General features: G+C 55.0%; 1 long non-coding RNA gene and 1 pseudogene across 1 annotated transcript; both read left to right on the plus strand.

The window, feature by feature from the left end:
* The first annotated feature begins 1,622 nt into the window (after window positions 1-1,622).
* Window positions 1,623-4,938, plus strand: LOC135274282 (uncharacterized). The gene is made up of 3 exons (XR_010342123.1): window positions 1,623-1,716; window positions 4,198-4,306; window positions 4,526-4,938. It is a non-coding gene; the product is annotated as an uncharacterized LOC135274282 (long non-coding RNA).
* A 22,196-nt stretch (window positions 4,939-27,134) lies between these two features.
* On the plus strand, window positions 27,135-36,527 carry LOC110569208 (uncharacterized; annotated as a pseudogene).
* Window positions 36,528-55,262: the final 18,735 nt, after the last annotated feature.

Below are 55,262 nucleotides of genomic sequence, written 5' to 3' on the forward strand. Positions count from 1 at the left end.
CCATGATTTTTTGAAGCGTTCTTGACGTCTGTGTCTGGTGCGGGCGTTTCTGCTGTGCAAGGCCTGCTTCCGGGGCTGTGATCCCTGGGGCTCCTGGCAAGCTCCACAGGCTGTATAGGGGTGTTTTCTTTCTCCCTCGCGTTACCTGACACATTAAGGCAGCACCCCACGAGGCCCCCAACGTCCCACTTCTCCATCTCCCCAACAGTGCGCCTGTTTATGCAAAATCGAGGCCCCCGCACGCCCTCCCAAGGCTCTCTAGTGACCTGACGGTCAATGTTCACCTCCGTACTCCTTAGCTGTGGACATAGAAATAGCCTTTCTCCCTTCCTTTCAGCCCTGGAATCTCCCGTCTGATTTACAGTCACCTCGTGGGACCGCTGGGCATGGGGGGGCTCCCTCTGACGCCGCTTAAACCCCTCAAAGAAGTGCGGGGGAGCGGTTCGGACTTGATGCCCTCGGTGGGGGGCCTCTCTGTTGCCCTCTCTGGGGCTCCTTGCTCATCCTCACCCGCTTTCTGCTACCGGGCACTCCATACTTGTCCTCCCGGCTGCCACCCACCTGTCACCCTAAGATAGATCCTCCTTCCCTTTCAACAGCATTTTGACCTTTGCGAGAGGACATTTGATTGACGGCCGTGCACGCTCTGGCACTCAGAGCCGGGCAGAGCCGCCGAGGGCTCCCACCTGTTAGGGATTAACGCTCATGTACCAGCCCCGGAGCCCGAGACCGCGGCGGGGCTCGGCGCAACATGTGTCGCTGCCTGCTTTCCGGGGTGGTGGGGCTCTTTCCAAGGGCATGCCTGGGGGGATCACCCCAACTTTGAGGGGTAGTGCACATGGGACACAGTCCGTCCTCTAAAAGTACTTTCCTTAGAGGGCACGGCTCCTGCCCGGATTCTTATTACAACCCTGGTGTGTGTGTGTGGGTACCCCTCGTTAAAGTGGAGGAAACGGACTCCCTGGAAGAGGAAGGGGGATAGCGGGTTCCGCGGACACGAGCTGTAAGCGCCGGAGCCCGGGACTCAAAGCCAGGTTTTCTGACTCGGAGACTCGGAGCTCTGTCTCTCTTGTCTCAAAGAGAACGGTCAGAAACGCACGGGTGGGCAGGGAGGGGGTGACAGCCTCCGGCTTACATCTGGGAACTAGTCATGTCACCCGGGCATTTTATTTTCCTGAACAGTAAGAGAAAGCATCGTTTTCTTTCGCTAAGCCCGCATCCTCTGACGGATGTTCCGAAACCGCCAGGTGTGGAATCTGCGCCCCGACAGCCCCACCTTGGCCCTCGGCCGCGGGAGGACGGCCAACCCTCGGGGCGATTCCCCACACACATTGTGCACGAATTCACCCTGCCTGGCCGGCCGGGATCACGCAGGGAAAAAGCACCCGCGACCACAGGGTGTTGGTCATGGCGGCCAGGGGCACTGCGGCAGAATTTTTTCCTCCCTTCTTTGCTGCAATCTGGGTGCGGCTAGGGCAATTTGTCATAGAATCTGGGGGGCTCATTTTTCCGGCCAATCACTTTTAGAGAAATGAGCGCATTGCAGCAGAATGCGCTGACGTCAGAGACCACCCCTTCTGCGCCTCCATATAAACCCCACCCAGCCAGCCCCTAGCGCAGACGGCGGAGAGCGGAGAAGGAGCGCGCCTTGGCTTGCTGGCCTTGGCTGCAGCTCCTCGGGAGAGCTGGGGCGCCCACGCGAGGATCCCTCACCTGGTGAGTGGTTGGCCATCCTTGCCGCAAAGGATGTGCAGAAGGAAGACTGCATACCCCTCTGGGGTGGGCTCTGTCCTCCTGGACAGGCCGAGAGCCCGATCCCTGTCCTGCTGCTGGAGGCGGCCACTTCGTCTGGTGCCGAAGCGTCCCCAGCGAAATTTGTCAGAAGGAAAATCTCGAGGCACATATTCCTGGGGGGAAGTCAGGGCTCCTCTCGAGAGGGTCCAGTCCTTGAGGGCAGGCTGGGTGGTAGGGACTTCAGTTCAGAGGAGCGAGAGGAATCGGATGGAACCCCTCTTGGATTCGGGTGTATGTCAGTCACTGGGGGGTGAACCCCGGATTTTCTGTATCGGGAGCGCCTCTAGAGTTGCGTTAATAGTGGGAGATATGGCGGCGAAGCCTTCTGCATGCCCCATGAATTAGGGGGGAGCACCCGAATGGAAGGGTCTCCCGGGCAGATTTGCCTGGCCAGTTGTTGGCCAGGTTTTTGGTGGATCGTGGGCGGGAGGAGTGGAGGTTCCTCTCGGCGAGGGATTCCAAATCCAAATACACAGGTTTAGTGCAGGGTGGACTCCAGGCAAAATGCAGAGTAAGATTTCTACCCGATATCGTCTGGTTCTGCTCTGAGCGGCCACTTTCACAGTGGAGAGAGATGGCGCCCAAGTGCAAACCTGCCAGGAGCCCCCTAGGATCAGTCCCTGCTCAAGGGGGGCGAGGGATTGGGGGGACACAGGCAGAATAGATGCAGGGGGTGGGTTGGGGCAGAGAGACGGCCGTGTCCTTGGATCTGAGAAGAGGGAGGAGAGAAATTCAGAAAAGGGGGTGTGTTGCTGGGGTATGGACGCTGGGAGCTGGGGAGGAAGGGCCGCGGGGGTCTTTTCAGCCTTGCGTGGTGGTCTCTCGAAAATCCAGACGTGTTGCAGGCTTGGACCTTTGGTCAAGTCGCCTTTTGCCGTTTCCTTTGTCCCTGTCAAGGCCCCCCAGGACGCCCCCTCCCACCCTGGGCCGGCGGGCCTGGTGGGGGCGCAGGCGGGTGGCTACGTGGCAGGTTTCTGGAAGGTTTCCTGGCTGGCCGCGAGAGGGCGCTGGTGTCACTGCGGAATTTTGGGGGGCGGGGTGGGGAGGGGAGGTGGCCTTTGTTCTCCTGCTGGAGGGGGTCGGGCGCGGGATCCACTGGAGGGTCCTGGATTCATTTACCCAAGGGGGAACAGTTTCGAGACTCCCGGGTTCACTGCGGAGCGGCCACAGAGGCCGGGGTCGGCCCTGGCGCCGTGGCTTCTGGTGTCTTGGAGGTGCGCGGACGCACGTTAGTTGATTTCCAGTAGTTTTTGGTTTCGGGGGTCTTAGGAAGGTGCGGCTCATTTGAGCAGGATGGAGAGAGAGGCTGCGACAGGGTCAGTGAGGCGCCGTCGCACGGGGTCTAGAAATTGTTGCTGTGGCAAAGGAGGGAGGCACGACTTTGGGGGCGCGATGTTGACGCCTAGGGGCGAAGGCGGGGGACGGCGGGGTGGCCTCCTTTGCGTTACTTTCCAGCGATGTCATAGGTTCTGTCTCTCGTCCTGAGACCACCCACATGAGTGACAGCGGTGTCTGGAGGACTGGGTCTTTTTGACTTTAATGAACGTGTGTTTAATTGGATTGCTGAAGGTGGGAGCTGAGATTTCTGTTTCCTTGTCTTAGGCAAAGCAGCGCTCTGGAGGAGCCTGGCACGTGTTCGCTGGTGGCCCACGTTCCTCTGGGGCGGGGTTCCCGGTGGTTGTGGGTGCAAGAGGCCCCTGGCAAGGGCGGGAGGCGCTGGGTGGCCACAGTTGGGCTCTGGCTGGTGGTGGCTGGAGGGGCGTTGAGGGGGTATAGGGGCCTGGCGCAGTGGTCCAGGGTGGGCTGTGCAGCCCTTCCTCGCCTGAGACCTGTTGGGCGCCTCCTGCCCTTCCAGGCCCACCGGGCGCAGGCAGGGGCGCCGCAGGTGGCTGCGCTCCTGGGTTCAGAGTGAGGGCCGCGCGCCCCCTAGCGGTCTGTGCCGGCCCCGCTACCCTGGGCTTTCAGTTGCGCACGCGCACACAGCTAACACTTGTGACCTGTCAATCAAATCATCATTACCCCCTCCCACTCCTCTCCTTCCCCTCCCATTTCTCCTCTCCCTCCACCCTTTCTCATTTCCCCTGTCCCTCCTCCCCCTCCTATTTTTCTTCTGCCTCCTCCCTCTTTCACAGTTCCTCTTCCTTCCTCCCCCTTCCCCTCTCATTTTCCTTATCTCTTTTCCCTTCCCCTCCCCTCCTCCCCCACTCCCTGGCCTCCTCTCCCTCCTCCCTCCATACCCCTTCCTCTTCCCTCCCAGCCCCTCCTACCTCCTTGCTCACTCCTCCCCTTTGCCACTCCTCTCTACCTGTCCCTCTGCCTGCCCCCTCCCGCTGTCTGCTGTTCGGTGCTGGCCGGTAGAAGTCATAAAGATGGTTTCTAACTTGCCCCCCTCCCGTGCCATAGGGTCTCTCCTCAGGGATGACATCGTCCATCCACCTCCTTGTCTTCAAGGACCACCAACTCTCCATGCCGAGCTGCTGCCAAGGGGCCTGCTGCCCATCTACACCTCACGGTACCTCAGCCCTCCAGCTATCATTTCGTATCCAACATGGTGGGGAGAATCTCCCAACCCCACCACCGTCCTTGCACCAACCCCAGACCCACTAGCAGTTAAAAGACAATTTTAAACTTTTAACTCATCAGCTTTAATTATAATTAAGTAACTTAAATTGTAATTATGACCTAGGCCTCGACTTTTTAAGCAAGTTCTCTAACCTTTGATTAATTGCAGAGGGCACTAGGAGCACAGATTCCTGGATCCCACCGGCATACAAAGCAGCCACTGACAGACCTCCAGGACCAGGATGGCAAAGGATGAAGAGGACCAGAAGTGACCAGCCTGCTGTCCCTCTTGCCTAAAGACTTAAACCAATGCCCTAGTGAGGGGGCATTGGGTGTTAAGCCCTGACCTTTGCTGTGTTCATGCTTTGACTCTATGAGTACTTTCCTATACATCTTTGCTTTTGTTCACCTGCTAGCAAACTGGAGTGTTTCCCTCCCCAAGGGGGTGTCAGTCTTTCTCGACTGTCTCTGTCATCACCCTTATGATGTCCTAAACGGAAGGATCCCTTTGGGAACTTCTCAGGAGGGGGACCTGGGCCGAGGGCTTGACCAGCATCCTGCTGGCAACTCCAAGGCCCTGGGTGGGCTTCTGGAATGAGCATGCTACTGAATCACCAAAGGCATGCCCCACCTCTCTGGAGATCTTTCTGTCCTTTTCTGGGGAATGGGGTCGATGGGAGCAACCTCCTAGGGTTGTTGTGAGAATTAAATGAGATTAAAGAGGCCTCAGGCAGGATCTGGCATAGAGGAGGTGATCAGCAAATGTTTGTTGAAAAGGTTTGTCAGGTCAGTCCCTTCCCACCCCTTTTGCTTGTCTTACTCATCCTATTTATTCCCCAACAGCACTCCAGGCAGCCCTTGTCCACGGGGCTCTCCTTGCATCAGGTAGGGGCTTGCAGAGACCACCGACGGGCTGACTTGAGTAAGAACACGAATTATGCATGTGGCCATTTCCAGAGCACTTTCTATGTGACATGAACATGTGGTTTTTATGTACTATGTGTATGTAAATGAGTCAGCCTAATTTCCAGGTGACAATGCATTTGGTAGTATTGATTCGTGTAATTGAGAAAAGCTGAAAGGGAAGGAGGACCTGTGAGGACTTAGGTTTACATTAAAGAAACGGAAACTTGGGAAAGATGCTGTCATCTTTTCTAGATGAAGAGAAGGGGTTGGAGTTGGACCCAGGGTGCCATGGTAGCTGCCCTCACCCCCTCTTCCTCTCTGTCCCAGAGTTATACTAAGAGTCTTTTTGTTTCAAACCAAACGTTTGACAACGGGACAGTCAGTTTGAAATCCCAGCTGCCTGGCTGGGGTGGTCTTGGGGGTCTGGGTGGCCCCAGCGCTGGTACCGTGCCTTGGCTTCACCTTTTAATAACGGTGTGACCTTAAACAAGTTGCTTAACTTCTCTAAGTTTCAGTTTCTTTCATGGTCTAAATGGAGATGAAAACACACACCCACCCCCACACACACCCCACCACACACCCCCTCGTGTATCTACCCCACAGGGCGCTTTTGAAGACCAAATGCTGTAAGTACTATGGAAGTGCTTTGTAAATTGCTGTGGAAATTGCAAGCTACTTAAACACCCGAGGCTGTCCCCCCTTGCTCCCATGTCTAGGCCTATTCTCCCTTAGTGAGAACAGCACCCAGTAGGTGCTATGTATGTTTCGTTATTCTGGAATTTCTGAATGAACGCAAAAACGAATTAATTCAACAAACATTTTCTGGAGTACCGACAATATGCGCAGTGCACCAGGCTAGGCATCTGATGCAAAGATCACGAAAACGGTCTCTTGGAACCTAATTGGGGTCCTGGTTTGACCAGCACTTTCTTTGGTCCCCTTTTAAGCCGACCAGTTTTGTCCGGACGAGACAAAAACAACGTGGGCTGCTTTAGAGAAGTCCGGCTCTCTGCGGACAATGGCTGCCCGGCCTCTGAAAGGCGCTGATTGGATTATGTGGCAAATGGAGGTGCGAGGATGACTTGGACGGTGACAAATGAAGTGGGCGGAGACCTGCTTTGAGTTAATCCAGGCTATTAGGAGGGGACCTTTTGTCTTCCAGAGACTGGTAGGAGCTTTTACCAGTGGTTTTTACATCCTTAATGTTCAGGACAAATAATTTATGGTCGGTGAAAATCCAGGCCCCAGTGAGATTCGAGGGGCCGTAAGATCGAGAGTGCTCTCCAGTGAGTAATGGCAGGGAATGCTTCGGTCACTTTTTGCAAGCGTCCTTCATTTGATCCTCACAACTCCCTGTCCTGAGCCAGGGCCAGCCTGCCACTCCCAGGGAAACAGAGGCTGTCAAGCGCTTGCAGGTTAGGCGTCCTTACTGGCCCGTTGAGCCTGCATTGCCTGAGTTCCAGAGGAAGCATTGTACCCGCCTCAGCCCCGGCCTCCTCCAGAGGCCTCCCTCTGCATTTCGGACTTTGCTCTGCCTGCAGCCTGGAGCCTCCCAGGTCCCTGCTGTCATCTTTTCCAGCCGCTACAGCCTCTGTCTTTCCTTTCACAGCCAAGCTTCTTGAAAGGCCTGCCTACACTCGCTGTCTTCCCTCCTCACCTCCAATTTCCTCTTCAACCCACTGCTTCCTGACTCGCTCCACTCCGTGGAAGGGCTCTCACCAAGGTAAAGACTTTTCTGTAGCTTAACCCTCAGCACGTTTGCCACTCATGGACACAAGGACGCGTTTCCATTCCTTCTGTCACGTGTCTCTGCGGCTCCGGTTCACTTCTGTGCACGCCCCTTCGCAGAGACACCTGCTCCTCCTCCTCTCGTTCTTGGCACCCCTAGGAACTTGCACACCCAGGACTCCCTCATGCGGGAGGTCAGTCCCTCGGACTGACCCCGTATGGGGTGTAGACAGCATGGTAAGGAGCAGGGTCCAGAGTCAGGAGTCACTGACCTGGGTTCGAGTCCTAGTTAAACTGCTCGGTGCTGAGACCTTGGAGTAGGTAAACTTTTCCAAGCCAGGTTTATCTCAGTTTCAAAATAGGGTTAATCATCTTTATCTGGCAGGTCAGGTGGGGTGTCTCCCAGGTAAGCGCCAGGTGCTGTTTGAAGGACTTTGAGGCAAAGTCAATAAAGCATTCATGAGAAAATACAACTGGAGGTTTCGCTAGATTTTTGTATACATTAAGTTCCCACGGGGAGGACCAGAGAGAGAAGAAAGAGGTGGAAAGGGGCTCGGGGGGGGGGGCGTGCGGGACAGGCAGGAGAAGAGAGACAAAGGCGTTAAAGACAAAAGGCAGAAAAGGAGACTTAAAAATATTAAAAGCCACCAAAAGCACATGCAAAGGCGGTTTCCCCTTACGTTAGGTTGGGCTAAAAGAAAGCAAACAGGAAGAAGGTTTTAAATTGATTATCCCAACGACAAATCCCAGGAAGCTTTCACATCAAATCACCCTATTTTGGTTTTTTGACTTCTTCCATCGAGTTTAACCTCTTTACCTCTCCCATCCTGGTCCCCTTGGCTGGTGATTAACTCCCCTGAAGGTACACGGAGTATTTCAGTGAATGAATGGCTAACAGAAAAGGGCCTCCCCTCCCCCTTACCCCGGCGGTGTTTTTCAGTTTTATTCCACTTTCCACCCTTTTCCCTTAATGAACACAGGCTAATCTCAGGCCTTGTCGAAGGAAGAGGCAGCAGACGTTAATGAGGTTAGCTGCTGGATTCCAATATTCGTCGCGTAAGGAGCCTTCTTTGTCTGCGAAGGAAAAACACACTGATTATCATCATGAGGTGAACTGGCCATCGCCGGGCAGGGGCGACGTGGCTTCTTAAGCCACACTTCTAATTTTGGTGCCGGAGCTGATGTTTCTTTTGCTCCTCATTGAAGTCTTTGCCTCTGTCCCAGCGCGAAGTCCGTTCAGTGGGGTTGAAAGTGGCAGGCAGCTTGGGGAAAGGGGCTGTGGATAGGGTTGCATCGTAGAAGCTGCTTTGTTTGATCCTTTGCACAGATGCAACTGGCCAGGGCATTCATTCGCTCTCCAAGAGCTGAGGACGAGGGGGTCCTCTCAGGACCCACGGAGGACACCCAAAACTCACTCAAGATTAACCAGTGGTAGGAAAGCGCTAACTCCAGGCATAGCCCTAGGGCAGTGACCACAGGGTGAATACCCATGGAATCCCCAGCCAGGTGAAGAAGTGAATGCATGTTGGCATCCCAGAGGGCCCCCATAAGAGAGCATAGTTTGGGGTTCAGATTGGACTCCAGCATACTGATGAAGCTGGGGGCACAGGGGGGCTAGTGATTTGTCAGGATCAAGCAGAGGAGATTAAAACTTACATCTGGCATCAGAACTTGTGTTCTGATTGGCCTCTTACTACCCTCACCCACGTGTCCTGCGCCCTTCACCCACGTGTCCTGCGCCCTTCACCCACGTTTCCTGCACCCTTCACCCACGTGTCCTGCGCCCTGCCTGAACCCTCATCCTCTTTGTTCTGATCTTTGAGCTCCCCAGAGCCCGTTGATGTCTTTAGAGCAGGTATGTCCCGAGTCTGAATCATTTGCTTATTTGTCCCGGCTCCGAGCTCTGGGTGTTTCTCACCCCAAGGCAGATCAATCATGATTGGATCACTCCAATTAAACCTTAGGCTCCACTTGGAACTTCAGCCAAATGGAAAAAAACTAGGGGCTAAGGGAGGTAGTTATTCATTGAAACCTTAAGGGACCTTCCTTAGTGAATCTGTTGGCTAAAGGTTCTCTGGCATCATGAGTTAGAATTGGATACTTTTTCCAAGTTAGCAAAACCAACTCTACCCCAGCACCCCACGAAAAAGAATGTGGAAGGATCTCCTGTTGGCCGGTTGGAGCAGAAGCCTGAGGCCGTCCTCCATCCCTTTTGCTAAGGCGAGACTTTTGAAGTGACTGTGATGTAGTTACCCACTCTGTCTAGGGGATTGTTGAGACTAGGGGTGGACTAGGGTGTAGACCCCTGAAGCTGAGATCACATGAAAACCCAGCCCCCTCCCATGTAGCCGTTGGAGAACAGAAAAACAGAGCACGCCTGATGTTTCTAGATGAGATTTCTTTCAATAGTAATGAAGAATCCATGGACCCTCCTCACCCTCAAATACAGGCCCCAAAGCCACTGTTCGTACTCCAGTAGCCCTGCAGACATTTGAGAGCCCGGAGAGGGTGTAGAAGAAATCAGTTGCCCCTGCACAGGTTCCCTGCAGTTCCTCCTGGAGCCCTAACAAACTTTCTTTTTATTTATTTTTTCTTATTTTTTTGAGACAGAGTCTCGCTCTGTCACCAGGCTGGAGTACAGTGGCGTGATCTCAGGTCACTGCAACCTCCGCCTCCTGGTTTCAAGTGATTCTCCTGCCTCAGCCTCCCTAGTAGCTGAGGCTACAGGTATACGCCACCACACCCAGTTAATTTTTGCATTTTTAGTAGAGATGGGGTTTCACCATGTTGGCCAGGATGGTCTCGATCTCTTGACCTCGTGATCTGCCCACCTCGGCCTCTCAAAGTGCTGGGATTACAGGCGTGAGCCACAGTGCTCGGCCAATAAACTTTCAAAAGTTAACTCCCTGCATCCTCATCCTGCTTGGGTCTCTGGACTTTCTGAGGCACTGGCAGAGGGGTCTCACTGCTCCCTTGAGCGTAGGAGCGGCACCTTTAACCTGGCTACTTGTTTCTGGGGCACCCGAGAGCCAGCAGGGGCAGATCTGTGCCTTGGGAGGACGCACGCAGCACTCAGTCACCTGTGCACAGGGAGCCCTGCCCCAGCTCTTCAGTCCAGGGCCCTGGCTGGCTTCCCTTGTTGGTCCTCTGACCCACAGCCTGCTCATCCTGTAACATCCCTTGAGCCATCAAAGTTATCTCCGGGAAACGGGGAAGATGCAACTTGGACAGATGGGAGAGGAGGCGCATGGCCAGGGAGTGTCCCCACTCAATTCTTCTAAGAGCCACTGCTTTTTCTGCTTCTGTTGCCTTCTCCTCCTCTGTCCTCTCTCTCAGTGTCCTTCTCTCCCTCCCCAATTCCTGACTTGGCCCTCCTAGGATGCCCTTGGCCAGCCCCACAGCCCCACGCCTCCTCAGGGTGTCCCAGCACCAGCCTGGCACAGAATGGGGCTCAGTTAGAGTATGTGGGATGTTGGTTTCTCCAGGCGACTGAATGAAAGGACTCGACCGCCACAGCTGAGCCACTAGGTGGGCCGTGCGAGGAGTTCCAGGTGAAAAGGGTGCAGGGTGGATTCCTTTCCCAGAGGGGTGTGGGCAGCTTCCGACCCCTGCCCCATTTGAACGGGGGCCTTGCTGGTCGCGTCCTTGCATTTACTCGCGCGGCCATTCCGTCATCCAACAGTTGATCCTAACTGAGCAAGCCCACAGCCCTGGCTCTGGCCTGGGCACCTGCCACCGTAGCGCATCCCTTGATGGCCTCTGCATCCCAGGAGGGCAGGCCGGGGGGTCGCCCCAGCGGCTGGAGCAGCCTGTTCTCTGGCTCCGTGGAGGGCAGGCCGGAGGGCGTGAGGGCAGATTTCAGCCATCCCCAGGGCTCTGCTCTGGTGGGAGCCAGCCCGTCCTCCCTCTCGGCCTTCCCTGCCCCATTCCTGATGCTGAGCTGTTCTGGACCCCAGGCCCTGAATCTCAGGACCAAAGTGGGCATGGGAACAGCGGTAGTGTGTGCCCCCGGGCTTTGGCCACAGGTCTCCCTCCCGAGGTGCGGTCGTGACTGCAACCCTTCCCTTGCCGTGATGCTTTCCTCCCCCAGGGGTTGGTCCAGCTCCTTGACCCTCTAACAGATGCTGAGGCCGGCATCCCATGCCGGGGACCAGTAGGGAAAACTCCAGGGTGCGTCTGCAGCTCTGCCTTTGCCCATCTGTTCTCTCCCTGGTGGCTCAGCTGGCTCTCCAGCGGCCAGGTTCCTTATCCACCGGGCACTCCGCTTGCAGGCCCACCTCCTTTTCTCTGCCTCAGTCCCTGGGTTCCAGGGCTTAGTTGCGCAGCCCTCTGGCTTGTTCTCTCTGCCAAGCCCATACCTGTGGTCACCTGGCCCTCCTGCGGTCTGAGTACCACCCCCCCCCGCCCCGTCCCAGGAGCCACTCCCTCTCCACCTGCCTGTTCTCAGCAGGTTCCCAGTGCCCCCACAAGCCCCTTCTGGAGTCTCCATCTCCTGCCAAGCATCCTCCAATGCCTCCTCCTGTGGGCCTGGCTTCAGGGCTGAGGACAGACATGTGTCCTGTACCAGAGACCCCTCATGATCAGGCCCTGGTGGGTGTTGCCCTGCCTGCCTTTGCCTCTGCCATGGTCCCCAGAGTCCTGGGCTCCCCAGTCATTGTTGGGTTTGGGGCTGCCCTTAGCCCAGGCCGTTGCTTCTTTGGACCTTTTCCTGTCATTGCCCCCAGCAGTCACTCCACTTCACTGGAAAGCAACCGGCAGGTGAGGCCGTGCCCTGTGTCTGTCTTGGGCATGTGTGGCTTTTCCGGGGCACTTGCCTTGCTGTGATCCTGACTCTCTGCCCTTCCCCAAGCCCCGTGGGCCGTGGCCTGGCTGGGTCAGCTGAAGAGCTGCAGATGGAAGTGGAGGAAGAGACCCTGATGGGACCCACCACCCCGGACCCAAGTCTTCTTCCTGGCCGACCTCTTGCCTTCTTCCTGGTTTGGGGTGAGTTTCTTGCTCTCTTGAGACACCAGAATTTTATTAGGGTTGGCTCATGTCTCTCCTCTCTGTTCAAGAGTGTCAGCATTTAATCTGGGGAGGGGGCAAGCTACCAAGGTGAATCCTCTCCGCGTAGCCTCGGAGGTCTGGGGGCCTGACAGCTGCCTGGAGTGGAGAGCCTTGCTACCCCCCGCCAGCATGTGTGGGGGTCCACCCTGGCCGATGGCATGCTATGGGCCAGCGACAGTAAGTGGGGCGCGTCCACCTCCACGGCAGAGCCCCCGAGAACAGCTGGGGCCAGCACACAGGAGCTCTCAGTACTTTGCTGGACACACTGGCACACGGGATGCAGGGTGCATTCCCGGCCCACTCTCGGCCCACGGACCTGTTCACACAGGAGGAAGTGGGAACGCTCGCTGCTCCTCAGCTGGGAAGACATTTCTTCCCACCAGCCCTGTGAGAATCGTGGTTTCTCACATGAGGCTTTGATAATGTCCTTTAGTCAAATAGTGGCTTTCCAGCGAGTTCTTCTCTTGGCCTCCTTTCCTCACCCCTGAAATTGCAATGAGATGGGAATGTTTTTATTTGTTTAAATGAAATCAGCAATGGTAGAGAGGAAGAGAGCGGGGGATTGGAGCCACACAATTCACTCGTGCACTCACGTGTTTATTTGTGGTTTACTCATTCAAGATGCACCTGGGAGCCGGCCAGGGCATGGGCTTGGGCTGGTTTGGGGTGCCTGAGGCTGGGCTTTGGACCAAGGACCAGAGGGTCTAGTTGGGTGCCCTGGAAGCAGCCATGCAGCGCGGTGGCTTGCACGGCAGCCAAGCAAAGTGGCATGGGGGGCGGGGGCTCGGGGTTGCATGTTGGACGGCCACGCTGGGGTGAAGGCTGGACCGGCAGGAAGAGAGGAGGCCCACAGTGGGCACTTTTCCTTTCTGGGGTCCCAGGGCCTGAGCCCATGGCTCACTCAGGGTGATGAGGTGTTTTTAGAGCCAGCTGCCCTGGGGGGCAGTGTCAGCCTCCTGATATCCCTTATATCTGATGCCCCTGGGGTGGCCACTGGCGTGAATGAGTTCAGTGAGGCTTCCCAGGGGCCCTGGGTGGGCGCTGAGAAAGGTCTGAACCGTGGGCTGAGGCTGGCTCAGTGTCCCCCGACATTTATGGAGCCTTGAGCGAGCGTTAGCACTGTCCTTGGCCCAGATGCCCATACTCCCCCCGGACACCCACGCGTGGGGTCCCTGAGAGGGAAGTGGAGGAGCAGAGCCGCGCGCAGGGCCGTGCCCAGCCTCCAGTCCTCCAAACGCAGCAGCCCGAGCGCAGGCCCCCGCCTCCCACCCCGCAGAGTCTCCGGTTTCTAACGCAGCCTCCATAATGCTCTTTAATCAAACAGAGGATTTGGAGACAGCTCTTCTGCAGCCCTGCCCTTCTCCCCTGAAATTGAAATAGGATGGGGATATTATTTTTAAACAAATCTGGCAGCGGAGGCAGAGGGGGCAGAGGCGCTCTGACCTGGGCTGTTGCCTTTGTCTGCTTGCTTCTGCTCTCTGGAGAGCCTCTCAGCCTGGAGAGACGGGGGCAGTGTGTGCCCAGGGCTAAACCCAGGGAGGGGCCCAGGAACACTCTGCCCTGTGACATTTACTCCAAGGCTAGCATTTGCTGAGCCACCTGCAAACACAGTGATGTGGAGAAGAGGCCTGGGAGGGGAGCTTTGCACAGGGCAGGATGCCGGGCTCCTGGGGGGATGTGTCCCAGGCTTCCGAGAGTGCATTTGCGTAGCTGGTCTGAGCCAGATCCCCTCGGCTCCTGAACTCATTTCTCAAGGACACCTGAGGACTTTCCCAAGGAGGACTAAGCCCAGGGGCAGAGTCAGAGCAAAGGCCGGGACAAACAGGCGAGGCCCAGACAGGACCACACTTTGCCAGCCCCTGGCCCTCAGGAGTTGAAAGGGAACCGTCTTTGCACTGAGTTCTATTCCAGGTGCTCATGAGTGTTCAGTCTCAGGAAACACGTATTCGGGGTTTTGTGTGTCGTGAGGTAGAAAGTAGGTGAAAATACACCACATTCTCAACTAAAGAAGCTGAAACGTGACATAGTACATCAGCCTCGCCGGTGAGCCTCTTGGGAACTGCCGAAAGGCTGTTAAGTGTTGAAAGACATGATCATTTTCAGGAACATTCTATTTATATTTTTTTATTTTTGAGAGGGGGGTCTCGCTCTGTTGCCCAGGCTGGAGTGCAGTGGCAACGATCTCAGCTCACTGCAGCCTCTGCCTCCTGGGTTCAAGTGATTCTCCTGCCTCAGGCTCCCCAGTAGCTGGGACTGCAGGTGCCCGCCACCACACCCGGCTATATTTGTATTTTTAGTAGAGATGGGGTTTCACCATATTGGCCAGGCTGGTCTTGAACTCCTGACTTTGTGATCCACCCGCCTCGGCTTCCCAAAGTGCTGGGATTACAGGCATGAACCACCGCTCCTGGCCATCTATTTTGATGGATTGGCCAATGCCTGAGTAATAGGGGGTGGAGATGAGACCCTGACCAAGCAGGCAGTGAGCCACAGAGGATCCTGTTACGTTGGTGGAGGGCGGTGGGGGATGTCTGGGCATTTGTCATAGTGCTAAGTGGTTCCTGGGGGGCCGTCTCTAGTGGGACTCTTCTGGGTGGTGCAAGTGTCAGGGTGAAGATGTGGTCCTGTCTGGAAACTGGCTCTCCTCTTCCACCTGCTACCCTCTAACCAAAGGCTAGCTCAGGCCTGAGCTCGTGGGAAGGAAGAAAACGGCCCCTCATTCGCTCCCTGGCCCCCACCTTCTCTCACCTGCGAGTTGCTCCTGGCTGCCTGCAGGACCCCTGACCTCCTGCCCCCTGAGTTGTGATTCAAACCCCAAATGTCTTTCCAAGTACATTTCTCCAAATAATGTCAAAACTCGGCAAGACTTAGGGGCAACAGGATGCATGCTTCTTATTCATTCATTTACATGAAATAACTTAAATGTGTTTTTTTTATGAGCAATCTGACTTCCAGAAAGAATGGAAAAGAAAATCTACCCGTCTTTAATGAGATTGCTAATGAATTTTTCCTTGCAAAGTGGAAGGGAGCTTTCCACAGAAGGGGGTGTGCAGGGAGACAGATTCAGGTCCCAAAGGGTTAAAGGGCAGGGGGCATTGTAAGCCACAGTGGAAAAGCCCTGGGTCGCTGGGGACCGCTTCTTTTTAGGAGACTGGAATTAAGGAGTTGTGAATTGTCCCGAGGACTGCTTCCCCCTCCCTGATGCTTCTGTGAGCCCTGTCCCTCTCCCAAAGGAGGAATAAAGAAGTCTAGCCTGGTCTCCTATACCCGATTTGAGCAGATGGAAAAGTCTAGAAAAGAGTTGTACCTTTCGAAATGAGGCCTCTCAAATGTGGGGTTCCTGGACTGGCAAGGAGAAGGATAATTCTGGGGGCGGAGAGGTTGTGGTTATGGCGCCCCATTCAGACAAGGCAGCCATGCCTGGGCTGCCCACAGGCTCTTGGGGGCATCTAAGGAAATTGAGCCACAGAACAGCCTTGCCTCCTTGGCACAGATCGGGTCAGTGTTTCAGAGCCAGGAAAGGTGGGAGTGCGGGGGACCCTTGGCGCTGGTGAGGAGCACGTGGCCCCTCGCCTACTGCATCCCCTCCCAGGAGCCCTGCCAGGAGAGGGGCCCCAACGCCAGCTGGATCCAGTGGTCATGGAGGGACCCCTTATCTGAGAGGCCCACTTTTGAGGTGCTCATAGAGCTGGAATTCCTAGGGCCTTCAGGGTTTGAGTCAGGTCCTGAGGCCAGGGGCCAGGCCCCCATCCTCACCATAGAACACTGTGGTCACTTTACTCAGGACAAACTGTGACAAGGACTCGGGACATATCTCTGTCTATCCTCTCGGCTCCCGTGACCCCCGAGCCCTTGGCCATCGTGGGCTGCCCGTATACAGAGCAGGTGCTGGGTCACAGGGCCGCCGTGGGCCTCCCGGCGCGAGGGGCTGTGTGTGACAGAGGAGTTCATTGCGGGAGAGGACGGTGGCGGAGGGTGTAGCCATGACTTTCTTAATTGCTCTCCAGTTTCTTTGGGCTTAAAAATAAATCCAGATGGAGAGTTCTTAAGTCCCCTACCCTGGGAGAAAGGAAGGCTGCCCACCACCTTCGGCTGGCCTCCACTCTCAGCAGTGAATAGGGTCTTTGGCAGGGGCTTAAGGAGGAGACTCTTAGCCTGGGAGCTCCCAGGGCCGTTTCAGATGGAAACAAAGGCTCGCCGGAGAGGAATGTGGGGGAGCCCCCCGTGGGGAACAGCCACCTGGGGATAATTGGGAGGGCTGAGCGCCGATGAGTTTTCCCAGGTTCTGTGAATGCGCCCTTTCAATGGAAGGTGCCTTTTCTTCAGAAGAAAAGAAGAAAACGTCAATTACCTTCCCCCAAAACGGAGTGTGTGTGTGTTCCTCCCAGGGGTTGCGTGGGGCCCCTGCCCTTGTGTGTGTGTCGGGAGCTCCAAGGCTGCACAATGACGCACTTAACCAGCCACCGGGTTCACGCGACCCTGGGATGCTCACGCTCTCAGATTCTCGGGCTTGATTGTCGAAAGTTACTTAGCAAAGGGGAGTCAGTGTGGCTGTGCCTGTAAACAAAAATTTGATCAGCCTGGGCCTGTTGCCTGAAAATTAGCCAAAGAGACGGAATGGGGCCGAGGAGAGAGAGGTCCAGGATGGAAAGTTGGGGAAGGAGGACAGTGGGGGGGCCAAAGGCTCACCGCACGGCCTCCTCGCTGCTCCATCTGCCACTCCAGCCTTTTCTCTGGGCCCTGCTGGGACTGCACAGAGAGAGATTCCCTTTGGGGGTAGGGGTTTAGAAATCCACAGGGCTGTTGTTTCACGGTTAGGGAGGAGAGGAGGGGGTCTCATGGCCTGCAGCGTCGGCGGGCAGCTGCAAGAGAGGGGACCCTTTGGTTAGAGAAAGCTGTTTGCATCCCGACTGCCCCAGACTGCCATAAGGGTGGGGCCACTCCGGAGGGACTAGGGCAAAGTCCCTGCCGTGAGAGGAGAGGGGCCCAGGTCGGTCTTGGCCCGTCACTGACTTTGCAGCCTCATTTGTAAAACTGCGTACTAGCCTGTCAGTTCTCCATATAATCCAAGTCAGAAGGAGCCTGGGAGGTCAGTGCTGTTTCAGGAGGGAATGGAGGTCCCCCAGTGTCCAGACTGGGTGTCCACTCTCTTCCTGGCTGGTCATGCTGTCACTACTTGGGACTTGTCAGGTACACAGAGGAGAGAGTTCTTAGCTCTCTCCAGCAACTCGGGAGCAGTCTTCCAGAGACATGGTTACAGCCTGGCTCAGCCTGACCTTGGCCCCTGTCTCCAGCCCCTAGGCCTCAGTCCCATAGTGGTCCGAGTGGCCTTGGCACTCCGACAGTCTCAGGGTTTCTTCAGGCCTCCCTGGAGGTCATCTGTGGTTTGTTTGCTGGGTCTTTGGAGTTGTTGGGACTTTGTGGGTCACTGGTCCACTGCCCCCTCTGCATTAGAGGTGGGAAGTCAGACATCTCAGAGGCCAGGAACCTCGCCCACGGTCGCACGCTGTGCTGGCAGCGGACCCTGGAGGTGAGGCCCCTGCCAGTTGCTAGCTGCTGTATGATGTGTGTGGTCAGGGGGTCATGGTCACTGAAGTCATTAGTGTGGTCAGAGCTCTTGCTGGAAGAAAGTTCCCAGGGGCTGCTCCGTGGGTTAGGATGCAGTGACCATGTTTTACGGGGCATTTATTCCAAACAGGCGGGCTACTGGGCTGGTCCGGAACACCTTTTTGGGCTGTAGAATGACTCTTGCGTGATGAGACTGGCCTTGTAGCTTCAGAACCAGGACATGTTCATTCCCCACCCCTTGGTTCACCCTGTGCCTTTTGGGCCCTGAGACCCTCGCCAACACCTCTGTTGGCCCCGTGGCCCGGTCAGCTGAGAACTTCCTGAAAAAGCCAGCAGGATGGCAACTTCTGGAAAAGTCATTAGTCACCGGGCTGCACTGGCTGTCGGTCTTCCACTCCGCTCTGCAAACATTTCCAGCTCTCTCTTTGTGCTGCAGCGTGCGGTTATAAACAGCTCACGAAACCTCTGGTCGGGCCTGCACCCGGCTATTACCGTGGTGGGCTCAGCTTTTGTTTTGTGACCTTGGTTGCTACAATACCTGCGAGCTGAAATGAGGAATCGAAAAATTGCCGGCTTCAATTAGACGGGCAGACTGCTTTCCCAAGGCTGCCTCCGCTGCTCCATCCATTAACGGTAAACAGGCACCAAACAGGCCCTAATTCTCTCTAATTGCCCACTCCTGAAGCAAAAGAGGTGAAATTCCAGGAAGAGGCATATGTAAACATCCTCTGTAACCTGACCAAGTAAAATTAGAGGGCTGATGGGGGCCTGCGAGGGAGAGGGGACATGATTTCAAAAGATGTCCCAATTACCTCTCCCGTTTTCATAAATGGGTCCGTAATGTCCAGGGCCCCGGCCTCACAAAGGTACAGGAAATTAGCTCTGCAAAGAGCTTGCATTTGTCAGGGGAAGTTTTAAGCGGGTGGTATTTACTCAACAGGTAGGAAGTACGAGATCTGAGGCAAGGCTGATTATTTGTGTAACGACAGGCTCTATTTCTTGAGATCAACATTTTAATAAAAATCATCCTTTTAGGTCCTTTTCTGTTTGAAACAGCCGTAAGTTATTTATACCGAAGACATGCCGGATCAATGAGGTGCTGTTTGTTTCCAGAAAAGAGTAACTTTTAAAATCGTAAGATGCAGAGCGAGAGTTTTCCAATTGTGTTAAGCTGCAGAGGCTGTTTCTGCTGTGTTCACCAACACTTTCTGCGTGCGGCGTGAGCGCACTGCACGCACTTAGGAGGTCTTCGATCAAATGCTTGTAGCAATTACTCCTCTGGACTCTAGAAGGAGGCCTCGTGTTTTCCTTTGGTTCCAGACAGTGACTCATCTCTGCAGCTTTTCTGACATTTGTTAAGATTCCAGCCCAGTACTGCATTATTAACACATCACGCAAGCTTAGAGCTGGCACACGCAGCTTTTTAAACCAAAGCATGAATTGGCCGGGGCTTCACTGTAGCAGAGCAGTCTGGGGTCTGCACACAGAGTTAATTAAGGACAGTCAGGGGCTCTGAGGGTTCATGGGGTCCCTGGAGCAGAAGCAGGAAAAAACCCAGATGCTCCTTCCTGCTTCTGATTTCCCTGCTCCTATGAAAGACCCAGAAAAGAGCAAAACCAAAACAGCAACCCAAGGCACCCGGCTCCGAGTCCTGCGGGAAACGGCAGTGCCTGTGGTCTCGCTGTGTGTTGTTGGTCTGGAGTCTCGGTGCCACGTTAGGACGTGGCGATGGTGAGAGGCCACCCCAGCCATGCACAGTCTCGGAGGGAGGGTGGGAAACGGTGTTGGGTGGTGGTCTGGTAGCCTTTAGGTCACTGAAGTCTGCGCCTCAGGCACCCGTGCACCAATCACTGCGTCACTAACACTTACTTTAAGACTTGTTGTTGCACTTTGGGAGGCCGAGGCGGGTGGATCACGAGGTCAAGAGATCGAGACCATCCTGGTCAACATTGTGAAACCCCGTCTCTACTAATACAAAAAAAAATTAGCTGGGCACGGTGGCGCGTGCCTGTAATCCCAGCTACTTAGGAGGCTGAGGCAGGAGAATTGCCTGAACCCAGGAGGCGGAGGTTGCAGTGAGCCGAGATCGCGCCATTGCACTCCAGCCTGGGTAACAAGAGCGAGACTCCGTCTCAAAAAAAAAAAAAAAGACTTGTTGTTTTTTGGTTATCATATAACCAGTTATGGCAAAACCGTGTTTATGGAGGGCAAGGTCGGGGATGGAGTTCTTGGGAGGGTTTGGTGGCAGGAAGGATCTCCTGTGTCCTGACCGGGCCTGGGACATCCTGGCTAGAGACTGACTGGGAATAGAGAGGCAGAGGCAGCAGGGGTGGGTTGGAGAGATCCCCGAGAGGCCTGGGGACAGGCAGCTTTGGGAGTCCCTCAAAGACCCACAGAGGGGCAGGCAGCTGGTCTCCTGGGACCTGTTTTTTTTTTTTTTTTTGAGATGGAGTCTCACTCTGTTGCCCGGGCTGGAGTGCAGTGGCGCAGTCTCAACTCACTACCACCTCCACCCCCCAGGTTCAAGCGATTCTCCTGTCTCAGCCTCCTGAGTAGCTAGGAGTACAGGTGTACACCACCACACCCAGCTAACTTTTGTATTTTTAGTAGAGATGGAGTTTCACCATGTTGACCAGGCTGGTTTTGAACTCCTGACCTCAGGTGATCCTCCCGCCTCAGCCTCCCAGAGTGCTGGGATCTGTGGTTTGTGGCTTCTGCCTCCCTCAGTGCCCCCGGATCCCTCTCATGGCCTCTCTGTTTCCTGGGTGGCTTTGCGGGGGCGTCCCATGGTCTCCCCCTGGCTTCCTACCTCCTCCTGTGCCTAACCCAGGAAACAGTCCCCAGAGAGGGTATCTGAAGACCTTAGCCTTGCCTTGTGCTCCTCCTGGCCCAACCCCTGGCTGCCCCATCACCCATCATGCCGCGCTGATGGGACCTTGGCCGTCACAGGTCACCTTTCTGTGACACCTCCTCACCTTAAGTAGACTCTGTGAAAAGATTTTAAAAGCCATTGATTCAACACATTTTTAAAATGAATAAACTGTTTATTTTTCTGTGCAGTTTTCAGTTTACAGAAACATTGGTGGGAAAGTACAGAGAATTCCCAGACCCCGTCCCCACCGTCTCCCCACACCCCGTCCCCACCGTCTCCCCAGACCCCGTCCCCACCGTCTCCCCACACCCCGTCCCCACCCTCTCCCCACACCCCGTCCCCACCGTCTCCCCACACCCCGTCCCCACCGTCTCCCCTCTCATTCACACGCTGCCTCCGTGTGGCCTGCTCTGTTTGTTCCAATCGATGGAGCGACTCCGATACATGATTAACCAAAGGCCTTGGTTCACATCATTAGGGCTCACTCTCTGTGGCCACATCCTGCGGGTCTTGACAAATGAGTCATGATAAGTGTGTGACATTGCTCAAGTCACTCTTTCTCCTTTTATTATTATACTTTAAGTTCTGGGGCACATGTGCAGATCATGCAGGTTTATTACATAGGCATACACGTGCCATGGTGGTTTGCTGCATCCATCACCCCATCATCTGCTTTAGGTATTTCTCCTAATGCTATCCCTCCCCCAACCCCCACCTGCTGATAGGCCCTGGTGTGTGATGTTCCCCTGAAGTCACCTTTTTTCAAAGCTTAAAATCTTCGGAGCGTTCTGAACCACGTTTGGCCCAGCCTGCTGCCTGATTAAAACAGAAAAAAAAAAAAAAAAAGTGAAAATGTAAGGCAAATCTTGCCACCGAAGACTCGCTGTGCCTGGTCGTGGTGCTCCCCAGGGCCTGCTGCCATGTGAACAGAATTGCGGCAGTGGAGTCTATCCAGGCACACGTGCGAGCCATGGTTTGGGGAAACGCTGCCCCTTAGTATCCCAGCAGCCCACCGTGGGCTGCCCTCCCGGCCACACACCACTTCCCTCGTCTCCTCCAGAACCAGCCATCTTGTTCACTGACCTGGGCACCTGGCTTCTCCCAGAGCACAGGCTCATGCGCTGTCCTCAAGGGGAGTGACTTCCAGGGCCTGGGCCACTCCCCCTTCTCATCTACACAGTGCCCTAACCCTTTGGGTCCCACAGAGCAGGACCAAGCCAAGTCTGTTCCATGTCTCCACACCTGCCCTTTCTGCTGCATGGGCAGCTGGTGGGTGAGGGGAGTGACAAGAGAAATGCACGGCTTCCCGATGCCATGCTTGCTGGCAGTTGGGGAGTCGCTGCCCTAGGCCACCCCGTCCCCTGAGAGCTGTTGTCCTTATCCGCACTCCTCCTCCTCCTTACCAGCCTGAGTGAGGTTCCAGTCAGTGACCTAGTGTTTTCTCCTTCCAGCTGACGCCATCACCTGGATTCCTGCGTGGGAAGGGACCTCGAATGTGGGACCCCAGCCCCCTCCAGCTTGAAATCGTAAGTGGCTGGAGTATAAAGAGCACATGCGTGGCCTCGCTGCTGAGGGTGGGGCCTGCCTCCCGGAGCACACTGCCAGGTGGACCTCGTGGAGGGGCTGGCGGGCACTGGCTGGGGGGTCTGTGCACGGGGAAATGGGTACCCATTGAGTCCAGCTGAGTGCAGACCTGGGGGCTCCTGTTCTCTAAGACGGGAGCCCCCAGCCTCCTTGTGTTGTCTCTGTGGCAAAAGAATTCTATAGGCGGCTTCAAATGTCGGACCCCAAAAGAAATTCTTCTTTTTCACTCTTCTAAATGAATGGTCCTTTCATGATTGAGTCTCCCTTTGGCTCTTGTGCTGCAGGGCAGACTAGGATGGAAGTGCCCTGTGAGCTAGAAAACGCAGGCCGGGGGAGCAGCCTTCCAAATGGGCTTCCAGCTCCAATGACCTTCACTCACCCCCTCGAAATGTCTGGAAAACATAATGGGCAGATTTTCTGTCTTCAAAGTTTCCAGCTAAACCTCTTCAAGTTCTTATTGTTTGGGACTGAGACACTCAGCCATGGTAATGGGTAGTTTCTTTTGTATTTGCCTTGAAAGGCCAAAATATTTTGATATTGCGACAGACAAAGCCACCTATTTAAAAATGAACTCCATGTCTGCCGTCTCCCACCAGGAGACTCTGTACTGTGTGTGTCTCTATGTATTCTGGGGTCTTGAAACAGGTTTCTCATGGGGATGGTCATTCACCACTGGCAGAGGGGCAGAGTGGGAGGCGCTTGCTCTGCCTGGGGGGACTGGGGAACGTGGGCCCTCGTCTCAGATCTGCCCCCAGCATGTCTAGGACGTGAGCCCCAGAAGGGTCTGGGAGTAAGCCTACCATTCACTGTCTCTGCCTGCATCAGCCATTCATGTGTGTTCCGGACTGCGCGCTGTGTGTACCTTGGCGGGTGACTCAGAAGAAGCAGGAATGCTAAAGATACTGTGAATGTCGTTGTTGTTGAGAGGTTGTTTCACTGGTATCTGTTGCATCATGTGATAAATGACGGGATGAATGGATGAATGAAGCAAGAGAGAATGAATAAACAAGTAAATCGGTAAAGAAAGTAAGCAAGCCAGGAGGAGAGTGCGTGTACGTCACCTGCTTCGATGCCTAGGCAATCCATGTATACATAGGAGAGACCTGTTGAATTGCTAAGTGATAGGGAAATGCACAAAGTGATACCAGGTCACTAAGGACTAAGGAATGTGTGTAGTTCAGATATCTGCCTCTGACATTTGACAGTTAAAAAGAACCTAAATAAGGCTGGGCTTCGTGGCTCACACCTGTAATCCCAGCACTTTGGGAGGCTGAGGCAGGTGGATCACCATAGGTCAGGAGTTTGAGACCAACCTGACCAACACGGAGAAAACCCGTCTCTACTAGAAATACCAAAATTAGCTGGGTGTGGTGGCGCATGCCTGTAATCTCAGCTACTCGGGAGGCTGAGGCAGGAGAATCACTTGAACCTGGGAGGCGGAGGTTGCAGTGAGCCAAGGTTGTGCCACTGCACTCCAGCCTGGGCAACAGAGCAAAACTCTGTCTCAAAAATAAATAAATAAATAGATAAATACCTAAATAAAAGCAAGAATGGATGTGTGGGAAGTGGAATGCAGAATCAATTTTGAGGCCCGTCAAAATGAAAAGATGCAAGTTAGGGGAGGAGTGATCAAAAGGGAGAAGGGAAAGGTTTAAAAAAAAAACCAAAACAACAAATAAAAGATAGAAAAGTGAAAAACCAGTGTAGAGGATGAGTAGCTATGTGAGGAGAACCATGTCAGGCTATTGTAAGCCGTGCATTAGGACTCATACAAATAATACGTGCTCCTGGCATAGAAAAATAAAGAAATCACAGAGAAAGAGTTCAAAGGATAGCAAAGAAAGAAAGGGGAGCCAGTGGGCCAAAGGTGAGAGTGTCTTTTTACCAAAAGTTATCTAAGTCTCGGCCCTTGAAGTCTGCACATAAATAAGTAAATGACGAAAGAAGGGCCGAAAAGCGTATGCTGCCTGTGCGGATGAATGAACGAACGGGGAGCGTGGGGGTGCAGGGCCGGGTGACAGGGCGGCATGAGGGGCTTTGAGTCATCCAGTCCTGGGCACCGAGGTCTGCTAGATGCAATGAAAAATAAAACAAAATCTTGATAAATAAAGAAATAAGGAAAAAATGTAACAAATGTTAAGTACAGAAATATTATTTAATCTTTTATGAAATATTAATTTATTGATAAAGATGTAAAAGAAGGCAATGGGACAGGTGGTGGCAAAGATCATGACAAATTAAGGGCTATGGCTGGTCCACATCTAGAAAACCACAGTCTAGCCATTAAATTATAAACATCTAAGTGAACAAGTCAGTTTCTAAACAGACGAGGCCGAGGTGAATGAGAAGACTTGGCTCCGTGGGTCCTGCTGATGGGGGTGTTGGGGTCCCCTCTGGGCACCCCAGCTGCATGAGAGTGAAGGACAGGAGGTATGGAAAGCTGTGAGAGAAGAGAGAAAGGAACTGGAAAAAGAAATAACAACCAAACGGATAAATGGGTAGACCCACGAGGGGAGTTAGGCTAGGACTTGTCGTAAGTATTAGGCATTTATTCCTCCGTTAGTGGAATCACAGCACCTGAGGAATAAATGCCTCATAAAAAGATGGAGCAGGAAGGAAGGATGCTATGAGCGAAGGAAGGAAAGAACAGGTGAGACACGGAGATGCACGGGCTGAGGATGGGCACTTGCAGGATGTATAATGCACACAGCCCTGCCTGGCACTGAGCTCCGAAGACAAAGAGTGGAAGAGAGGATGCGTGAGAGGGAGAGAGAGAGAGAAAAGCAATAACAAATGGGAAGAAATGTGTAAAAAGGAAGAAAGTAATATATTAAGAAATAAATAGATGCATGCAGTTATGAGAGAGCCATACTAGGAACAGGAGTGAAAGGTTGTGTGAGCCAAGCAGGCTGCTTAATTCGCGTCGGTGCTGCCGGCATGGCCAACCACCTGCCCAACTAAGGAACGGCTCAGAGCGTAAACGTGGAAGGGAGGGCTTCCGTGGGGCCACAGGAGGGGGCTCCGTGAGGTGCACCTGCTGTCTAGAAGTGTAAAAATAAGTGTTGACACAGAAAGACTGAATGGGTGCGTGGTGAATGCATGAATGAATGAATGACAGAAAGAATTTGCGTTGAGCAATGAGGAGGGTGTTGTAGAGACGGGGTGAGGGTCATTGATCCTGGTGCAGAGCTCCAAAAGAATGACAGAAAGAAAGAGCGAGTGGTGGAAAGAAAGAATAGCATGGGAAAAATGAAAATGGGAAAAAAGGAAGTGAAAAAGACAGTAAGTAGATCTAGCAAGGTGATGAAAGGGGGCTGGTTTAGCACAAGCCATTCACATTCATTCAAATCATTACCACAAGTGAAAGATTGAATGAAAGAATCAATGCAGCTGGGCGCGGTGGCTCACACCTGTCCTCCCAGCACTTTAGGAGGCCAAGGCAGGTGAACCGCCTGAGGTTAGGAGTTTGAGACCAGCCTGACCAACATGGTGAAACCCCATTTCTACTAAAAATACAAAATTAGCTGGGCGTGGTGGCTCAGGCATGTAATCCCAGCTAGTCAGGAAGCTGAGGAAGGAGAATCATTTGAACCTGGGAGGCGGAGGTTGCAGTGAGCCGAGACTGCGCCATTGCACTCCAGCCTGGGTGACAAGAGCGAAACTGTCTCAAAAAAAAAGAAAGAACCGATTATGCATTCCATAGGAATGCAAGAAAAGAGCGAGGAAGGGAAAAATTGAAAGAACAAGAGCAGGACAGATGTAAGAAAAGCAAATGAAATAGACCTGTGTGAGAAAAGGTGCTTCCTGGATGAGCACTGAAGTAGAATGAGTCCATTTTATATACTAAATAGTAAACATTGAGGTTCATCAATAAAAACACAAATACGTGAATAGAGGAGCGTCTGGCTGAATGAATGAGAATGGATGATTTTTACTATCCTTTGCACTCAAGGCCCAAAAGAATGAAAAGAGAAAGCGAGGGAGGAGAGAATATGGAAACGTATAGACGTACATAAGCAACACAGACGCACTGGATGAATAAATAAAGGCACAAACGTGCGAGAGAGGACCGTGCAAGGACAACAAGAGGAGAGAAGGCAGCAAGAATTATGACCAATTCAAAACTGGGTTCCTGGGCTAGTTAAATAAATCCTGCACCAAATCCCCAGGGAGAAGAATCAACGAACAAAACACGGCCCCACGTGGACCCGCTGTGCAGAAGGCTCCGGGAACCACAGATTATGGTTAATCCAGTTCTGTGCACCTGAGGTCCATAAATAAAAGAATAAATACTGAAATGAAAGAATGACAGAAAGAATGAATGGACACATGAACGACTGAATTAGAAATGGAAATGGCTGGCACAGCCAGGCAGGAGCTGCCCAGGGGAGTTTCCTCATCTCACTCCGGGCACCTGAGGTCCAGAAGCATGAAAAGAGGCAAGAAGAGAAGTGTCAGGGAGTCAGAGATAGAGATGTGGAAAGGCAAAAATGAAACTGAATGAAAGCGAAAGGGAAAATAAAGAAAAACCAATAAAAAAGAGAACGAGTCCGTGGGTGTATCTGTTAGGATTAGTCACAAGGCTGTCAGTAATCCGGAAGATGGATGAGATAATCCAGGCCCAGGTTCCCAGGGGGAGGGAAAATGGAGAAAATATAAAAAGAAGTGAAAAAGGAAGAAGGAAAGGTAATAAACAAACAACCAAAGTGATAAATGGGTAGTTAAGGGAGGTTGTCTGAACAGGGATGATAATTAGTTTACATACGTACTCCTTAAATGGATAAATACATTACACCTTTCAAAGAATAAATGAAAAATAGCGAGACATACCTGGCTCCAAAACAAGGCTGTATCTTCTGCCACTGTAATCAAATAGATGCAACTGAGGTTCATAAATAAAAGAATAAATACTTAAACGTAAAAGGTGACTAAACACGGGGAAGAAAGATTGCCAATAAATACACGGGCCAAACATGTCTGTTTTGCCCATGGGGTTTTAATGAAAACAATTAATGAGTAAAACAAATACCCAAAAGAAGGAAGACGGACAAATGGTGAGTGGATGAGAGCGCGAATGACGCTTGATGGAGGAGTGGCAGTGCTTCAGGGACCAGGTGGAGGTGATGACCAGGAGCCCCGATTCATCGGGTTCTGTGCACCTGACTTTATAAGAACCAGAGAATGTAAGGAAGAGTGAGAGAAAGAAAGAAAGATGCAACTTGGGAGGAAATGAAAAATAAATGAATAAACAATAAAGTAATGTAACAATCAGTAAACAGGGCGTGAGAATGGAGGCCTTCGAGCCAAGGGTTATGGTGAATTTCAAGCTATGCTCCTGAAGTCCCTAAACAAAGGACTCAGATCTAAATGAATGAATGAATGAATGACCGGAAGAAAGGGTGGTAGGAAGGTAGGAAGAAAGGAAGCGGGGGAAAAGAGAAGGGCGGAAGGAACCTTCTTTCCAGTTCTATGTTCTAGACAGTGGAAGGAAGTGGTCCCCAGGGAGGGTGGCTGTTGTCACATGCACTTGCCCTGGCAGGGAGGAGCTGGCTCAGGAAGACCCAGGTCTTTGAGTGCTGTTGCTCTGTCTTGGCTGTGTGGGCCATTTCACTGCATCTGTTTCTTGCTCAGTTTCCCCATCTGTAAACTTGGAGTGGCACCGGCTGCCTACTTGGTTTGATCTTACGTGTCCCTGTTGACGGTGCCCCATCTATGGCCTGGATAGGCGGGAAGGGCTTGGACCCTGAGCCGTGCAGAAAGTTGCATGAACAAGTGGTGTGAAGCCTGGGGGGTAGCTTGGCCCCTCCCTGGGTGTGGGTCACCTGTGCGGGAGGCTTTGCCCGCCAGGGGGCAGCAGAGGGTCAGGGAGCAATAGGCCCTGGGTGGAGCTTGGGCCCCGCCCACTGTGTACCACCCTGGGTGTGGCGGCTACTCATGTCCAGGGGCTGGTGCAGGGAAAGGCCAGAAGGTGGCCAGGGGCACCTGAGATGGGGGACCCACGAGTCCGGGGCAAGCCACCAGAAACCTCGTTCTTGCAACCATCTGCAGTGTGCCCGGGCTACCCTCTGGCCTGGTCCTCCATGGGGCGGGGCACCCATCCTTCTCAACTCAGGGTTCCCTGGGCAGCAGGTGCACCTCAGCCCCCTCCCCGGGTTGCAGAAGCGGTTCCAGGACCCTGGCTCCCTTGACGTGCCATCCCCACAGCCTGGTTCAAGGCCTCTCTGTGTTCTCAGCCATTTCGCAGTGTGCTCTGTAACCTGGCGGCATTGCGTTTCACTGTGTTGAGGTTGTCTCTTCTCTGACTCACCCTCCGGGGGCTGCGGGGCAGACCTGGAGGGTCGTTCGTGCTGACGGTCCTCCCCCAGGGCCTCCCCAGTTCTGTTGAGTCTCCTTTCTCTGTAGTGGAGGAAATGTGTGTAGTTGTGTGTTGTGTGCCTGTGTTTGTCTGTAAAAACAAGGACCAAAGTCTCCCTTGATTTCTCTAAATCACCTGGATTCTTAACAAGTGCCCGGAGCAGGAGGAGCACAGCTTGGATGGACCCAGGACTGGTGGCAGGGAGCACGTGGGAGGCAGGGGAGCAGGGTGGCCATGCGGTCTGGGGCAGGGGGCGTCATGCTCAGAGTGACTCTGTAGACACTGGGTGGGATGGCGGTTGCAGGCGCGGGCATGAGTGGGGCTGTTGCTCTAGTGCGAGGCTTGAGGCCTGAGCTGACGGCGGCAAAGTGAGGGGCGCGGGAATCAGAGCTATGGGGTTATAGACAGGATGTGAGGCAGGGAGGGAAGCAGGAAGAAGGGGGTGGATCCCACGCTTCTAGCCCTGGCCGAGCAGATGGCAACAGCATTTAGAAGGCGGAGGACATGGAATTCATGTGTCAAGAGCCACCTTCCGAGCCTCCAGTACCATGTGTCAGGACCACATGAGCTGGGCCTCGTGGGCCTGACATGGTGCTGGGGCCTCAGGGGTCTGCTCTTCTCCTCTTTCAGAATCTGGGGCTCCAGGCTCTGCCTTGGCTGGACTGAGGTCTGGGGGTGCACTTACTATCCCTGGGGACACCTGCTGAAGCTTCTCCCAAACAAGCCAAGTATCACTGTTGGATGAGGATGGGGCAGGAGGGACTCAGGGCTCAGAAAAGCCAGCGGAGGCTCAGGAAGATGAAAGTGTGCGTGCAGAAGGTGGGGAAGGCAGGGCCCACTGCAGGCACCAAGAGGAAACTGGAAAGAACAGGCGACTTTGGGTGCTGGGAGAGCCTTCTACCAACGTCTAGGGGCTGTCCCAGCGAGTCACCGTGGGTCGAACTGAGCCAGTGGGATAAGCTCTGGGGAGACCCACTCGTGCCCTGGAGGGTAGGTGGGTTTGGGTTTGGTGAATTCTCTGTGTCCGTTTGGAAATGCAGAGGCCATGAGAGGACACCAGGGTTCTTAGGGTCTTTGACCCTTAAGAGTTTTGCATCTGGAATTCAAAGGCTCTTTAGTTCTGAGATTCGGGATAGGGTTCTTAATGGCACAAGCCAGGGGTAAAATGTCCTTCACGTGCTCCCCACCCTGTCCTTTCTGTACCCGACGCACAAGGTCTGAGTAGGTCCAAGTGCTCCTGTCTGATCAGGGCCTGTCTTTATGTGTTTGTTCAACCTTTAAAAACGAGAACAAATTCTGTCTCTTGACTTTGTCGTTTGCATGCACCCCACGCACAAATCCTTTCCTGGTGACACCAGGAGCTACAGCTCTCCTTGGCCTCCCCCTGTGAGTCCCAACTCCTTCCTTGGGAAGCTTGGCCTCAGGGCCCCTAGGACAGACCCCTGTGTCCCGTTGTATTCCTAATGTAAATGGTGTGGACGGCACTTGACCTAGAGCAGTGGGAAACGCATCCACCCCTCAGCATCCTGACATGTCACCCATCTTTTTTTTTTTTTGCCTCTTTTGCATTCTTACAGGTATACTTTTTTTTTAAAAAAATGGTTGTCTATTTTTTAATGAGCATCCCTCCTTTAAAAAAACCTAATTGCCATTATGCACCGCAGACACTTTTTTTGTGTGTGTGTCCCGCCTCTTCTATGTAGTATTCTCTCATCAGCGTTTTTCCTTGTTCCATCATCTTCGTAACCTCACTGGCTGCGTTGTGTCTTGTTGAGTGGCTACAGCGTCATTCACGGAACTATTCTGTTATTCTTATGTATAAACATCTTTTAAAAATATTATAAATAATGCCACAACTAACTGCTTAGAACACCTTTTTTTCATTCTTAAGAATTACGTTCTTCCACCCAGAAATTATCATTGCTTCATTACAGATCAGTTTCCCCTGCTAGACTGTGAGCCCCTAGCAGGGACAAGGAGCTTATGGAATCAGCCTTTGTATCCCTGATGTCCAACATGTTGCAGACTCTAAATAAATGATGGATGAGTGGACAGAAGAATGGAGGAAGGAGTGAGTGAGTGAGTGTTTGGCTGATAGTTAAGAGGGCGGAAGGATGGTGAATACGTGGATTGGTGAATGAATGAATGAATTTCCTTTGGTTAAGTTTCTTGAAAGACAGGCTATGGATCTTTGTATGGATATTGATTAATTTCAGAAGGCTTACAGCATTTTCCAATGTTCAGCAATGTATGACCATTTAATTAAGATATGGCTAGTTTGTCTCTGTTATAAACACTTTTGCATGATTTTAACTTGCATTGCTTTAATTACTAATGACGGGCGAACACTTTCACCTATGTTGATTAACAAATTGTATCTTATCTCCTGTGAACTGTTTGTCCAAGTCCTTTGGGTCATGGCTTTCTGAAGAGACTGGTCCTGGGTGTCCTTGGGGTATAGGGAGCTCTTACTTCACTGGAGGCGTTCCAGGAACCAGCTAGGCAGCCCTTGGGGAAGGTAGTTTTAAGGAGATTCCAACGGTGCGGGGTTGGCCTAGGGGGCCTTTCAGGTCTGTTTGGTTTTACGATTTGCTTATCCCTGGGAAGTGGGTGACGCGGACAAGGACACCTTCCATTGGCAGGTGGAGACACCACAGGCTGAACCTCTGGTATGCTGGTGCACTCCGATCTCGCCCTTCATAACACCCCTGTGGGACAGGAATAGCTCTTTGAACCTTCAAGGTCCAGGCAGCCACCTCCTAGCACCCTGTACCATCAGTTGGTGACCCTTCCACCAGCCCAGTCACTCATTCCTATTAAACCCCTAGGAAGCCAGACCTTGGGGCCTCCGTTTTCCCATCTCTTAGGAGAAAATTGGGTTCCCAGCACCCTGTGATGTATCAACAAATTTCTCAGCCCTGGCCTGCATGTGTGGCCTCCATGGTGGTCTTTGGGGTTTAATTGACGAATGGAACATTTTGTATCAGGACCAATGGGAGAATCAATCCCCTTTCACTTTTCGTCAACTATTACATTCCAAGGAGCAGAATAAAGGGCGTGTTCTACCCAAAGTTATCAGGGCTTGAAGGTCAGTCACAGCCATTTGGGGAGGGCACATCACCCAAGGAGAACTCGCCCTTCTCTCCAGAGCATCCTCCACTCTCAGTAGAGCTGCTTTGGCCCACCGATCACTCTACTATAGCACTGAGTACTGTTAGCCTTTGTCTGAACCCCTCACCCACGTGTTTAGCTTGGTATCCAAGCTTGGGTGGCCAGCGATGACTCAGCATGAATCGCTCCATCTGTCCATCCGTGCATTCGGCCTTCGTATTTTGATCTGGTGCATTTGACCTTTTCTTCTCCTGAAAGCAAACCCTTTTGTTTTGGGTGGGCTGTGTAGCGCCATGGGCTGGGGTTATGGAGCAAACACCCTTTCTTGTAGCTGCCTCCTCCGGGGTCACTGCTGAGCACGTCCCAGCTGGATTTCATCTGCCACTGTCACCCACGGCTTCTTCCCCATGATGCTTCCCATGCGTCACACACCGTGACTGTGACCCGGGGTTGGGGTCCCAGGGTGGTCCGGGGCCAAGCCCTCCCGCCCATGAGCAGAGAGGTCCTCCCCCGGCCTCACCCTGCCTTGCGCATGGTCCTTGCTATGAGCTTTGTGTTCAGCTTTTCAGCTTCCTCCACTGGACTGCGGTGATTGTAACTCATTCATTCATTCCTTCACTCTTTCATTCACTTACAGCCAACAAACATTTTTTAAAAATTAGCCAGTGCTATACTAGAGCTGTCTCACAAGGACCCACCGCCATGCTGTCTTTTAAAATAAAGCAATGAACATCGGCTGGGCATGGTGGCTCATGCCTGTAATCCCAGCACTTTGGGAGGCTGAGGCAAGTGGATCACGAGGTCAGGAGTTCAAGACTGGCCTGGCCAAGATGGCGAAACCCCATCTCTACTAAGGCTACAAAATAATTAGCCAGGCATGGTGGCAGGTGCCTGTAATCCCAGCTACTCAGGAGGCTGAGGCAGGACAATCGCTTGAAACCGGGCGGCAGAGATTGCAGTGAGCTGAGATGGCACCACTGCACTCCAGCCTGGGCAACAGAGTTAGATTTCATCTCAAAAAAAAAAAAGACAGAAACAAAACAATGAACATGTTGGTGAGGGGCTATGCTTGTGTTGGTGACAAGTGGAGGTCCCAGAATCAGCTCGGACTTGTAGATTCGAGTTCTGTTGCAGGGTTGATTGCCCCTCTGCCTTTGTTCCCTATACAACTGGAGTCAGCCAACTGTGTTCACTGGGTGCTCAGAAATCACAGCCCACATCCTCGAGAGGCCAGAATGAGAGCTGGGGGTTGAGACGAGTGGTTGCTTCTGGCCGTGAGCAGGCTTTCAAGCCATTAGGGCACTCTGGCCTTTCCTGGAGGTGATCTTGGAGCCATTCCTGCCCCTTTCAAGAGTAGTTAATGGCCAGCTCTACTTAGAGAAAATTGGGGGAGATGATTGCTCATGTGGGTGAGAAGAATCACCTCCCATGTGGAGGTCTGCATAGAACACTCCATTGGCAGACCTGGGTGTCCAAGGCATGTGGCATTTTACAGACTCTGGGTGCAGCCCTGAGCTGTCCTGTGGGTCCCAGACGAGGTGAGAACTCCCGGAGTGCCTGCTGCCTGGGTGGGGGTTGAGGCATAGTCTTGGGGGTTCGACCTGGAGTTCTGAATGTTATTCATTGCCTTGGAGAGGAAGGACAGGAGGCAAAGCCAAGACCCTGGGGCTGGACAAACTTGTGTGGTTGAAACTCACTGTGAGAGCTGGGGTTGAGTCTGCCTTCCGGGAGGGCTGTGGCACCTACCTCGCAGGGCTGTTGTGAGGAGCCACATGACAGTGATTTTGAACTGTGATTCTGGAAGGGCGGTGTGTGTGTCCCTGGGGGTGTGCCAGGGGAGTGAGGATCAAAGGCCAGGGAGACGGCCTCACTCAGACAGCCGAGCGGGAAAGCGCTTATCTCTAAGCATGGAGGGATAAGTGGTAGAACAGGAGGAATTGTGGCTGGAACTTTTGGGCTAGGGGTTTGGAAGACTCTTTGGGCAATGCCCCTGGCCCCCCCCGGGGGGACACGTTCACGCTCGCCTGCGAGGCTGCACACGCCTGGCTGTGCGTTTTGAATGCTGTGTGCGTCCTGCCTCTGCCTGGCCTGTGGGCAGCACCTACATGTGTCCGTCTTCAAAAGGCCCCTCTGGGTGGTGTCCTTTCCCCAAAATATTAGGCACCAGCCGTCAAAGACACTGCATTGCTCCCTCCTCTAACTGACACCATTTGGGCTCACATGCCAGCAGGCCGGGTGCCCAGCACAGAGCCCGGTGAGTGGTAGGCTGGTGCCTTCCTTCTCCGTCGAATGGACGGATAGCTAATGAAATTGTAACCAGTGACAAGCCTTGATGTTTGTGACCTTTACTAAGAGTTTATTATTTCGCTTTTCATTAACCTGTTAACCATTGCCACGTTCTACCTTATGGACGTGTGTATGCCATGTCTGAAAAGCAGGAGCCTTGCTTCACCTTCATGTGATGGAACTTTAGCTATCTGGTGAGAGGCTGTGCGGTGTGTCAGGAAGAGCCTGGGTTTCAGGATCTGGCAGACCCGGGGCCACCTAACTAACCCTTTGCCTCTCTGACCCTTGATCTCGTTTTCTCTAAGCCATGGGTCACCAGAAAGCCTACCTCACAGGGCTGTTGTGAGGGCCGAGGGTGGGTGTGCTGACTTTCCCTGGGAATAGGCGTATGTGGGGGTTTGTCTTGAAAGCGTGAGTGATGGCTTTGCTAGTCCTAAGTGAGTAAAAAGTCAGCCCTGACCTTCTGCTGGGATTGCACTTCCCACAGTCAGTGGCACGTGCAGGCCACCGGTGGAGAAGCCTGCGTTTGCGGGTGCTTAGCCCTGTGGGCCCCGGGTAAATATTTGTTTCATTGAAGAGTGATGGCTTTTCCCTTCCTCAGAGGTCGCCCCGTCCCCATTCCACCGTGGGCTGCTGCTTCCCCCCCGCAGCTTGTAGCTGGCAGGGCCGTGGTGCTTTGGGGTTTGCTGTACCTGTCGGTGACATGAGGGGACAGTCTGTCTGCTTGGAGGGGCTTCTGCAAACATTCGCGTATGCCCCTGGGTTGTTAGGGAGGAGGAGTGGGGTGACCTAGAGAGGATGCAGAGGGGCTTCTGGGTGGCGTGCTTGGGGTCCTCACCCTCCTTCACCCTGTGCTCCGCATTTCCTCACGGCCCTTTTCTTGCCCTGGTAGAAGGTGCAGAAGGTGGGTTTTGCCACCTTTTGTCGGTCTGGCACCAAACTCGGGGGTCTTGGACACTTTCCCTTCTCTAACAGGAGCACGGGCCGATTTCCTAGACAAGCCTGCTGAGAATCGGGACAGCTGGTGTCGGAGCCAGGACTGCCCAGCCTTGCACGAACAGCCTGTGCTTTTTGAGTCCACCAAATAAGGCCCCCTGCCTGGTCCGGCTCACCCCTGCCTGGTCCGGCTCACTCCTGCCAGGCCTGGCTCACCCCTGCCTGGTCCGGCTCACCCCTGCCAGGCCCGGCTCACCCCTGCCAGCCCCCAGCAAGTGCAGCCTGGTGTGGCCCCGCCCCCGTCAAGTGCCCAGGAGTGCTCTGGTAGAGGAGTGCAGGGAGGAGGAAGGAGACTGTGCCCTCCAGGGTACTCAGCTGCGTCGGAGAAGGTGCTGCTGCACTGGCGGGGTTCTCCGGCCACCCCAGGCACAGGCCACCTCAGATCCAGGGTCTCTTCGCCAGACCTGTGTTCCTTTCCAGCTCTCGTCTCTGGCATGTAGGGGAGCAGTATTCGGCTCTCATGTCCCCACATGCCAGCTGGTGGGGGCTTGAGCTGGGTGTTCCTTCTGCCCCACCCCAGCCCCCACCCATACCAGCCTCCCTTGCCCCACCCCTTTGGCTCCAGCTTCACAGCCTCAGCGGGCAGGCTGTTGGCACCTTGCTGCCTCGGTCTCATTCGCCGCCTCTTCTTTCACAGCCTGGGCTTCACCATGAGGTCTGGCCGCCGCACCTTGTCCCCATCGTGCCTGTCCCCAGGAGCACCCACACGGGTCCCCTGACTCTCCCCTCCCCTGGGCTCTGCCGAGGGGCCCTTGCAGTGTGGCCCCTGGTGTCTGCCCCATGCCCATCCCCTGTTCCCCTCCTCAGTGCTCTCATGGGGCTTCACAGCAGGGAGCCCCTCCCAGGAGATTCTGAGTCTGTGTTTAGGTGTCTGTTCCTGGGTGGGCCTTGGGGTCCCCTCAGGCTGGGCCTGTGTGTGACCTAGGGCTGGGGGGCTCTATCGGGTGCCTAGCGTCCCCTGGAGGTGGGCAGAACTGACCCTGGTCTCCTGGTGGGGACACAGGCTCAGGGAGGTCCCCACAAAGCTGCCCTTGAGCCCCGCTCTGAGCCCCATGCGCACCCTGCCTTCCGCACTGGTAGGTGCCTAATAGATGCTCGCCCCTTGCAGAGGAGAGGGTTTAGATGGCTGTGAAGAGCTGAACGGGCCGTTTGCCTAGTGTACGCGCATTTGTTTAAGAGGAAAGCGTGTGTTTCTTGGCAGACCCGTCGGAGGAAGCTCTGAACTGGGGAAGGTCTCTGCCTGTTCTGGGGCCTCACTGCCCTCCCTGCCAGTTGGGGCCAGGCAGTCATGGGTGGGTTTCGCCCAGTGGAAACACCATATTTTGGAAACATTTGTATCTAGGATAAAACTTCATCTGGACCAAAGTGTCCCTGTTGCTGCTGTGGTGCCTGTTATTTTGAGAATGTTTAATACATTTGGCAATTTCTAAGGGGAGGGATGTCCCTGAGCCCTCAGAAGCCCCTGCCTTGGGGCTTCCCCTGAGAAGTCCTTGTTCCTTTCCCCTGAGAAGTCCTTGCCACCATTGGTGGCAATTAGCAATGACCTGTGAGGCACCTGTCGGGTTTGGGATGCAGCCTTAGACATCCAGAAAACCGGGGGTGGAGGGGTGGGGGCGTCAGACCCCAGACCTGGATTCCTTTTATCTGTCTCATCCCCAAAGAATGGTGCATGGGTACCAGGTAGGTTACTTGAACTGCCCTGAGCCTTGATTTTCCCACCTGTTAGAAACGGGGGTAATTCATGACAGCGTCTGCTCGGGGGATGACCGTGAACCCTGGGAATCCTCGCTGCACACCATAGGCCGACTCGTGAGACTCAAGGTCTGGGTTCAAGGACCCCCAACTCCTCTGTGTGGCCTAGGAAAGTTTGCTGTTTGTAACCTGGAAAGCGTCACAGCTGCCTGGTATGGTTATGGTGGGGTTCAATGAGATCGTTTGTGTGAAATAAATGCTTTGTGACCTGGCACACAGGTGCTTTCACATCGGCTCTCCCGGTGGGCCCAGCCAGAGACCTGGGCTGCTGGGTGCTGGCTGCAGAGGTCCTGTGCCCCCTGGAACTGTCTGCGCTGGCCCCAGGGACTCGTGGGCAGAGTGGAGGGCAAAGGGGAAGCACCAGCCCGCTCTGGGGAGACAGTGGCAGAGGGAGGGGTTTGCTTTTAAATACAGAGACTCAGCAGGTTTGGACGGGAGAGGTTCCGAAGGGAAAGTTTAAAGCTCTTTGGAGGAGGAAGAGGCTGAGTTTTAAGAAAAACAGCAAAGCTGGATAGGCTGGGCAGAAGAGCTGGGGACAGCGTTTAGAAAGGCCAAGAGTCCTGGATTCTGGGTTATCAAGGTGAGAAAAACCGGAGGTTGCAGCTGTGGGAGGGCATCAGGACTAGAGTGATGCTTCCAGAAGTTTCTGCAGGTAGGCAGAGTCCAAGGTAGGGTAAAGGACACCAGAAGTTGAGGGGCCAGTAGGTAGATGGGCGGAGCTGGTGGCTGGGTGCTCCCCTCGCCCCCCATGCTGCTGGAAGCCCCTGAGCATGGACTCGCCCTCCTCTCCCTCCTCCTGGGGCCTGCCTGTCTGTGAACTTTTGTCGGCCAGCGAGGCCGGGGGCAGGTGGCCTTCATCTGCAACTGTGTCTCTCTCAGCCTCCACAGCCACGGGGACGCCCTGCACCTATTCCCACGGGACAGGCTGGACCCAGAGACTCTGGACCCGGGGCACCCCCTTGAGTAGAGACCCGCCCTCTGACTGATGGACGCCGCTGACCTGGGGTCAGAGCCGCGGGCTGGACCCCTGCCCACCCCGCAGGATCCCTGAGGCCTAGGGGAGCTGCCGAGCCTTCGGTGTCTGCATGCGGGGAGTGGTGGGCCGGTTCACCTACCTCACAGGGCTGTTGTGAGGGCACTGTGATGCGGCAAAGCACAGGGCTTGGCACACCCCACTGTGCTATCAATAAATGTGTTTCCTGTCTTAACAAACAGTGATGGATGTGCTACTAATATAAGGAGAGTGAGTGTTGGGTGTTCTGTCTCGCGGGCAGTGTGATGGGTGGGAGGGCGGGGAGCCGGCTGGAACCCCATGCAGCTGCCAGCACCCTGCCCTGCCCACTGGGCTCTCAAGGGGAGGGTGCCTCTTAGAGATCCGGAGGTTGACATGTGTTTGGATGATCTAACAGCTGTCTGGTCCCCTCCTGTGGATCATGGGATGCCAGGCTTCTTTCCAGAAGGGACGGTACAGGAGGAGGTGGGGCAAGTCTGGCTTTGGTGGTGGAGAGGGGTTCTGAGCTGAGCTCACTGCCTTGGTTCCTGGAGCCCCAGAGAGGAAGCTCCCCCGGGGCTTCGAGTCTTCCTCCTCCTCCTCTTCCCACATTCCCTAGGGCCGGGCTGAGTGGTCATCATGCTTGAACTGATGGCGAGTGATGGCCAAGATGGCCCAGTCAGGCTGGGGCCAAAGTCATTCCTCAAAATGGCTCCTGAGCAGGGCTGCAAAGGTGGGGCCTCAGACCCATCCCTGCCCGTGGCAGGAGTGCTGGCCAAGCTGGAAAGTGAGGCTTGCACCCCCAGAGCAGCTGGGCTGAGCAGGGGCACTGAGGGGCAAGGGGCCAAAGGGCACTAGGCCCAACTCAAGATGGATCCTGAGTCCTCACACCTGGCTTTGCTGGAGCAGATGATAAGAACGTGCTCCCTGTGAGGAAGGAGAGACTGACTGCTTTTGCTGCTACAGCCACCATGGCCACCACAGCTGCCACAGCCACCACGGCCACCACAGCTGCCACAGCCACCACGGCCACCACAGCTGCTACAGCCACCACGGCCACCACAGCTGCCACAGCCACCATGGCCACCACAGCTACCACAGCCACCACAGCTGCTACAGCCACCACAGCTGCTACAGCCACCATGGCCACCACAGCTGCCACAGCCACCATGGCCACCACAGCTACCACGGCCACCACAGCTGCTACAGCCACCATGGCCACCACAGCTACCACGACCACCATGGCCACCACGGCTGCTACAGCCACAACGGCCACCACAGCTGCTACAGCCCCAACGGCCACCACAGCTACCACCACCATCTCAGCCACGGACACCACTGCCACCTCCTGCCTCTTCTGCTTCCTCTCCTCTTTCTCTTCCTCCTCTTCCTCCCTTTTTTCCTTCCTTCTCCTTCTCTTCCTCCCTCTCCTTTTTTCTCCCTCCCCCTCCTCTTCCTTTCTCCCTCTTCCCCTTCCTTTCCTGCCTTCTTCTTTTCTTTCTCCTCCTTCCCTTTCCCTTTCCTTCTCCCTTCTCCTCCTCTGTCTCCCTCTTCTTCCTTTTTCTCCTCCTTCCTTCCCTTCATTCTTTACTCCCTCCTGCCCCCTCCTCTCTCTTTTTCTTCTCCTTCTTCCTCCTGCTTCTCTTCCTCCTCTCCTTCACAGGGAGCTGCCTCAAGAGAACTGCAGGCAAGTCCAGCTAGCTGTAAGTGCACAGGACTGAGCATGGCCCCTTTGCTGAGAGAAAGAACCGCCTTGGCGATCATGGCCATCGCTTGGCTAGGAGACCTGACCCAGCTTCTGATGGAGATGGTGACATGGACGGTGCTGAGTGATGGATCAGGCAGCAGTGAGAAGAGGAGGAGATGAGTTTCAGAGTGCATCCTCCTAGATGAGTCAGCCTGTGCTCAGTCAAGAGCAGGCTGAGAGTCCAGGAGAGTCCTGTGTGGTGAGCAGAGTGTCAACCTCTGATGAACCTCAGGTGTCCAGAGGGAGCCACTCACTGATATTCCAGAGCTGAGACCCCAGCTCCAGCCTCTGTTGTACCTTGGACATTCAGAATGAGCCACCCCACTTTTGATGTCCCAGATTTGAGACTCAGTTCCAGCCTCCAATGAAGCTCAGATGTCCGGAAAGAGGGACCTCTTGATGTTCTAGAGCCAGGACTCCAGATCCAGTGTCCGATGATGCTCAGATGTCCAGAAAGAGGGACTACCTTGATGTTTTCGAGCCAGGACTCCAGATCCAGCTTCAGATAAAGCTCAGATGTTGAGAATGACAGACCTCCTTGATGTTCTGAATTCGGGACTTCAGCTCTAGCTTTCGAAGTGCAGATGTCCAGAAAGAGGGACTGCTTTGATCTTCTGGGGCTGGGACCCAGCTCCATCATCTGACAAAGCCCAGATTTCCAGAAAGAGGGTCCTCCTTGGTGTTCCAGAGCTGAGGGGCCTCCTTGGTGTTGTAAAGCCAGGACTTTAGCTCTAGCTTCATTGAGAGCTTCATAGATGTCCAGAAAGAGGGACCTCCTTGATGTTCTAGGACTGGGACCCAGCTCCAACCTCTGACAAAGCTCAGCTGTCTGAAAAGAAAAATTTCCTTGATGTTCTAGAGCCTGGACTCTAGTCCCAGCCTCTAGTGAAGCTCAGATGTCCAGAAAGGACTTTCTTGACATTCCAGAGCCAGAACTCCAGCTCCGGCCTCTGATGAAGCTCCGATGTTCAGAAATGGGAGACTTCCTTCGTGTTCCAGCTCCAACCTCTCACAAAGCCCAGATGTCCAGGAAGAGGGACCTCCTTGATGTTCTAGAGCTGGAGCACAGATTCAGCCTCTGAGAAAGCTCAGGTGTCTAGAACTGGTGAGAAAGCCTCAGGGTTGCGGGCTTCCCTGGGCAGGGACAGGTGTGGCCAAGGTTTGACTTGAGACCGCAGAGGGTAGAGAACACTCTGCTGATGTGCAAGGGTGGCCTGCAGCATTTCTCAATAGTCACACTAGCATAAAGGTGGGTCCCAGTTGCAGAAGGAGAGATGAGGGGGGACTCCTTGTAGGAGGAAGAGTATTAGGAAGAACGTGGCTGCAGAACTCACAGATTGCAGATGGGGCGCCTTCGATGAAGCCCGCCTGAGAGCATTAACACTGCAGCAAAGCACCATTGTGTGCATTTTAGTTTTGCCGGACTCATGGCTGGCCACACACCCGCCTCAACCCACAGGGCTGCCAAATTGGCCGGACCCTGGAATGTAACCCAAGCCAGTTCCTGCGGCTTAGCTCCTCTCCCAGTGGAAGGTGCTAAACCCCCACTCGCCAGCCCAGTGTGAAGCTGCAACCTCGGTGCGGGTCAGATCTGGTTGCCTCCTTCTAGCAACGGAAGTTCGTCTAGGTTAGCACTGGGACAGGGCCAGGCTATCGCAGTGGGTGTGAAGACAGCCTGAACGGCAAAGGAGGCCCACAAATAGGTGGGGACGTGGATGCTAGAGTCTCAGAGGAAGCTGCGTTTGGGGCTGGAGCCCTGCCTGGACCACCTTGACTCTACCGCTTGTCCTCCAGGAGCTCCATTGACACCAGACTGTCCATTAGGCTGGAGATAGATGGCGAGGAAAGAAATAGGCCAGGAATACTGACTCACTCGGACACCATGAGAGCATCACAGGTAGATAGAGTCCAAGTGATGAAAACTGTAGACGTGGGGAGGAGAGAGTGCTGAGTGTCGTTCTGGGTGTGTGAACTCTGGAATATCCAGGTTGGGAGAAAAGGTGAGCTCATCGGTGTTGCTGTTCAGACACAGCTATGAGAATGGAACGTGGAAAGTGACGGACTTCATTCAGCTGGAGTCTGGATGCAAAGGGAGCAGCTAGCAAGAACTCTTGAAAACACGCCCTAATGATGCCACATTTCCTAGAAATTCATTAGAGCTTGGAACGATGCAAACAAGAACTTCTTTGATGAGTAACTGGAACTCGAGATTTGGGATTGAATGAAGGAGAAATGTCGTCTTAGAGGACTGCCCCGCCCCTCATTTGGCCAAGTTATTTTAGGAAATTTCCAAGAACAAGCGGTTATTAGAATCACTCATTGCTGATTTCCTAGAAGTCCCCACAACAGCTTCTGAAGCCAGATGCAGAATGGGTGAGGCTAGCTTGTGAGGCTTGTGAAACCTACTCTATAAAGTCATCGGCCTCAGAGAGCAAGACTCAGAAGTAGAGCTGCGTTAGGGAAAATAAGGACAGAACGGAAGGTCTAGGTGTCAGGAGAAGGCTAGTCTTGAGATGGCTGTGGGCCCTCCCTGGCTGGCAGCCACAGCGTGTCCGAGACTGGCCCCTCAGAGCCTGTCCTCCATCACCCCGTTTGTCCTGCTCCTGCCCATCGGAGGGATGTTCTCCGGGCTTCTGTGTTGCTCACCTGGCCTCCTTGAGCCATGGACGCAGAGCCAGGCTGTGGGCTCCGGGTGACTGTCCCTGAGGTATGGTGAACTTCCTGAGTGCTGGCCACTTGGCAAAGTGGATCCTTGGCAGGGAAGTGGACGATTACTGGAGGAGGGGAAAATCATGACTTTTTTCCTTCCCAGGAGGGCCTGAACGGGGCCCCCAATTTCCCTGACACTCCCAGCTCAGCTTGTAGAGGAATCAGGGAGTGGAGATGCCTTGGGCTGCAATTTTTTCTCAGATGACTGTAATTTTCCCCTCTTATCTTCACTGGTGGCTGCTGTGGGACAGGGGCAGGCGGGCGGCCTGAAAGCTTTTCTTCAAGCCCCCCTTGAGTGCAGGGCTGTTCTCACATGCCCCCCAGCCAGCGGGAGGCTGTGCTTCTAATTGTGACCCCTACTTCTCAGAAGACACTGGACTCCACTCCTGCCTCCACACCCAACCGTGCTGTGCAGCATTTTGTGTGACTGAATGAAAATCCAACCAGGCCCTGAGGCCCTCCAGCGAAGCCAGTCCGAATTGCACCGGATGCCCTCTGCAGAGGCTGGGCTCATGAGCTGCCTGGGTGGGTGGAGGTGGGTTGAGAGGACAGGGTGGGCAAGGCAGGGGAGGGCAGGATGGTGAGCAGCTGGTCCAGAGCATCCTGCCAAATTCAATCCAGATGTTACTGGATTAATCAGCAAGGGAGGGGGAGCCCCGCCCCATCCCCATGGAGACATGGATGAAGCCGAGGAGGTAGCTGTGGCTTCTGGGCAGAGCGAGCATCTCGGACCCCAGATTGCCTTGGGAGGGTGGGTTTTGGTGTCAGTTCAGCTCAGCGGGCTTTTATAGAGCACCCACTGTGTGCTGGCTCACTGGGGCGATGGTGCCGTGGGGTAGATGAGCAGGAGGGCAGATGCACAGGGTTGGTGCAGACAGCGCTCCATGGGGGGCATGGTGGACTGAAGGCTGGGTTTGCAGGGTGTGGGCTGGGGTGGGAGCTGGCAGGGTGTTTTGGAGCATTACCTCTATACCTGCACTTTACAAAGCACTTTATCTGTTTGCCTGGTGTTGGCTGATGGTGGAAGGAGTGAGTGGAGATGCCTGTCTGTGGCCTGGATGCTGGTTAGTACCCCCATGTCAGAGGCACAGACCCTGGGCTCAGGGCAGGCAGAGGCTGGTCTAGGGGCTCTCCAGTGTCTATAGGGGAACTGGGTGTCCCTTCCTGGGACCGAGAGGGGCTCTTCCTGAGATGCTGTGGCTGGTGGCCTTCGTCCCCCAGAATCACAGGGCCGTGTGCTAAGAGGAAAGACCCCATAAACTCTAGACCTGACCTCCTGGGACCTGGGGTTCCTTACCCAGGTGGGGACTTGCCTCTCCTGCCCTCGACTTAGAACCAGCTGTGACCCTCTAAGGGGCCAGGCCTTAGCCAGAAGCCACCATGCAGCCTGGTGCTCCCGTAAAAGTGCTGCTTCTGGAGGGTTTCTGCAACTTGGGGCTCCTGGCAGAGCAGCTGGTGTCCATCATTCACCCCGCTCCTGCACAGTCCCCAGCACTAGATGGGCACCCTCTCATGAGGCGTGGATGGGCTCCTATGCCATTAGCCCTGGGTTAGGCTCAGATGTCTATGCTGGGCTCCTGTCCTGGGAGGGCTCGGAGCACAGGGACCCTGGCCTGGGGGGAGGTAGCTGTGTGCCTCCGTGAGCCTGTGAGTGCCCTTGTGAGCCTGTGAGTGTGTGAGCATGCCTGGTGTGCATGTGTGTGGGCACGTGTGCCTGTGAGTGCACGCGTGTGCAAATCTGTGCTTGTGTGTGTGTGCGTGTGCGTGGGAGACAGATGGTGGAGAGTGGCTGGGAGTGAGCCACAGAGTGGATCTGTCTCCAGGCCTAGAACACCCTGGGTGCCGATGCCACATCCACATCCCGACCCCAGACCTGCTTCACGGAGTCACCCATGCCCATACGCCCTGTGGCTTTGCCCACCAGCCTGTCTGTGTATCCTGGTCTGCCTCAGTGGACAGAAGAGTGAGAGTCTTGGCCCTCAAACCCCTGCTTTTCTCCATGTCCCTCAGTACCTCTTCTTGGCAAAGCAGCTGGCGTGAGACCTGGGCTAAGGCCAAGGGTGGGGGTGCTGTGCTGTCATGAGCTGCAGACACCATCCTCTCACCAGCTCTCCCTCCTGTGTCCCGGAGTGGACCCCCCACCCACTGCCCATCCCTTAACCCCTGTTCCCCTGTCTGCGGTTCTGACCATCCTCCCACCCTCACCCCCCAGTCTCCAGCTTCCAAGGCAAGCTTCCAAGACAATGGGTTGAGCAAGGGGCAGGCTGAGTCCTCTGCCCAGCCCCCCAGCTCCCCCAGGTCCCCTAGCTTGCTCAGCTGCTGCCTGGGGCATATGCTGCTCTGTGGCACTGGCTGGGGAACATCAGGACCAGACGGGGCCTCCCCGGCCTCGGCTGCTGCATCACACTCTGGACCGGGCCTTGGGCCTGGACGACGCCTGTGCCTGCCGTGCACTCTGGCCAGATGCTGCACCCTCCACCCGGCCTCCAGGTGAGTTCCTTCCGAGCTCATGGAGCCCCACCCGCCTCAGCATCCAGGGGATGCATCGACCCGAGGTTCCGAATCCAGAGGGGAAATGTTTGCCTTTGCACTGCACGTGTACGCACTGATTTGAATTGAAGGGTGCCAAAAATGACATCAGGCTTTCTCTGAAAAAGCCTATTTTGCCCCATCGGTTTGCCAGTGAGGTTCAGCATGGACAAATCAAAATGAGCTGATTCTGTACCTCTGAGGTTTTGATGAATGCTACACATGTAGCATTTGTCATGTGTACATGCTATGATATGCCAGAGGCCACCTCATGACAACTTTTTAAACTTCTTATTAAGTTTTATGGCCCATTTAAAAATGGGTTGTGGGAGGGGGAGATCGTGGCTTTCAGAAATTCCTTCATGGGATCTGCAAGCAAAAACGTCTGCCGCCCTCTGTTTCCAGGGCACGCCCCGCTCCTCACCAGCAGGGCTGCGGGGCCCAGGGGTTGTTCTCAGAGCATCACACATGGTCAGTTTTCTGTTCATGCAAGCACACGGGGTGGGTGGCGGGGGTGTGGAGCTGAATGCCGTGTGGACTGTAAAGGCTCCTGCTTCATGTCCCACCTTGAACCTCAGAGGTTTCCAGGCCCAGCTCTTGGCTCCTGGCTTCCTCCTCTCCTCGTCTTTGGGGGGCCCATCTCACGCATGTCTGTTACCATGGACTCCATCATGGCTCCCTTTACCTCCATCTGGCCTCTGTCATCCTGGGCTCAGCATCTCATCTCTGGCCATCCCAGCCTCCATCACCTGCCTCACCTCCATCATCCTCGCTTCGGCACTCATTCTGGCCTCCAGGGCTTTGTACATGGTAGGCTTTCATTCATTCGTTTGCACATTCGGTGAAGGTCTACTGTGTGCCAGGCCCTGTGCCAGGCATCGTGTAGATGGACGTTGCCCTTGCGAGTGCACACCTCGGGGAGACGCACGCCAGCTGGTGGAAGGCAGGAAAGCCCTGGCCAGGGCTGTGGGGGAGGTGGTGTGGGTGTGGGTGCAGAGGAGGGTCAGCTGGTCTCCAGAGGGCTGGGGTCAGGTTGGCTGGTGGGAGGGGGTGGAGGTGTGGGCTCAGCTGAGGCCCTGCTGAGTGGATCCTGGAGGGAGAGGTTGCATGTCCCCTCTGTATTCCTCATGGGTCACCCACATCTCGGTAATGGCTCCAGGAGTTCAGGGGACCGTAGATTGCTCCCAAGGTCCTCACTCCCAAGTTCTTGGCAAGATTCCTGTGTGCCAGGAGCCTTGCCACCTGACTGCCCCCGGGTCTGAGGGTCAGCCTCATGCTGCCCACGTTGGTGGATGTCATTGGATTGTTAACAATGTGCATTTTCACTCTAAATTGATGGTGATTGAGGATGGGAATTATGTGGTCTGTTGATTTTAATGTTTTCTTTTTTTTGTGAAGTGTTGGTTGTGGAATGTGGATTTTGGAAGTGTTTAAATATTGGAAAGCGAGTCTGGGGCCCTCTGGTGTGTGGGAAGACCCTGTGATGCCCCGAGGGGAAGAGATGTGGACTGCCAGGGAGAAACAATGGACACTGAGGTCCTCAGGGCCACCCCCATTTAAGGACTGGAGCACACTCAGTATTCGGGGACCTCGGTGGTCTTCAGAGATGTCTCGTGTTTGCTAAGGAAATGCTGCTTTTGCTGGATGAACTTCTGAAAATGTTTAGGATTGTTTAGCTGCATGTTTTATTTCATTCAGAATTAGAATTGGTGGCATGTAGATATGCTTCTGGGTCTAGGGAGATGAGGCAGGTGCCCAGGGTCTCCACCTTCAGCTCAGGACACCCATTATACCCCTGGCAGGGGCTTGCCTCATTAGATGTTCACAAGGCTGAAAAGTGTCCCAGCCTCAACTGTCACATGGAGCCTCTCACACAGGCATTGCCAGGAGCACCTCCTCCCCCATCACTCTGACCCCACCCCACACAGACATGTCACACGAGGCTCCTCCCTGACTCATGTGTCACATGAGACCCCCCGCATGTCACTTCCAGTCCTGGCTACTCAGGGGTCACTTGAAGCCTATTGCCCCCGCAGTGTACTCCCTGAGCCCTCCCCAATCCATGTGACACACTAACCAAACCTCTGTGTCCCTCTGAGTTCCATCTGCACTCGAGTGTCACGCTGACTCACTGCTACATCAGATGTCACAGAGAGGTCCTGTTGCCTCCCTCCAGCTATCCTGAGAACCTCCTCTCTCCACTTGTCCCCTGGACCCCTCTTTCACTCAGGTTCCTCGTCAGCTCCTCATCCACCCATGTGTCCATGGAGCCCTTTTGCTCCACCTGGGGTTCATCCTCAGCTCCTCCTCCTTCCCATGTGTCCCATGGAGCCCTCTTCCTCCACCCAGGACTCATCCTCAGCTCCTCCTCCAATGTGTCATTTTCAGCTCCTCCTCCCTCGTGAGCGTCCCATGGAGCCTCTCCTCCCATGTATCATCCTCAGACCCTCCTCCCTCCCATGTGTCCCATGGAGCCCCTCGTCCTCCTCCCATGTATCATCCTCAGACCCTCCTCCCTCCCATGTGTCCCATGGAGCCCCTCCTCCTCCTCCCATGTATCGTCCTCAGACCGTCCTCCCTCCCATGTGTCCCATGGAGCCCCTCCTCCTCCTCCCATGTATCATCCTCAGACCCTCCTCCCTCCCATGTGTTCCATGGAGCCCCTCCTCTTCCTCCCATGTATCATCCTCAGACCCTCCTCCCTCCCATGTGTCCCATGGAGCCCCTCCTCCTCCTCCCATGTATCATCCTCAGACCCTCCTCCCTCCCATGTGTCCCATGGAGCCCCTCCTCCTCCCTTGTGTGATCCTCAATACCTCCTCTATCCCGTGTGTCCTATGGAGCCCCTCCTCCTCCCTGTGTCATCCTCAGACTCCCCCACTCATGTGTCACACCAACCCCCTTTTCCACTCGTGTCACATGGAGTTCCTCCCACACCCATGTGTCATACCAACCTTCTTCACCTGTGTCACACAAGCCCCTTTCTATATCCATGTGTCACATGGAGCTCCTCCCCAATCCCTGTGTCACACCAACCCCCTTACACCTGTCACATGAGTCACATGGAGCTCCTATGCCACCCATGTCTCACATCATCTCCCTCCTCCACCACACAGCTCCTCCCTCACCAATGTGACACCAACCCCCTCCTCCACCCATGTGTCACACCAGCCCCCTCCTCTATTCATGTGTCACATGGAGCTCCTCCCCAATCCTTGTGTCACACTAACCCCCTCTTCCACCCATGTGTCACACCAACCCCTTCCTCCACCCATGGGTCACACCAACCCCCTTCCTCCACTCATGGGTCACCCCAACCCCCTCCTCCACCCATGTGTCACACCAGCCCCCTCCTTTATTCATGTGTCACATGGAGCTCCTCCCCAATCCTTGTGTCACACTAACCCCCTCTTCCACCCATGTGTCACACCAACCCCTTCCTCCACCCATGGGTCACACCAACCCCCTTCCTCCACTCATGGGTCACCCCAATCCCCTCCTCCACCCATGTGTCACACCAGCCCCCTCCTTTATTCATGTGTCACATGGAGCTCCTCCCCAATCCTTGTGTCACACTAACCCCCTCTTCCACCCATGTGTCACACCAATCCCTTCCTCCACCCATGGGTCACACCAACCCCCTCCTCCACCCATGTGTCACACCAGCCCCCTCCTCTATTCATGTGTCACATGGAGCTCCTCCCCAATCCTTGTGTCACACTAACCCCCTCTTCCACCCATGTGTCACACCAACCCCTTCCTCCACCCATGGGTCACACCTACCCCTTCCTCCACTCATAGGTCACCTCAACCCCCTCCTCCACCCATGTGTCACACCAACACCCTCCTAGACTCGTGCCACACCAACCCCCTACTCCACCCATGGGTCTCACCAACCCCCTACTCCACCCATGTGTCACACCAACCCCTTCCTCCACCCATGGGTCTCACCAACCCCCTCCTCCACCCATGGGTCTCACCAACCCCCTCCTCCACCCATGTGTCACACCAACCCCCTCCTCCACCCATGTGTCATATCAACCCCCTCCTCCATCCATGTGTCACACCAAACTCCTCCTCCACCAAGGAGCTCCTCCCCCACCCATGTGTCACACCAACCCCCTCCTCCACCATGGACGTCCTCCCCATCCATGTGTCACACCAACCCCCTCCTCCACCCATGTGTTACACCACAGCCCTCTGCCACCCATGGGTCATACCAATCCCCTAATCCACCCATGGGTCACACCAAAACCCTCCTCCACCCTCGTCACACCAACCCCCTCCTGCACCCATGTGTTACACCAACCCCCTCCTCCACCCATGTATCACACCTACTTTATTCTCCACCCATGTGTCAGAGCAATCCCTTTCTGTACCTGAGTGTCAAATGGAGCTCCTCTCCCACCATGTGTCACACCAGCCCTCTCCTCTCTTTATGTGTTATATAGAGCCCCCTTTTTCACCCATGTCTGTTACATGGGTTGGGGAAGAGCTCCAGGGTAGAGGAGGGGATGGTGTGGCAGGTGAATGGGAAGGAGCTCCATGGTGGAGGAGGGGGTTGGTGTGACCTATGGGTGGAGGAGGGGATTGGTGTGACACATGGGTGGAGAAGGGGATTGGTGTGACACATGGGCGGAGGAGGGGGTTGGTGTGACACATGGGTGGAGGAGGGGGTTGGTGTGATGTATGTGTGAAGGAGGGAGTTGGTGTGACCCATGGGTGGAGGGGGTTGGTGTGACACATGGGTGGAGAAGGGGATTGGTGTGACACATGGGCGGAGGAGGGGGTTGGTGTGACACATGGGTGGAGGAGGGGGTTGGTATGACACATGGGTGAAGGAGGGGGTTGGTGTGACCTATGGGTGGAGGAGGGGATTGGTGTGACACATGGGTGGAGGAGGGAGTTGGTGTGATGTATGTGTGAAGGAGGGAGTTGGTGTGACCCATGGGTGGAGGGGGTTGGTGTGACACATGGGTGGAGAAGGGGATTGGTGTGACACATGGGCGGAGGAGGGGGTTGGTGTGACACATGGGTGGAGGAGGGGGTTGGTATGACACATGGGTGAAGGAGGGGGTTGGTGTGACCTATGGGTGGAGGAGGGGATTGGTGTGACACATGGGTGGAGGAGGGGGTTGGTGTGACCTATGGGTGGAGGAGGGGGTTGGTGTGACACATGGGTGGAGGAGGGGGTTGGTGTGATGTATGTGTGAAGGAGGGAGTTGGTGTGACCCATGGGTGGAGGGGGTTGGTGTGACACATGGGTAGGGGAGGGTTTTGGTGTTACATATGGGTAGGGGAGGAGCTCCATGGTGGAGAAGGGGGTTGGTGAGACCCATGGTGGAGGAGGGGGTTGGTGTGACACATGGGTGGAGGAGGGGGTTGGTGTGATGTATGTGTGAAGGAGGGAGTTGGTGTGACCCATGGGTGGAGGAGGGGGTTGGTGTGACACATGGGTGGAGGAGGGGGTTGGTGTGATGTATGTGTGAAGGAGGGAGTTGGTGTGACCCATGGGTGGAGAAGGGGGTTGGTGTGATATATGTGTGAAGGAGGGAGTTGGTGTGACCCATGGGTGGAGGAGGGGGTTGGTGTGACACATGAGTGGAGGAGGGGATTGGTGTGACCCATGGGTGGGGGAGGAGCTCCATGGTGGAGGAGGGGATTAGTGTGACAAGGGCTCCTGTGTCCACGTGTCTGTCCACCTGAGCCCTTCTCCACTCGTGTGTCACTCAGGGCCTCTTTCCACCTCCATACCCTCCCCACCGTTACTTCTTAATCCTTAATCCCATATCCTAAATGTTTCTCTCTGTGTGCTCTTTCAGAGAATTTTATGTATCAGGTCATTTATTCATAGATATTTTTGACCACCTACCGCATGCCTGGCTGTGTGTCCATGTGAATGTGTGTTGGGTGTGGAAGGCTGAGGAGTGTGGGGCGAGGCAGGCCACATGGTGGTTGAGAAAGACGTCCAGGTACAAAGGAGGGTGTTTTGGGGTACAACTTTATTGACATGTAATTCACATGCACACAGTCCACCCATTAAAGCTCACAGCGAGCTGTGTTTTAGTTATTCACAGATAGCTGTGACTATCGCCATATCAATTTAAGACCATTTCCGTCACCCCTGAAAGAACTCCAGCACCTTCAGCTGTCACCTTCACCCTACATGCATCCCCCGCCAGCCCTCAGCAACCAAAAATCGACTTTCTGTCTCTTGCAAATTCTTTAAGTGCCTCTGGACTTCATGAGTCCTCACTGGGTCCCCAGAGGTGCCTGCTGCAACCCATTTCACAGATGTAGAAGGCAAGGCTGGAGAAGTACTGGGGAGTATATGCAGCAGATGTGTGGGGTGGGCCCCGACATTCACTCACAGGCCTGCCTCCCTCCTTTACCCCTCCACCCTCTGTCCTCTGGCCTGGATCTGTAGTCATCTGGGGGCTCTGTGGGGCTAAGGGAGGCCCAGGCCCTGGCCAGAGGAGGCAGGTAGGGCAAGGCCGGGCAGGGTAGGCAGGTGCCCCAGTACCGCAGGAGCCAGGCATCGGGTGGCGTGGCCTGGGCTGGCTGTCCCTTGCTGTCACTGCTGTAACCGCTAGCAGCAGGCGTCCCCTCTGCCATCCTGGCGTTTGCGCTGCGCTTCCGGGAGGAGGGTTGCGGCCGTAGTCAGTAGTTGGGGGGTGGGAACGGCTTCATACAGGAGTTGATGCACAGTTATCCAGCTCCTATATGATGCCTTTCTTCATCCCTTCAACCACGCGCAGCCCCGGACCCTCCTCTGCCCCTGGGCTGCATGGGGATGTGTCCTCTGGCCCGCCGCTGTCCTGCCAGCCTCTTCCCGGCATGCTCCTTGGGCTCTTCTCTCTCTCTCTTCCGTAGCTCTGAGTTCCTGGAGGGGAGGGCCTGGGGCTGGACCATCTCTGAGGCCCCTCCTTGGCCGGGACCTGTGCTCCTGGTGAGACACCCCCCGGGCTGATTTCCCAGCCAAGGGCAGATGGGCCAGAGGGGATTGGGTAGTCCTGGGGCTTCTACTGAGGGGCGGGAGCTGTGCTCCCACGGGGAGCCCTCCCAAGGGACCTGGCCCACAGGATGGATGGGAGGACGTTGGAGAGATGGTGCCCCTTTGTGCTCAGGGTGGAGGGGGCAGGGCTTTGGCAGAGCAGGCCTGGCTCTTTCTGTGCCCCAGGAGGAGGGTCTCCTCGAGGGGTCTCTGCCTCTACCCAGGACTCTTTGATGACCAGGAGGCTGAGGCCCCTCACAGGCGGCTTCTTACTCTCTCCTTAGACCTGTTGGGAGACACTTCCCTTCTCCCCAAGGATTCCTAACTCTGGATCCCCAGAAGCTTTAAGCTGGGCCCCCTTCTTCCCCTGTGCCCACCCTGCCCAGGCTGCCAGCGGTGGACCCCCAGTTCTTGGACCTCTGTCTTCTGCCTCCCCAACTAACTCAGGTCCCGTGCATGGCAGAGGTGACCTGCACCATGCCCTGTGGTGCTGGCATCATTAACCCCAGTAACAAGCCATGACAGCCAGCCTAGGCACAAGCGTCGGGCAGCAGGACAGCGGGTGTGGGGAGAGAGGCCTTGTGGCAGCTGAGGACACTAAAGAGGGCAGGAGGTTGCCGGAGGGGGCACTGTCTCCCGGCCCTTCCTATGCACCGCCCACCTCCCCTTCCTTGCCCTCCTCCCCCATGCACCCCCAGGCAGGTGCACAGGGATCTGGACAAGGCTTTCTGTTTGGGTCTGTGGTCAGTGCCGATGGGCTTGGGGTGTGACAAGGGTCTTCGCCCAGCAACAGGGTTCTGGGAGGGTGGGTGGAGCTTGGGAGTGGGGGTGACGGCTTTTATCTGTCGTCTTTCTCCTTTTTACTTTGGGAGCAATCGGGGTCACCAGGTGGGCAGGAGGGGACCTCACGTCTCTGCTCTGGGCGGATGGTTAAGAGCTGGTTGAGCTCCGAGCCCAGGGCCCTGAGTCCGAGGCCCTAACCTGACCCAGGGCCGCCCGCAGTGGGTTGAGTGAGTCCCAGCCTGAGTGGTGGGTAGCCCTCAGCCGCCTGGGTGGTGTACTGTTGAATGTTCCCAAACCTGGCCCTGGGTGCACCAGCCCTGGAGGCTGGCACGCTGGGGATCTCATGAGGGTGGGCTGGGCCGGGAAGGGGAGTTGATGGACAAGGACTCAGCAGGGTGGAGCCCAGGCTCCTCCATCCCGCATCAGCCACCCGGGCGTGGGCAGAGGAGGAGGGAGCTGGGTGCGTTTGGTTGCGGCCCGTGGGCCTGTGTGCCAGTGTCCACAGCAGGCCAGGCAGTCTGCTGTTCCGAGGACAGTTTTCACGTTTTTTTGTGGTGGCCGTGATGTCATAACCTAGAAAGTCATTTAACATTAACCTTCCTTTTTCTTTCCCCAGGAGAAAGAAGGTTTGTATTGTTTTTCTTTCGAATCTTTTATTTTCATAGGATTTGGGGGAATGGTTGCTGTTTGGTTACGTGAGTAAGTTCTTCGGCGCTGAGTTGTGAGATTTTAGTGCAGCGTACACTACACCCACGTTGTAGTCTTTTATCCTCACCCCCTCCCCACCCTTTCCCCCGAGTCCAGAGTCCATTCTATCACTTCATCTGTAGTTCTCCGAGCGTGGGCCTGGGGACTGCCCCTCTTCTCTGTAAACTAAGCCCGCTCTGGCTGTAGTGGGCGGGAGAGCCAGTGAGGCCAGTTCATCGCTGTCTGCTGGCGTGGGGGGCCAGGGCCACTCTAGTGCTGGGAGCCCCCTAGTCAATATGTGTGTGTGCATGTGCGTGCATGCGTGTTAACTGTAGAGAAGCACGCCCACCTTAGCGCGTGTCTGGATTCCCTGCTGTAGGGCAGGGGTGATGGTTGCTGGTCAATTCTCTGTTTGGCCTTACCCTGCAAGGTGGTCTCGTTCGCCCCTTCACCTTTGATGGCCCAGCAGGAAAGGAAGGTCCTGGCTGCAGGGACACAGGGGTTGCCAATCCACCCCACATTCACCCGGGGAGCCCCTGCAAAGCAGGGATAGAAGTTTGCCCTTGAAGATCGGCCTCTGGGACCCCCTAGGAGTGGCCTCCAGGTGACCTGATCTGGGGACCCTCTATTTTGACCCCTGGCTCTAGCCCAGGGTAGTTTACTTTGAGGGACTTGGGAGCCCCAAGAAGAATGTCATCTGGGAACAGTGGAGGTTGTAGGAAGCAGCGGCCCTTGGATATTGGGTCTGGTTATTCTGGAAATGGCCCTACCTCTCACTACATTCTTCATCTGATGATGGGAAAACAGGCTGGAAGATAGACGGCCACTACCTGAGGTTACCCAGCAAGTCAAGGTTGGGGCCTTCCAGGCCAGGTCACTAAGGGGCGACCGCACCTCTTGCAGCCGAGCCCCTGGCCTTGACCGATGGCATCCTGTCTTCGGCTGCCATCAGAGTGCTAGGGGACAGATGAGCAGACATGGTGCCCTTGAGCTCCTGGAGCTGCTGTGGTGTTCATCCCGTCAGCCTTGTGACTGGAGGCAGAGTGGGTGCAGTACCAAGTGAGAGGGCAAAGACCAGCCACCAGGAAGGGGCCTCCATCCTGGCTCTGTCCTCAGCTCCTCTGAAGCCCATTCTGGGCCTTGATTTCCCCAAGTTTATCCTGGGAGTGACAAAAGAAGTCTGTGGTAGGGCTGGGAGCTCTGAGCGCCAGCTGTGCTCAGCACTTTATTCCTGACTCTGAATCCTCACAGCAGCCTTGATGGGTTGGAGTGACAGATGAGGAAACTGAAGCTGGGAGAGGCCTTTCTGCAGCCAGCCAGCGGAGGTAGAAAGAGGCCCAGACGTGTAGCCCCTGCCTTTGAACCTGGGGATCCTGACCATGATCTCCTGGTGCTGCTATCAGGGGTAGATTCTTCAGACAGGTGGATGGTGGGTGATAGCTAGGCACCCCTGGGGATCCATGAAGGTATTGGGAGCCAGTGTGGCGCTGGGGAGTGCAGGGAAGGAATGAGGCTGAGCTTGCAGTGCCAGCCCTGGGCTCACTTGGGGTGTGTCCTTGGGCAGGGGCTCCTGCTGTGTGCCCAGTGGCCCTGGCCCTCGTGGGATAGGAGCAGGAGGCAGAGCCATGCTGCCTAGGGACTGCCATGCTCCCATGCCTCCTCTTGGGGACAGAGTAGGGTCCCTTCCATGGGAGCTGAGAACTCGGGGGCCAGGTGGAAATGGCTTCCCTAGGGGATGGGGCTGCTCCAATGCAGGTGAGCTGGGCCCCTGCAGTGGGGCGGATTACGCTGGGAGGTTGGAGGCCACTCCTGGATAGGTGTGACCCATGGCCAGGAAGAAGGGTCAGCGTGTGCTGGCCTGTAGAGCGGGAGCCCAGAGGGCCTGAGTGCCACCTGCCCTGCCTCCTCGACTCCCTGTGGGACCCCCGGCACCCCCTACCCAGGGCAGTGCACCCTCACCCTCACAGCAGCCATTTTGGCACTTTGGGGACAGTATGACCCTTCGGAATGGGACCCTTTCCTTCTCGGGGGAGGGGTTAGGGACTGCTTGTGGCCAGGGCTTGTGGGCCCTGCAGTGTGGGGCTCAGACCACACCTCATTTCTCATACGGCAAGGAGGCCAAGGCCAGAGGCGGGATTTGGGTTTCGGGGGTCCCTTTTCTGGAACCCTAAGGAGAGGCAGCCCCCACTCCCCCGCCTCCCACTGCCCTGAGACACCTTTTTTGTCCGCTCCTCTCTTTGAGATGAGCTTGTGGGGGGTGCA

This window comes from Aotus nancymaae, unplaced genomic scaffold, assembly GCF_030222135.1.
Source record: "Aotus nancymaae isolate 86718 unplaced genomic scaffold, 86718_ANA_hifiasm-v0.15.2.pri h1tg000011l, whole genome shotgun sequence".
In the NCBI taxonomy this organism is placed as follows: Eukaryota; Metazoa; Chordata; class Mammalia; order Primates; family Aotidae; genus Aotus; species Aotus nancymaae.